Source organism: Rhea americana, unplaced genomic scaffold, assembly GCF_003343005.1.
Source record: "Rhea americana isolate MKP2758 unplaced genomic scaffold, rheAme1 scaffold_25, whole genome shotgun sequence".
In the NCBI taxonomy this organism is placed as follows: Eukaryota; Metazoa; Chordata; class Aves; order Rheiformes; family Rheidae; genus Rhea; species Rhea americana.
In genome coordinates, this window is record NW_028186368.1 from 906,063 (window position 1) to 967,010 (window position 60,948).

Here is a 60,948-nt window from a genome sequence, read left to right on the forward strand (position 1 = left end):
CTTCCCCCAGCCTGTGGCGGCCCAAGCAGTAGCTCGTTCTCTGATGTTTTCTTCTGAACCTTTCTTTTACTGAGGCAGTGCAAAATTAAGTTTCACAGAAAAATCAGTATATCTGCTTCCTGGCAAAGCTTGTCTGGATCTCTCTGGTACCACTGTCATCTCAGCGTTCTTTCAGCGGTCTCCAAAGCCACCCAGTTAAACCCAGCAAGCCTCCCTTCCTTCCCCTCCATTTCTAGGTCATCAAATTGTGGAGTTATTTTTTTCACTTGTTCTCTGAGCTCTGGCAATTACAGCAGATATTTTTTTTGTGATGATTCTCCGCAATGTCTCAAGTGTTGTAACATTCTCGCTTGAACCCCTCTCTTCGTGTTCTTTTCATTGAATGAACTCTCTCAGCACCTATCTTAAATGCATATACTTAATTAAATCTCCTTGTATCTCCTTGTATACAATTACACTGCTTTAGGATGGAAGTATCATCAAAGCACGTGAACTGACTAGGTCTGGGCCAGTCCAGTATTTGCATAAGAGGCTGCCAAGGTAAAAACAAGGTGTTTTGAGCAATTCTGCCTAACCAACCAAAAATAAAAGTATTCAATTATGTGAAATTTGTTAAAATGCTTTCATTTTTTAATCTTAAAATCATGAAGGGGCTTTGGTGCTGGTAACCAGACTAACTTTCAGTTTTGCTAACTTAAACTTATCTAGAAATGAAACTTATCTGGATATCCAAGTATACAGAGCCTATACTTCAGTGCCATTCAGAATTATTTAACAGTGCTAGACACTTTGTCTGTCAAATGATTATCAATCATACTTGGGTTCATCCTGTTGCTGACCTGTAACAGCAGCATCCAACAGCATTACAGCAACACGAGCAGAGATGTAATCCCCACTTCCCGCTATTTCTTTCCTCTTTTTCAAAAGAACAACAACAACAAAAAAAAAAACAAAAACAAAAACAAAAACAAACAAAAAAAAAAACAAACAAAACCCAACAGTCCCACTGCCAATTTGGACAAGAATCTTCCTGTCATATTAAACTTTGTGTAGACTATCTGACGTGTGTTGTTAAATAAGCTCCATGTTTCACATCACTTGTAGCTTACTACAAACACAGGTGAAACAGTTAATTTTATAGCACCTGGAAACAACCTCTATATTTAGGTTACCTAATATGCTCTATTCAAATAAACTTTTGAAATTCTCCATTATATGTATTAGGGGAAATCTGTCAGGGGAAGAAGACACTGGTTATAGATTAACTTCTCTGAACATTCCTTGAAATCTTATTCAAATTTGTCTGAAATTTAAGATCTTGGAAATTGCAATGATCATGATGATTGCATTGCTTCACGTGATTTGGTCATTCTGCCAGCATCCTGGGAACTGTATAGCTCACCCTCACCCTGCCCTGTGCTTGATTTTCTCCATGCTCAATGTTGAGTCCTGTCAATGAAAACCCACAATTTTCCTGGAGTTACACCAGTTTGCCATGTGAAATATCCTTTAGTTGGTATGTTTCTACTGACATAAGGCATTCAAGGAGGCAAGATGTCTTGTGCCAGCTAAGCACTGTGAGCCAGCTACCAGCTGCACCCTCACAGTGTGATTGTCCCTCTATCAGTGACTGCTTCTGCTGACTCCCTGTTAATTCTGCCACCTCTGCCAGTGACTGTAAATTCCTGGTGTGCTAGAGAAAAGAAATGCTGCCTTGTCTTTTAGTTCGCCTTGCAGCCCAACTAGGTAAGACCCCACACGACTTTGGTGCCTTTGGACCTAAACATAGTTTAGGTCCAGCCAGATTACACCAKCCAGAGCAGGGAGAAATACTTGAAAAAACCAACCTTTTTTCCCCCAATAAGAATAAATAGATATGTAATGAAAATGGGAAGGTCATGGAGGCCACAATCCAAAGGAAAGCCTGAAAGCAGACAGAACAGTCAATGTGAAGTGAAGAAGAAAAAAAGGCAGAGAGCCAGTGCCAGGTTGAGAAGAAAAAAAAAGTATTTAGTTTCCCCCAAAAATACAACCTTTGGTGTAACCACAAAGATGTCTTGGAACAGTTGGTTATGCACTCCTTATTATGGACAACATGCTGAGATGGGATGCTGCACTAATGATTCACATAAGCCTGTGGGGAAGGATACCCTGAACTGGCAAAAGAGAGAATTTTTTAAGAACAGAGACACAGCATCAAAACCATTGCATTACAAGACCCCTTAGAGAGCTCACCAGATGTGCATGGTCGGATAACTTAGGAAATTTGGCTGTAATAGGGCTGGTGCATTAACAGGGTGATCTTGTTTACTTTCTCAAACTTTCTAAATCAGCATTCCTTTCTTCCTAACTCCCCCTTCAAATTGCATCTACCAGCTGCTGGTGGGAGGGAAAGGGGAGCATATATTAAGAGGACTGAAATGTCAGTATTGGGCAAAAGTCCAAGAAGTCAAAATCAGAACTTTCACAGAATAGAAACAAAGCTTCTGCAAAGCAGTGAGTGGGCACTTCCATCATTTACAGAACACACTTGCTTTAAACCAGTAGAATGCAGTTATCACTGGAACGAAACCAAATTACTTTAGATGAGTTTTAACTACAGTGGAACCAAATGAGTGAGTGTGTATTTCCAATATATAATTCTATAGAGCTTGGACTTCCTGTTTTTTAACCAGGAAATCTAAGACAGAAGGATCAGTGTATGTGCAGCACAACAYGTACACAGTAATACCAGGCCTTCTGTGCATGTGTTGAGCAGATTATCTGTGAATATGCAATAAATTGGATGTTTCCAGAACACATTGCACCTACTTCATATATACAGCTTGCCGGCACAGCACATGTGCTTGCAGTTCCAGTGCATCCCGTGACATGTCAGACTCATTGTTCAGGTACCAGAGTTTCACACATGTGGTTACTTAGGCAGAGGTCCAGCAGGTTCTATGTATCTATATGGTCTCTAAGATCTATGTATTTTCCATCCAAACCTATATTCTACATGTGTGGTAGCTATATAAGGAATGTGCTCATCTGTAATATCTGGAAATATCATAGAAAAAAACAAAGTACTATCAGTGATTTTGATGTCTGCACTAGATTCAAGAAACACAAACATCACTGCTTAGCAAAAGAAAGGACCCTGCAGAACTCTTCATGGTTTTTGCAGGAGACCACTAAATTAGCATCACACTTCTGTGGTTTGGTAGATATTTTTATTCAACTCTTTTTTCCAGTTACAGTGTTCTATCTTCACTCAGGGTTTTCCAGTCTGGGTAAAAGACAAGCAGCGATGCCTTGCCTCAGTGTAGCCGCATTTGGCTTTTTAACTCCGTTAATGATGACAAGGTAGATGGGGAGGCAAAGGAAGTCCAACATCCTGAACAAGCAGACTTTGTGTGCTTTCTCCCAAACAACACTGATGTAAAGAAACCTGCCTAAAGAAATCACCATGCAGACACATTCCATTCATCTTATATATTCAAAACAAAATGGAGCAGAATTGGATATATACCTTATAATATACCTAATATTATACCTTAGAGATGTGAAGGTTGGGGGCAGCCTTGGCTGCAGTGACTTGAGTTGGTGGAGTTCTGGGTCCTGCAGGAAAGAAGTAAGGCAACAAGCAGGATTGCAACCCTGGACTTCAGGAGAGCGGACTTTGGRCTCTTCAGAGACCTAATTGGAGGAATCTCATGGGTTAAGGCCCTAGAAGGAAGGGGGGTCCAGGAGARCTGGCTACTATTCAAACATCACTTCTTCCAAGCTCAAGAGCAGTGTGTCCCAAGGAGAAAGAAGTCCAGCAAAGGGGGCAGGAGACCTGCATGGATGAGCAAGGAGCTCCTGGCAGAACTCAGACAGAGRGAGAAAGTACACAGACTGTGGAAGAGGGGAGAGGCTACTTGGGAGAGTTGTAGGAATGCAGTCAGAGTATGTAGAGATGCTACGAGGAAGGCTGAGCTGGAATTGAGTCTGGCAAGGGATGTTAAGGAGAACAGGAAGGGCTTCTTCAGATACATCAGCAGCAAGAGGAAGACTRKGGAAAATGTGGGCCCACTCCTGAATGGGGCGGGRGCCCTGGTGACAAGGGATACAGAGAAGGCAGAATTACTGAATGCCTCCTTTGCTTGTCTTCACTGCTAAGGGCAGCCCCCAGGAATCCTGTAGCCTGGAYGTGAGGGAGAAAGTCTGAGGAAGGGAAGACTTTCCTTTGGTTGAGGAGGATAGGATTACAGACCTTCTGGGCAGGCTGGACATGCACAAATCCATGGGCCCGGATGGGATGCACCCATGGGTACTGAGGGAGCTGGCGGATGTTGTTGCCAGGCCACTCTCCATCATCTTTGAAAGGTCCTGGAGAACCGGAGAGGTGCCTGAGGACTGGAAGAAAGCCAATGTCACTCCAGTCCTCAAGAAGGGCAAGAAGGAGGACCCAGAYAACTATAGGCCCATCAGCCTYACCTCCATCCCTGGAAAGGGGATGGAACAGCTCATTCTGGATGTAATCCCCAGGCATATGGAGGAAAAGAAGGTGATYWGGAGTAGCCAGCATAGAGTCACCAAGGGGAAATCCTGCTTAACCAATCTGATAGCCTTCCAGGATGGAAAGACTGGCTGGGTAGATGAGGGGAGAGCAGTGGATGTTGTGTACCTTGACGTCAGCATGGCTTTTGACACTGTCTCCCATAACATCCTCCTAGATAAGCTCAGGAAGTGTGGGTTAGATGAGTAGACCGTGAGGTGTCTTGAGAACTGGCTGAAAGCAGAGCTCAGAAGGTTGTCATCGGTGGSGTGGTGTCTAGTTGGAAGCCTGTGGCTAGTGGCRTCCCCCAGGGCTCAGTMCTGGGTCCCATCCTGTTCAACTTACTCATCAACAACCGAGGGGACAGACTGCCTCCTCAGCAAGTTTGCTGATGATACCAAGCAGGGAGGAGTGGCTGAGACACCTGAGGGCTGTGCTGCCATTTAGAGAGACCTGGACAGGCTGGAGAGTTGGGTGGAGAGGAACCTCATGAGGTTCAACAAGGGCAAGTGCAGAGTCCTGGACTTAGGGAGGGATAACCCTAGGCACCAGGACAAGCTGGGGGCTGACCTTCTGGAGAGCAGCTCTGCAGAGAAGGACCTGGGAGTGCTGGTGGATGACAAGTTGATCATGAGCCAGCAATGTGCCCTTGTGGCCAAGAAAGCCAATGGTCTCCTCGGGTGCATTGGGAAGAGTGTTGCCAGCAGGTTGAGGGAGGTGATGCTGCCCCTCTACTTAGCCCTGGTGAGGCCTCATCTGGAGTCCTGTGTCCAATTCTGGGCTCCCCAGGACAAGAGAGACATGGAGCTACTGGAGAGAGTCCAGCGTAGGGCTACAAAGATGATCAGAGGGCTGGAGCATCTGCCCTATGAGGAACGGCTGCGAGAGCTGGGCCTCTTCAGCCTGMGGAAGAGAAGACTGAGGGGGGATCTTATCAATGTATACAAGTACCTGAAGGGAGGGTGTCAAGAGGATGGGGACAAACTCTTTTCAGTTGTCCCGTGTGACAGGACAAGAGGCAATGGGCAGAAATTGAAGCACAGGAAGTTCCGCCTGACCGTGAGGGGGAATTTCTTCACTGTGAGAGTGACGGAGCACTGGCACAGGYTGCCCAGAGAGGTTGTGGAGTCTCCTTCTCTGGAGATCTTCAAGGCCCGCCTGGATGCAACCCTGTCTAACCTGCTCTAGGTGACCCTGCTTGAGCAGGGGGGTTGGACTAGATGATCTCCAGAGGTCCAACCTTCCAACCTTACTGATTCTATGATTCTATGATTCTTACTTACTGTCCCTCCACAGTTAGCAAAGCAAAAATCAACTTTATCTCCCATTTCCAGTACGTTACCCCGCATAAAAAGACTCTGCAACAGGAAATACTAAACTTTACATAGTTCACTGGAGACTGAGCACCCCATGTAATGCCAAAATGCGCAGATCAGCACAGCTTTCCAGAAAGCAAGCRCCATTTATTTCTCCACCGCTTCTTCTTTAAGCAGTTCTTTCATCAGGGAGAATGTGCTGTAAGGCTGTCATGAATTTTAYATCCAGTCCTGAAATTTGATCTCTTCCCATGTTCACAGTGTTGCTCAAAACTACYGCTTGCTTTTGTAAAGTAGTTCACTGAATCCCTCCTGCAAACAGTTACCTACTGTTCGTTGTCTCTGTGTTCCACTCATCCATGGTACCCAATATTTTAGGCTGCTATGGCTCTTTAGATAAGAAAGAATCCTTTTATCTGCCCTCAATGACCAAGGGTGCTCTGCTGATTGGTACACAGTCTGGGTTTCTGCTGGGTTTCTGGCACTGAGAAATCTRCAGTATGGAAAAACAACTCATGCAGAGATAGGTTATTCCACCAAATAGAGAATTTTTTTGAAAATCTGACCCCGTATTTACACAAATTTTCTGATGGGACTGATGGTATATCGCAGTACATAATGGCAGCCCCACAATATGTTTTAAAAGATTACTAGAAGGCAGTCTACCAAACACAGCACCAGGTATCCTGGATTAGCTTCCCATAATGCCAGTCCTCCTTTCCCGAAAAAGCCTGATGTTCTGAGGACATACTAAAATCTTTAAAAAAACAGCCCAGGGTGAACACATTCTGCCAAAACAGCTATGTCGGTAGCATATGCCAGCAGAACTTCTGCCAGTAAAACTTTCCAGTTCAAAYAAGGCCAGCAGCGTACACAGCATGAGAGCGCCTTGCAAGCTGGCGTCCTGCTGACTGCTCACACAGTGGTAGCAGCAGAAGCGGTGAGAAGAGAGGTGAGCTGCCCTTCTCCTCAACAGCTCCCAGCCCAGTAATGCTCCTTCTCCCAACAGCTCCCGTATCTCCATGTCTGGGAGCTCTCCTGAATGCTCCTCTTGTTGGCCTGGTTTGAACTAGGAAGTTTTAGTGGCAGAAGTTTTCTAGCATGTATTGGTGACATTCAACAGTTAATCTACACAGCAGTTCTTTGCATTATTTCCAGTTATGCTGGTATTATGCAGCACTTTTCACTAGGCTGCAGTGCAACTGTCCATCTTTGCAATAATTCCTCTTTCCTATCAGCAGTCCCCTCTCTACAGTATTGCACAGATGCAGCAAATGGAGCTTCCAGGAGGCCACTGTTAGCTAAATGCCAACAAGGGGCCACTTACACTCTTTTGGAAAAAAACAAGATCTCTTTCACTCAGGTTAATCAGCAATACACRTGTAGTTTTAAATGCAGCTGAGATGGATATAAGTTCTGTTTGTCTGCTGTAAATGGAACTTTTTAAACTGCAATGTCTTTGACAAAAGAACACGTATTACAGTAGCAATCATTTTGTAAGTAATATTCTAACTGGAAAAAAATAGAGTATCACTGTCAATTACTGCATGATTTTCATTGATTTTGCTAACACTGCACTCTCCAACTGGTTAAGAAAAATCAGGAGGGAAGGGSCTTTTTAGCCCAGAAATCTAGACCTGATTTCCTGGAGAAGGAATGCTATGGCTACCCAAGGAGGGGAAATGAGGAGACTTGAATTTTCAAACCCACGGAGAATGGAAACTCATGGAGAATCTGATCCTAAGCATAAAAATCATCTTCTACAGGGAAGCCACACTTGTCTCAAATAGTATGAAAGTGAAGAGAAACTAAGTATAAGACTGGCTAAAGGGTAAAATTGACTGCTAGGGTAAACATAACTTTAAAGCAAATTTCTTAATTGACGGAGTCAAAAGTTTAAAAAACGAAGTGATCACTATACCATGACTATGAATCTAACCTTCCCATTTTTTGTAGCTGTAATGAGGTATGTATAGGGAATTATGAAAATGGTTATTCTAATGTTTTAAGAAGCTATCGCATTAAATTTTAGATAGTTGCATGTATTAAAGAGTTCAGAATTTAGAAGACATTTTGGAAAGTCAACTTCCACTAAGATCTGAAATTTAATTTTCACAGAACTGAACTATATTTTCCACAAATATGAAGAAAAAGAATTCTGTTATTACTACTGTGGTACTCAATTTTGAGTGGTATTTTACTAACAGAGTTCCTTGAAATATGTCCCCCTTGGGACATATTTTTGTTAATTACCTTATATTTGGAGGATGGAGTTTGTTAATGAAATTTGCTGATGGCACGAAAGTGGGAGACATCATTAATGCGGAAGGGGATTGCAATATGATACAGGAAGAACTGAATAACCTTGAGAGCCAGAGTAATAGAAATGGAATGACATTTAATAACACAAATTGCAAGCTCATGCCTTTGTGAACTAATACAAATTTCTATTATAAGTTGCAAGGTCATCAGTTCAGAAACAGGGAATGCCTGCACATGCAAGTTAACCATTGGGCTCAAATGGTAAAGGGATGTGAAAAAGGCAAATTTGATCCTTGTATCAAACAAGGTATCAAACAAGGATGTATCAAACAAGGTATTTCCAGGACACAATGTGAAAAAGCATCATCGCAGAAGGATATGCTGAGACCCTCTCTGGAGCTCCATGCCATTCATCCTGCATTTGGGAGAGAGGGAGTCTGCTGGGGAGGGCTGCACAGAAGGGCTGCGAGACTGATTAAAAAAAAAAAAAAGAGCCTATCATGGGTTAAGAGTAGAGGAGCATGGCTTGTTTATTCTACCAAAATGAAAGGTGAGAGACTCTCTGTTTTCTCTTTAAACATGAGAAGAAAAAGAGCAATTTAAGCTAAAAGACAATGTTGGTTCAAGAACAAATGGGTTCTTAGCTGATCTGGAAAATTCAGGCTGGAAACATTCAAAAGGTTTAAAATCACTGGAGAAATATTTTGAAACAGCCTCCCAGGAAGAGTGGAGGAGGCAAAAAACTAATCATATTAAGAGTTATATTAAAGTTGTATAAAAACAATGGTACGAGGTAGTTGTTAGAAATAGCTGGAACTGTGACTCAGTTGTCCCGTTCATATTCCTGTGWAAAACTTTAAAGTGATTTAGTAGCTATTCATTAAAAAAAGAGCCTTCATTTCTAAATTAGCTCTAGATTAGCATGAATTACTCCAGTTTTMAACTGGTGAGCCAATTCTTTGCTTTTGTTGGTAAAATGAAGAGCAGTACTATTTATATGGACAAGATGAACACGTGAATTTTTTCATTTCTAGTTACAGGACTAAAAATGCTCAAAAAGAAAAGAAACACTACTTCTCCCTCAAGTAACACTGAAGCTCTTATAGCATTATTAAATTGTCCCCAGTGGATCACTTGCTGTAGGCCAGTGGCCTTTCTTACTCAATGAGACTGTCATTTGAAAGTGTGTGTGTTTTCTCTGTCATGGTTTGTTGTACAACAGCAATAATCTCTACTGCTTTGTAGCATACTTACAATAAATGGCTTTTGAGATTGATTACATGCCTCAACTTTGCTTTGGCTATTAATCAATCTCAGCAGCTGTTTATTGCTTTGTACATTACAAAGCAATAAAGATTATCCCTTAAAGAGCTGCTAATGCCTCATGGAAAAGTCTGAAAACCATTATTTTTAGAAATAGTACTGCTGACACAGAATTTTCTGGCTTTTCTTTCTTCCTTGTTATTTTAAGAGTGCTCATGCTTGTGGATTTACAAACATGTTTCTAACCATCTTTATTGCTTTTTAGGATTCCTTTCTCCTATCTCACCTATCTTTCTTAAGTTGCTGCATTGATGACCCAGTGTTTTGTATAATGGTCCAGATTCCTCCTGAGTCAGCACTGGATTTGGTGTACAGGAAACAGCTCCAGGAAATCCCAGCATTGGTACTATTTCTGTTCTCTCTCCATGATAGTTTTAAGACTTGTTCTCACTGGTAAACAAACCAGTGAAAATCTAGTAATGTATGTATGAAAATAAAACTCCCCATGAGGACACTTTTATTCCACAGTAAGTGAACTAAGCAAAAGGCATTCTTTGTTATTCTGGAACAAGAATATTCGTATGGGGAGGGATACTATCCCAAATACAGAAATTTATTTCTACTTGTAGAATTACACTGGCAAAAAAAGAGTTTAGTTTCTAGCAACAGCAGCTCAAATGTTCAGATTTGGTGTGACCTTGCAGCTGTCTTAGATGTGCCCTCTTCGTACCTGTGCCAAGCCCACTTCCTTTCAAAATCCTGCTGCTCTCTGCTCAGCCCCACCTCTGCAGAATGGTTAGGCTGCTCTGGATTTTTKCAGCTGCTGTTCTTCATCATTTCTTGTATTCTACAACCTGCTTCTGAATACAGAATGGGAGAATTGAGTGAAAGAATTATTTTGCCTTCTTTTTCTGTATGCGTATTTGCTWAGCAAACTACAATCTGGACAATCTCCCTCTTACTGCCCTGGCAGAACTGTCTTGGAGATTTATTGTTAATGTCAAACCACAAGCTCAGGTTCTGCAAGCTTTTCTGTGATCTTCAGTGCGGTATTCAGTCATGATGTAAGCAAAACCTTTTCTAGTTGTTAGAAGCTAAGTTTCATTCAGTCATCTACTTTTCTACCAAAAGCAAAATTGCCAGGGTGTCCACAAAATTTTGTAATCCTCACCAGCCCCTTCAAAACCAGACTGTTAGCTGCCCATCTTTATCACATAYATGTGTAATAGGTATACATCCATTAATAATAAAAATACAAGAAAATGCACAGAAATAAGTAGAATTATTCTCTCAATAGTGAGATGTGGTAAAATATGTTAAAGTGAAGAATAAAAAAAAAACCTACAAAAAAGCAAAATTAACTTGGTGACAGAAAGCTTATCTGAGAATAGAGGCAATGGACTGGAAATGCAAGAAAGAAGGAAAGAAGAAATAAGCGTGAAAGGGTAGATGGAATTCCCCCTTTTTTTTTTCTTTTAATTAACACCTATCCTAAGATTTTTTAAATCATCAAAATGTTCTTAGAACGGTTTCAGATTTGTCAGTAGGTGAATGCAGCCCATTTATTTTGTGAGTCTTCACTCTGGTAAAAGTAGTTACAGAATCAGATGCTGCAGAGTGACATATGTGAGAGGAAAAGATTCACTCATCTAAGAACAGCTATTTTTAGTAGCTCTATCAAGTGGAATGGATAAATAAAGTAGGTAACATGCCATGATGAATTTTCCTGGTGAAACTCATGTGCAACATCTAGAGAAGTTACTGTAGACAGAGAAAAAAGGTAGAGGAAGATTACTTATCTTCTGAGACATCACCCATCATCATCTCTATTTCTGAGGAAAAGATAAACAATAGAGGCTGTGCCAAGAATTACTCTTAAATGATACAAAAATTYCTGTTCAGCAAAGTTCAATATAATCAGAAAAGTCAGTATTGCCAGATGCTGTGAAATGTTAATAGCCAATGTTGCATAAAAAGAGCCCTAAAAATAGCCCCATCCTAGATTTAGTGAGATTTTTCGGTAGCATTTAACAAGAAATACCATGGAAAGTGGGTTAGGTGCAAGTTAGTAAAACCAGCACTGCAACATGATACGATTTACTTCAATTTCACCGATGTAAACAGTTAAGAAAAAGTAAATTCCTTATTTTAGAAGCCAATGGAYGCTTCTGAAGGTAAGCCACGGGCACAGATAACGTTTATTCATCTGCAGTTGTAGGGTGGCATGACTGCGGCAGTGCTGGCTGCTGCAACATTGCTCAGCCAAGTTCAGACTGTCAACAAGTTACATTTTCTTTTGCTATCCCCATGCTGGTTATGAATATGTGGTTTTTTTACTGTAAAAATCAAGCAGGCCTCTTGGCATCAAATGACTGAACCTTGTTTGTTCTACACCACTGATTTAAAAAGTGATCAAGTCCTTCATACATTAAAAAGATTTGGCAGAGAGTCAAGCAATGAAAACTTGTCCAAGATGTATAATTTGGATAGGCACAGGAAGTCAGCCAGTAACAAGACTATTATTAAGCATACTCTAGCGTCATGCTAGAAAAACCTTTTCAATTTGGCATTATGTTTAAACATGGTAGATGGACAAAAAGTAAGTTATCATACCTTCAGGGGTCTTGCAGCAGCTGACACCGTCATTCTGAAGCTGGGGTAATTATGAAAGGTAGGCATATTTGGTAGGATGTGAGAAACAGATGAAACTGAAGCTGAGAATGGTTGTAAAAAACTTATTTCTTTTAGCTGACTTCCTTTATCACTCCACTGGAATGTGTCTTTCCAAGAAAACGACACACTGCAACTTCTGACTGCGAATGAAATGTGGAACCTAACTAGAACAGTATTTTTCCTATGAACAAAATAAAAACTCCAAATGTGGCTTTTGTGGATGTACTTTGCAATAAAAGGGGTCATTATAAGGGGTCATAGTAAAATTCCCATTGACTAGCACAGGATAACCAGAAAGATCATAGTCTGCAACACTGAATGGATTCTTTGTCTTGTGTTCACTGGCTAGAATTTATTTTTATAAGCAGCAGACAATGAAAGATCATCTTGTGTTTCAAATATGCAGCAATAGTTCTTTAAATAATCAGTATTTCAGAAAATTCCTCCACCCTTTTTTTTCTATTGTCTGTCCTTAGCCTTTCCATCTCTGTCATTCAAACATCATGTATTTGTCCCCCAATTCGTAAAATTAGATTAGAAATCATTAAAAGATAATAAAAAAAAAAAAATGGAAGAATCTGTGAAATGCCCTTTTGCTTCATAAGCCTTTGTACATTTATGTTTTCATCTTTCCTCCAAAAGTACAAGGCTAGAGACCTATTTTCCTTCAAATAAAAACTGTGAATCCCATGCAAGTCACTTGTACTTCCTGAATTGGGGCTTCAGTAACTATACTCAACATCACGAGAGTCAAATAGYCTCTGGTAGTGGACTTACCCTGGGAGACAACACTCTTCCAGGCCAGACACAGTCCCTGYTCTGCTTCCTGGGTGATGTTCCCACTTGCACTTTGCACCCTGCTCCCACTGTCGAGCAGCTCAAGAAACTCCTCCCAAAGCGACCACCTTCTACTACCTTTGAATTGCAGCCGGTCTTTGCAAAGCCACAAGCAAATGACAAAACTGAGCTCAGATCTATACTATCACAGTGACAAAAACTTTCCCAAACATACATTATTAACATGAATGAATGAATAATGATCCAAAGTCCTATTATCAGTGCTGCTTGTCTTTATTTTTGTACAGTCCTCTTGACTTCCGTTTTTCCTCTGTGACAATTAGAAGTCTGTACTTAAAGAAAATTTTCTTTACATCCACAAAAGCCATATTTTATTTCCTGTTCAACTTCCACGGGTAGTTGTGATTAAAAGTAAACAAGAGASAGAAAGACCATGTAGTTTGTGCAACTGAATTCTCTTTAGTAAGAAAACATTCTAAATATTTGTGTCAAATTATGGTTTGCCACTCCTAAAGCACAGGGCAGATACAATAAAACAAAATTAATAATAAAGACAGTGAATGACAGTARTATTTTGAGGCTCAGAGATTTTAGGCGCTCCTTGGGCTCACCTGGGATGTGCCAGTTAATTACCTGCATTATTGCTGGAGTGCATGATAAAAGATATTCCTGCACTACACAGGTTTTAAAGAAATAGTCATGCCAATAGATCTCCCACTACAGTGTCCACATGTGAGTGTCTACATGTGAGCATGAGAGATATCCCTGAACATTTGGAGGTGATGCTGGACATTGTCCTCTTCCACTTCTTGAGAATGAACTTAATTGCTTCCCTTGCTTAATCTCATTTAACAGAATAAAGTTGCAGTCTTTATGGTGATACATGCATTGCTGTTCATGGAAAGAAAGAAGGGTACAGTCAGCRGCCCATGGTCTGCTTGTATTTTACTCCCTATTTAGGAAGTTGGGTAATATTGCAATTTATATGTGACTGTTATTACTGAGATAGTACTGACAGTGACGAGCAATATGGAAGACCATGTGTGAAAGAGACTTCTCATGTTATTAAAAAAATGACCTGGTTTTCAAAAATTCTGGGTTCTTAAAATTACTGCTGGACACCATATACTGATACACATTCTACTGTATCCTGTGCTTTCTGGCACAGTAATTGAAACGTAAAAATTGTATACAAACATTTTCTCAAGATTTCTTAAAGTTTTACCACTGTCAGGTCTCACCAGGTACAGCCAATGCAGCACCAGCAGCAGCTGCCACTGTTAYAGCTGTGGCTCACTCTAGTTAGGGCTACATCCCCTTGTCTATGTGAAACTCTGCCCCCTCATAGCCTGTCCTAACAGACAGAAGACATTGAAAGAAAACTCACCAACATGATGATGTTCTAGTTCTGGCTACGGCCAAAGAAGCGAGACATGCAGGACAGCAGCACTCAAAGACCRCACTGAGATCTGCCATGTATAAACTAGGACCATCCAAAAAAAGAGCAGAAGAAGGGAGGCGCAGTATTACTGGGGAAGGAGAGTAGCTTAGTTCTTGCCTGCATGGGGAAGTGATGGTAGAATATCTGGAGTGAGAGACTATTGGGGGAGAGCAACGGAGGTTTGGAATGCTGAGAAGGTACAGATGGATCCACAGCAGGGAAGAGCAACAGAAATGGAGCTATTCCACCGTAACTTATGAATCAGTTACCATTTTAGTTAATAAATCAGTTACTTAGTAATTGACTTTGGTATTTCAGCCCAATATATTCATACAGTGAACTTACATTTTGCTGAAATACAGGTAGAAAGTCAAAACAGTGACTTGAACTGAGWTTATTCTCCATGAATTGCTGCAGTGCTGTTACGGGACTGCATGTGAGATTAAATGGCTRTAAGAAGATATGCTCAGCCTCTGCTATGTGTACCAGCTGGTACAGGACTGCAGAAAAAACATAAATTTGGGTTATGGAGGGTGTTGTTTCTGTGAAATTGTACAGTATCTGTAAAGGCTAAACCCATCTGGCCTACATCAGGAGAGCAACATTTCAGGATAAGGAACATATGCCTTGGTATTTTTGTTAAGACAGAAAATCTTTTCCTCTTCCATTGTACTTTATTCGAGTTTAAGGTTAAAGAGCATTATAGTTGAAGTGGTCTGAAGGAAACAGTGAGGACCACCAAAAAAAGGGTCTAAATCAAATAGGGATGTTCCTTAAAAAAACAATTCTTTGTGTGGAGCAAAACCAAAACTTGGCTTAGAAAGACAACACAAGACTTGTGTCTGGAAAATCTCTTGTAGCTTTGAATCTAAGTCCAAAATCTTCTTTATGTTACTTTAAGAAACACAAAATACAGCCATGCACCACAGTTGCAGAGAGATCCATGTGCAGATACTACAAASTTTATCATACCATGCAGTTCTACAGAGGCAAAACCAAAGTCACTGTTATCAAAACCGATTTGCACAAGTTTGTCGCTTGGAAAGATGGCACTTATGTCAATATAGCACAAAGGATAACAGATATTGAGCTATTCTTGCTTGAATATGTCTTAYTGATTTAGAGATGCCAACTTACATAGAAACATAACCAGTATTGTAGTTTTTTAGGCTTTTTGACTTTGCCTACTCAACTAGGCAGGGACAGAGCAAGGAGGTTCCTGTTAATATTAGCAGCTGTGTGTAAATGGCCAGCTGCTGCCATTTCAGGAGAAGAGGCACACTTTGTGTTAACCTCAACCACGATAGTTMCAGAGCTAGGATGCAAAGAAAGGGGAGCACCAGCATTTTTTGCGGGCTTTGCTTGCCTCTGCACAAAACACTTGGGAGGAAATTATGGTTTCACTGGCCTGAGAGCCATGTCAGGGACTTTAGTGAGACCAGGATCACACTGAYGGACACGGAAACATTTCAACCCATCGTTGCAATATTTACCCTGACTCCCATGTCTGCAGGGAGCTTAAGTGTCAGCGCATCATTAAATTTCTGCAGCGTTTGATACTGGGTATCCGCCCTGTAGCATAAGGATTTGGCAGACCAAATGCCAGTACACATTTGGGGGGCAGGGGAGGAGCACATCCAAAAATGTTCCTTACATTTTTCCTCTCTTATTTTTTCATTAGCTATCCCCATGAGAATATGGACTACTAAGCAATAATTCCATTGCTGTAGCTCTTCCTAGCTATTTCTAATACCAGTTTCTTATGTCATCATATTTATAAATACTGAAATAAAAAATTATCTAAATGCACCATATTTAAAATAATTTCAATTATGATCCTGCCACTTTTTATAATGGATGGTAGCACAGAAAAAAAACAGTCGATCACTGTACCAATGTAAAAAAAATTAATCCTGATTGGATGAAAAATTGAGCATTTTTTCCTACAATTTAAGAAGTTAGAGAGAAGCCTTTCCATATAAAAAGTAGAATTTCACCAATAAATCAGTAAAAACAGTGTTTAGACATGTGCTCTATACTTTAATTAATATGCTTTTTTAGATTGGTTGAGTCTCTTTCTGTTTTGTAATTAACTTATCAAGGAGTAATGGTCTAATTTGAGCAAGCTGACTGGCTGACAGAAATACTATTTGTTTTAAATTGAAAATATTTCAGCATCTGCCAAGATTAGATTTCCTTAAATTACTTTTTAAAAAACATTGATTTTAATACTGTATTTCCTTTTCTCTATAAAATAGAAATATGTGTTCAGAGGAAGCTGTTTTTAAGGTGACATTGTTGAGAAACAAAGCAATTGCAATAATATGAATCCCTCTCCAATGGGCTGCCAAAAATACAATTTCCATTTAATGCTCCAAATYTGGTGGGTAGTCATTTTTTATTATCCACTAGACTGAGAATCTGAAATTAAATGTTTGGCAATATTTATATGAAGAAGCCCCCAACTTTATACACCGACATAACTAGGACACTCTAACATAGTGACTTACAACGATTACTTCTCTCCAAAACTGGTACCTGATAAAAACATACGGCTTGAGTTTACCAGGCGAAATGCTCTGGTGATATATCCAGGCTTGCTGCATTCACTACATGTGAACAATGCCACTTCAGTAATGCCTGATAATGCCGCTTGTCTACTTTATTGCTGTCACTGAGGCAATATTGAGCTAAATATAGTATTTAAAATATTCTTTACCTGTGCTAACATCACATTATGCAGTTATCATTAGAAGCCTCATTAAGGCTCCCACATACAAAAAGCTCATTAAACCTATAAACTGATTTTTTCCAGTRTACATGCCATAGCTTCCAATAATTCCAAGCTATTCATTCACATCGTAGAATAGTAGTCTCCAATGGCTCTCTTAGATTGCTCCAAATTATTTTTTAACCCATTCACATTTTTGCTATAAGAATACAGGTTATTCTACATTTAGTTCTACATTTTGGGAAAAATAACTTCTTTCTGTTTTGACCCTGCCACATGAGAATTTTATAGACTCCCACTCAGTTTTGTTATTGTGAGAAGCAGTATAAATTTGCTTCTTATCTGCCCTTCTCCATAGCAGTTATTTTTAAGATCTCTTTCATAGCTTCCCTTCAGTTATCCTCCCTCCAAACAGGAAAATCTTTGTCTATGTAGTTTTCATTTAATAGCTCCTCATAAGGCAAACATGCTACATCTTTGATCATTTTTGTTGCTCTTCATAGTAACCTTTTGGAGATGAGGCAGCACACCTCCCCACAATATTCAAACGAGAATAATATACCTTTGATTTGTTCTCAATTTCTTTTCTTGAGAGTGCCATACAAAACCTGTTTGCCTTTTGACCATGACTATTTGTTCAAAATGATTCCACAGCCTTTTTCTTGAATGGTAGTTACGCTAGTTTAGAATCTATCACTCTGCACTGAAAAGTTATAATTTTCTAAAATTAACAGAGTTTTGTCAGGCTTTTTCTCATTCAGCTATTCACGAGGTCTTTCTGCAACACTTTGCAGCTGGCTTTTGATTGTAGTATCCTAAAGAATTTAGTATCCTCAGTAAAGCTCATCACCTCATTCTTTACTTTTTTTCACATCATTTATTAAAAGAACAGCACAGATCCCCAGGGAAATTTTACAAATCTCTGCCGCAAAAGCCTGTTATTTTTATCCATTGCTCCATAGTTTTTAAACAGTTACTCACCCGCAGATCTTCTCTCTTACCTCATCAGAAACTGTTTTTCATGAGCCTTTACTGAGGGACCTGGTCAAAAGTATTTTAGAAATCTATTTGGATCATTCTCAAGTGAAAATTTGCTCACTTTCATATACTCATCGTAATGGGCTCTAATAATTTATGAAGTACAACTTCTCTCTCCAAAAGCTACATTGACTCTTCTTATTGAACCAACCTACTGTATACACTAATTCTAATTTTAGTCATAGTTTTACTCTATTTTCTTGGTATAGAAATCAGACATACTGGCTGATAATTACCAGTCACATAGAAGAGTCTTAAAAAAAAAAAAAAAAGCCTTTTCACCTTCAATTATTTTGCTACAATGTAGGAAATTAATATTTTAGCTTTCCAAACTTTAGAACAGGTACAGTATCCAGTATAATAAATTACATCATCAAGTCCTAGCAATTTGCACAATTTTTTTTTATTAATTTGCTTTAACACCTTTTTTAGTGAGAGTGAAATCACTAGTTTACGTGATCTGCACTGCTGCTAAGGTGATGGCCAACCTCACCTTCTGTCCCCAGTCACAGTCTTGCCTTGCAGAGCACTGGGACTGGCTCTCACAGGACTGTGCACTCAGATGGAGAAGAGGCCTGACTCAGCTGAAAACAAACACTATCTCCTCTCCAAAGCAGCTGTTTTAGCTAAATCTGGTGGCTGATCCAGGTGAATGTGGAATTGTAGGACCACTGGTGCTGCTGGCAGGGGTGGGGCACAGRACATCATCCAGTTGACAAGAGTTTTGCAGATCATTTTAAATAGGCAGTAACACACAGTAAGGCTTTAACAGAGCCTCAGACTCCTCCACAGACTGAGCTTGYTCCCCAAGTATTAGGGATGATAACATAAGTCAGACCTCAAAGCAGCAGAGCTAGAACTTGCGCTGTAAATAGTGTTCTTGAGGGATACTGRAGAGCCATAGCTCAACAAGAAAAAGGCTGATGGGAGAGCCGATCTTTATCATCATTTACCTTTCTTGGAAATACTCAAAAGCTGTCTGGACACAATCCTTGAAAACATGCTCTAGGCAACCCTGTTTGAGCAAGGGGGTTGGATTAATGGTCTCCAGAGGTCCCTTCCAACCTCAACCATTCTGTGATTCTACGATCAGATGAGATCTACTGTTAGTGAAGGCCTTCATCTGGGAAAATACTAAACACATTGGAACTTGTTCACAAATAATTACTTCCTTATTCTGCCCTGTTAGTCTCATGATACGTCCAGAGATCTGATTATGTTTTTGTCCCTTGTGCAGGAAGCTCAGTGTTCCTGAGCTGGGTGACAAAGACCRAACATTTCTCACGTTCCACATGCCCACAAGGTCTGGGATTTTCAAGTACTTCTACAGAGAAAAACCACACAATCTATTTTCCTGGTTTTGCTGATGCTCTTTAATTTTCAATTAAATTGTTAAAACTTTTTTAATTGTAAAAACTGACTCTGTAGTTATAGTTGAAAAAAAAATCCTGTTTTGGTGGATGGAAAGGTTAGGCTTAGATTTTTGTGATGGCACAGCCAGATGGTATACTTTAAGAGTCTGTTGAGATTATGCAGCTTAGAAAATCTATTAGTTTAAGTATCTCAAAGAATATAGAACCACTAAGATTTAGAAACTGCTCTATCCTAATATCACAGCATTTCTGCAGTGAAGGTTGAAACAGCTTAGTCTTGTGGTGAAGGTCTGAATAAACACTTCCAAGTTCTGAATACTGATTTTATAACTGAGGTAACCTGAAGGGCCTCATTGCTGTTTGAGAGATGGAGAAACATTTTGTACATAGAATCCTGTATTACTGTCAGTTTATATTTTCTCTCAGAAATATTCCACAAAAATCTCCTAAAATACTCCCTAAATCACATGCTATTTTAAAATGAATAAATGAATAAAATAATTTGTATTACTGTAATACCTAGAAGTTCTGGTCATGAACCATAACCCAATCATATTCGATGCTTCTCCAAATATGGAGCAAAATAGCATTTTTCTGCTCAGGGTTTGTAAGCTAATTATAAGAGAGGTTAATGCAGAGARATACATTTCTTTCATGAAGAAGTGGCTATGATGGTGATCAGACCTCCCAGAACATCCATAGCCAGATAGTTATCAGTCATGTGATTTTGGGRACTATCATGCCAGACCATTTTAGGGAGTGATTAGAAGGAAGGTAACATCTGAAGTATTCTAATTTACATGTTTGTAAAGAGCTAGTCTTCTCAGACATGAAGACCAGTAATGAAGAAAGCATTTTGAAATGTTTTGGTACTCAGGCAGGCAAAGCAATGTGGAAGCACTAGCTGAGCAGAGGTGGAAATCAACTTCCTTTAAACCTAAGGAAGAGAGCAAAGGTCTAGGAAAAAAGTCTTTGCAGGCTGGTGAAATTTTTCTTTTATTAATAAAGGTATTAGATGAAGGAAGATCAGATTAAGTTTCAATTGTTTGGGAAGACTGTGTAATTTTAGGGGTAGCTCATGGGAAGAATCAGCCARTTTTACACATGGCATGGATGTGAAAACCTAGAAGAGACCAGTCGAAGGTGACACCGAAATGAAAGGGAAGATGGTTAAGTTACCCRAGTCACAGGTGCTTGCAGGGAAAAAAGAGCTGTTTTTAATCTATGCTAAGGGATGGGGAAGRTATCAATGAGGAAGACTGGTCAATTGGCCAATATTTTTATTTGGATAGAAGAGAGATCTGAATCAGGGAGGAGAAAGTGTGATTCCATCAATGCACATTCAGTTATTTTTAATTCAGTTGCTCAAAAATTAAGACACAAAGCTACTGACGTGTAGCCTCTACATACACTCACAGACAAGAAGACGAGAAAGTTACCATTCCCATCAGCTCTCCTCCCACTGACTCATGATCCTGATGTATCCTACAATAATCGGTTCCTGACAATCATTGCACTGGGAACCAGACTGCAAAGGGAGCAGCAGACACTGGGGGGGAGAAGCTTGCCCTACCTTTGCATTCTATGCAGATCCATTTCTGCCCCTCTCCATTGTTCTCTGCTCCTCTCATCCTTTAAGAATCCTTGTGCATCTTCTGCTGTTGTAGTGTCCTCTCCAATCCTGTAAGCCACTCCGACCTCCTTCCGTACAGTCCTTCAAACAACCTCAGAATTGCCAGGAAACAGAACTCACTAAGCAGTTGTAATAGTAGAAGTTCACATGATGTTCAGCAATCACACAAAGCCGGGACTGTGACACAGGTCCTTCTCTTCAGCATATGAATTCTGCCTATTCAACAGCATGTGACACAGGTTTATATACAATACTGCAGCCAGTTTGAAGTGTCTCACAAGATTCCCCAGCAGCACAAYTCTTTACATACTTGACCAGCTTGTTTTGCAGCGTGTATTCCTTCCACCCTCACCTACAACATGGTTACGYTGAGACCATCCTCGTTGTTCTTGCCCCATAAAAAATCATGCAAGATGCAGGTGATTATGTATGACTATTTTATTTATTTTCTCCTTTGACCTAGACTGCCACATTTCTTACTGACATCTTTATAAATGCTATGTGATTCAGTGCCAAGTATGTTATTTATCAGATATTGAATGCAATGTACAGAAGCAGGATACCAAAACACTTCTTAATAGCAGTGTGTCCACACACATACTTTCTCTTTCTTTGTTGTTTTCCTTCTGCTATGTGTGTAACATACATATTTGGATAACTTGGAAATGAAAATCATACTCTGTTCCAAGTGGCCCCAAGTGATCATTCTTGTCAGACAGCATGAGAAGGGTGCTTCTTATCCATTTTACTGCTGCATGCTTTGCTGTCTCATAACCAGGTCTCCTTTAACTTATCTATTATAAATCTTAGTRAGTGTTTTCATTATGCACTAGGAATTGTCTGTGCAAATGACTTACGATCCCTTTGGAAAACCAAAAACAAAACAAGACACCAATCAAATTCACGGAGACTCTTAAACAGATAAGCAATGCTTGGATTCACTCCAGAGTCTCTTGCTCTGCACTAAAACAAGTTAACTCAGTAGCTGCTCTGAATTCAGTGTTGTTCAGGGCAAGAAGCCCTGAGTAGCACTCCTTCTGGCAGGTGTTGCCTTATGAATGGTTGATGATTCCCTTTCAGTCCACACATTTGATCCAAGTCCTTCTGTATGCTGAATTATACAAATCAAGCAGCACTGTGTGACTTACGACTCCTAACAAAGTAATAAACCATGCAAGAGTAGTTAAAGTAGAGAATATGTATACCAGACCCCCTGTGGACATCACTAATTACTGGCCTTCAACTAGACTCATGCCACTGATCACAAGCCTCTCAGCTTGGCCGTTCAGCATGTCCACCTCACTTCTGTTCACCCAGTCCATACTGCATCAGCTTGTCTACAAGGATGTTATGGGATATAGTATTGAAAACCTCAAGTCAAGATAGATAACATCCATTACTCTCCCCCCATCTACCAGCTACTTCATCATAAAAGGCCATCAGATTCCCCTTTGTGGAACCAGCTTGACTATTCCTAATGATCTTTTTTGTTCTTCATGTGCCTGGAAATGTGCTCCAGAGTAAGTTACTGCATCACCTTCTCCAGGGATTGAGGTGAGGCTGACTGGCCTCAAGTAATGGTCACCTCTAGGCTTAATTTCTGYGCTAGCTATTGAATAGGTTGTTCTTCAGAATTGTGGGGAGAAGGAAGGTAACAGTGAGATGTGAAAGCTAACCTTTAAAAACAAAACTAAGAGGTATGCTAAAAATTCAGCTGACAAACTTTCCCCTTCATTATACACTGTTGTAAAGGGATGTTCTCCTCAAGTGCCCAGCCCTTTTTGGAAAATTATGCAGAGGTTAATATTACCTACTGATATGATACTGTATCACACTACACGTGGTCCAAAGTTTCCAGAACAGGCAGTAATGAAGAAACAGGCTTTATTACTTTATTATTTTGGAGACGGAGAGCCTTTGCAAGCATCAGTGGTGCTTCAAAAAAAAAAATTATTTCCCCAGTTTGATTGCTTGAATGGAGAAYTAGCTTTATTCAAGTCCCTGATCTTTTCCCTGCAATCTTAGCTGGCCTGACTGTTGATGTAGCCCTTCACCAGATCATCAAGTATTGTTGCAACTGTATTTCTTTGTAATCCCAGATGGTCATCATTGTCCTACATATTGGCCTCTGACTAGCTGGAAAAAAACTTCTCTAAAGGCTTCACAAGATGCTTGTTGCTACTGCTCCCCAGGCAACATTGCCTAAGAAGTTGATGTGGACAAAATATCACACAAGTGAACCCCAGTGCATGCAAAGCTATTGTGCACAGATAATGGGCTTCTGTAGAGCAGACCTTAGAAAAAAACTGGAGTAGCTATCTAGACAGAGAACTGTTTATGTCTCTGAGCTGATGACTCCAAGGTACTCTGCCGATACTGGCAGTACACAAACAAGAAACAGCTTAGAAGCCACCTTGCTCTTTTAAGAGAATTTCTGTGTGTTGCAGGCATATTTGAGTAATCAGAATTTGTATTCTCTAATGAAGGCCAACTTCTGCAGTCTGAGGAGCCCATGTCTGTCTTCTTTTTTTGGTATACTGAAACCTCCAACTAAGGTGCCAGGATAGCCACCAGGTCCAACACATACGAAGATTCAATCATTTTATTCCTTCGTGAATGATGCTGCCATGCAGTGTTCAAAATAGAAAGCCATCTCAAAATTCAAAATTCGCCTCAAAAACAGGACAAAACAATATTCTAGAAAAAAAAATAACAGTTACCATCTGTTACAATTACTATCAACTACAAATTCTCTCTTCCAGCAGCCAGAGAATCACAAAATAAATTGTGGTTATTCTTCCAAATAATATGCAGAAGCATGCAGTGGTGCTTAGAGCATTTRCAAATTATCTAACAGAAGAATTTTCCACACAAAACACATTTAAAATTTGAAAAGCTTTGCTATTGCTAAACTGAACATTTAAAACAGATTTTATTGCTCATACTTTGAAACACACTGTCTTGCAAATATCCATGCAATTGACTCCATCTTGCAGTCTGAATTGAACTGAATCCTACATAGAACTGGAGTATAGACTCACAGACCTTTCTGCAAAACGTGTTCGTGATAGGAAAAAAACACAGAATCATACCACTACTCAAGAGTAGGAATCGTTTCTGACGACTGGACAGGAGGAAGGAGCAAAGAGGAGTGGGAGGTAATCTCCAGCTCTGCCTTGTCTGAACTTTAGTTAATCATGTGCCTCCTGGCTTCCCTGTGCCGCTGTTTACTCAGCYTTAGAGGTTATCTTTGCATACCTAGGGCTTCCCTGTGAAGCTGCACAGGCGAGTGCTACAGCGCACAGCCTTTTCCAGTGAGTACTATCTACACAATAACGTTGTGTTGTTTCTTTTTAAAAGTATTTTAAGTCACAGCCTACTATGTAAAAGACACCTCTTCCAGGTGATTTCTCATTCTGTTTTTAGCCCTTATTACAAACATTTTACTCTGTCCAACCTGGATGTTTTTTTATATGCAGTTCTRCAGGTCACCACCGGAAGACTTTTTAAAACAGTTATCTTAAGTCCTCTAGATTAGCRACTGTTTAAATCTGCGTATTTTTGTTACCCTCTTGAATGCCTCGCATTTAGATCTCTTCCAACCCTCAGACAACGCAGCCTGGCCTGTGAGTTGCTGCTTTTTTTAAAACACTGACTCTGCTTCAAAACTCCTTTTCCAGAAACCTCAGTCTCAAACCAGTTTAGTGGTAAACCCAGACCAAACTAAATGCTCCTTGATGCTGAAAGGGACAGCTCTACTTCTACACATCAGCCACATGCTCCTGCCAGTTCTGATCTAACGGTGGGTTCAGAATTCTAAATGGGGAAAAAATTAATGCGACAAAAATAACTGAAGAGTTTCATGTTGGATTAATTTCCTAAATTGACCCGTYACAGGCTTATATGAATTTCATTGCCAGAAAAATCAATAGGAGCACACAGCTGCAATGGTCTTTTTGAGGAAAGGAGTACCTTACAGTAATACCTTCAGGTGCATTACAACCTGCAGCATTGCAATACATTRGATGCACAATGCTCACCAGCACTGAAACCCTAAACTAGGGTTGTACAAAGTCTTCTTCTCAAGAAAGGGATGTGGAAATTACGCAGTGTGTATCACTAAAGAATTTCTAGCAGGTGAGAAAAATATCTTTCATGAAGAGCTTGTTCCAGAAAGGGAGCTGACTCTGGTAGGGGCATCGACTCTGGTAGGGGCAGAGAATGGGGATACACAATATGACTTTTTTAACTGAGCTAACAGTTGGCCACCACTTTTCAACCTCAGTGATTTTCAGGGACAGCCGTGCATCGAAATCTGGGCCAGGTCTCCAACATATTGAAGTACAGAACAGATTACAAGACATTTTCTGCCATGCTGCCATGTGCATTTGGATCTTGTTTTCACTCATCTTCTTCTGTTGTACCGTAACACCAGCTCAATTCCATCTGTGATTGCAGTGCTGGGAACACAATAGCAAACAAAACACTGGTGGCATCTATCAAGTTTCAGCATTTAAAAGCCATTTCTTCTTTCCAAAGAACACCACCTGTCTTTAGCAGGAGAAACGCAAAAGGAAAATGTGCCAGGTGGCTATATCCTACCAACATTATGCTTCATAACCTAAATGTGCCAAATGCAGACCTTTTAACCAGTAGCAGCATTGAGGGATTTCCTACCCATGGCATTCTGTCAGGACCAAAGCCATGCAAATTCAAAGAATATCAAGGGACAAGCTGTGCACTTCTCAAGCCACAACTTGACAAATTAAAGTATGATTTAYCCCTTCTGCAGTATCACAGAAGCCATAGGGAGGCATTGCATGCAAAGGAGAGCAAGGTTAAAAAAGAAAAAAAATGAAGTAATTAAGCATGGGAAAGCCCCCAACCAAAATTTTGCAGTTSTTTTTATTACAGACAATAGCCCTTCCACCTTCCCTTTAGCACAGCCTTGTGACCCAGCTTACTGTTAACACTCTCGCAATCAGTGAACCCACCTGACTGCACTTGAGTCTCAGTTTGTGCTGTACCAACACCCTGAAATTACCTCATGAATTAGGGATCACCACCAGAAGTAATCATACTGCTCTATAAAGCTGGAGGGAAGGACACAGGCACCCCTCAAACCCACGATTAAGAGGGCACAGTGCTCTGTAATATCGGTGTATTTTGGCTGGCCACACAGGTGCAGCGGGCCACTCCCGCTCACCTCCAGGCGAGGGTGGCCGCGGCCCTGTGAGTAACCCGGCCTGACAGGCGCTGCCGTTGCGCTCGCCTCCCCGCCAACCCCCTCCTCCCTTCCCCCCGCTCCGCCACCAACCGCCGCCCCCACTGACATCACCGAGGTGGATTTAAATAGCTCCACAGCCCCGTGCCTCCCGGATACAACGCGCGCCATTGGCGGCGGCGGCGGCCTATCGGCGCGCCGCGCCGCGCCCTCCGCCAATGGCAGCGCCGCCACCGCCCCGCGCCTCCCCTGTCGCTAAGGGAGGGAAATACAGCGCGCCGCGGCGGGCTGTCATGTGCGCCCCGCCACGCCGCCGCCGCCGCCACTGCCGCGGCCCCGGCGCGCTCGCCTCCCTCCCTTGCTAAAATCTGCATTTTCTGAGAGAGTGCATCAGTTTTCCCYCCTCCCTCATTTTTTTTCCCTCTCTGTTGGGCGAGCCGGGTAACGTGGTGGTGCCTGCTCGGGAGAGAAGGGAGAGGTTTGCAGCCGAGTGTGGAAAGTGCAGTTTTTGCCTTTGTTTTAAGGGCTCCGGTAGTGCCATCCTTGGGGCAGTGAAATGTAGCATAAATATCAAGCGGAGTGTACCTCCGCTGCGCTTTTTTTTTCCCCTTTTTTTCCCCCGTGGCGAGCTTAAAAAAAATCACTTGAGAATCAGCCGGGCTTGCTGAGGCTGCATAGTGGGCTTACGGAAAGAGGAACAGGATGGAAAAGAAATACACATCACCGTGCCGGTTAGCAAAGCTGAGAAGGCAGAGGAAAAAGGCGGAGGGCTCGGAGCGCTGGTGAGGCGAGGAGAGAGCGGCTGCGGGCTGCTGCGTGAGGAGGAGCCGGACGCGACCGTTGCCCGAGCACCTCGGCCGCCCCGCTGCGGGCAAGGAGCCCCTAACCCCGCACCGAGAAGGGGGACTCGGGTCTCCCCCCTCACCCCTTCCTTCACCCCGCTCCGGCAACGCAGACAAGGCTGCGTGGCGGCGGCAGCTCCCCGCACGCAGGTAAACACCGCTTCACCGGCACCCTGCTTAAAAGAATATATAATAATAATAATAAACACTCACAGATGTGAGTGTTGCACCTGGCAGTGGGGGGAATCGCCGTGCCAAGTGCCGTCGTCACGCCGCCCTTCGCTAAGGAGCTTCAGTGGCGGTGAGAAAATTGTAGTCCTAATAAAAAAATGAAAGCCTTAGGTAAGGCTGGCTTGAGGGATACCTGCTGGGTACCGGGCCAGGCGCTACAGCAGCGGCCCCACAGGAACTGGCGCCGTTTTCCTTGGCCTCTACCTGAAATGCATTGCCTTTTTATTACAGGGCCTGTCTAAAAGCAGGCTTTCAGGTTTAAGGACCCTGATATTTAAGAGCTACGTAGCATGTGATATGGAGGAAAAATTAAGTTTCAGGGACTGAGAAAATTTAACTCATTTCACTTGCTATTGAGCTTACCGAGCTTGAAAGAAGAATGTGATAATCTACTTTGCCATCAAGCCATAATAGCATTTTTTAAGACATTAGGCAGTTATTGTTTACTGCCTAATACACTTCAAATTTTTCTTTTTTTTTCTATATCCAGAATATGTTAATGTATAGCCTGAATACCCTAACGATGTTCAAAATGATGCCAATGTGCGTACTCAAAAGGTGRATGTGTGTGTTAAGAACAGTAAGCAAAACAGAAGTGAGCTGAGACATTTCTTGTATTTAATCTTGGTTTCTGGCTTTGCCTGTGGTTTTGAACAAAATACTCAACTTTTTGCCTTCCTGCTGTTGCCCCCCCACCTTACCCCTCATATTCAAATGAGAACAAAACTTATGTCACAGGAACGCTAGGAACTTTTTTTTTTTTTAAGAAAAAAATTTCTGTGCAACATGAAACATTATTAAAGGAGACACTGTGCATACTTTATAGAGAAGCCCTAGTAAAAGAAAACCAGAATTCAGAAGAACAACTCTTCCTTCCCCCCAAAATGAAAACACTGAAGAATCACAAATCTGAGGTGCATCCCAGTTTGTATCCTTGTGAGGTACGTGTCAAGGTTTCTCTCCCTTTGGGAGAGAGGAAATAAGAAAGCCTTCCCTCTGTATTCCYATTTCTTTCTTCTCCTTACCTGTTTTCCATTTTGGTGAAGGATGAGGATTGTCAAATCTTGCTTCCGCTTGTGTTTTTGCAGGACTTCTTGTATGATTCAGAAATAAGCAGTAGGAGCATTCAGTGATTTCCATGAGAGGAAGATAAAAACCATCAAGGCCCCAGTTCTCTGCCATCTTGAGCCTTTCGTGGTAATTTGCTGCAGCACAGATAAGTGTGAAACACTGAGAGACTGAAAACAGTGTTTAAACCTGACTTCACTTCAGTGTAAATGATCACACAAGGTTCAGATCAACAGAGAAAAAGGGTAAAATAGCAAAAGCACTTAAAATSCCTCTTTTGAAAGTAATTTTTGAGTAGTTAAAGATGAAGCAGCTGTATAAAAAAGCCTTTTCTCCACATACATCTGTTTACGTATCCTAACAGAAGATGACGGACCACATTATCTTATATGCAAGATTATATCTTAGGTAAATCTATATAACTTTATTGATTTCATGGCAACTGCAGTGTTTTAAGTCAATTTAAGCAACAAACCCAGCTAAGTTTTTAGTGACTGGATTAACATTCTCCTTCTCTTACAGTCAGATTTGCCCTTCATGTTACTTGTGTTTCATAATCCTACTAGCTCTCCATTTCATCATTACAGGACCAGAATYTCTATTGTAAAAAGGGAACAGACCTCCCTCTGGTCCCCTAAAATCAAGCTTTCTATATTCTGGTTTTCATTTTCATGTTTAAATACATTTGGCCCAAGCTCATCTCTATATTATTTTTAGGCCAATTTAGTTTAGTTTGTTTATGTTGGTATTTTATACCAGTAAAGCCAGAAGCAGATCTCAGAAAAGAAAGTGTGTTTGATGCACCAGAACCCTTTAGGGTTTGATAAAAGACATGATACCATAAATAACATCTCCACTTCTTTTATTCTTCTTACACAGTAGCGACAAGATTGAATCACCTTTTTTAGCTATTCTTCAGCAGAACTCCTAATTTATCAATGTGTCAGCTCAACAACAGTTTTCTCTTCACACTAATGTGAACCGGAAGAGTCCRGCTATCACAGATTTTGACAATGTTATTTTATCCGAGATTGCATATTTTGCAGAAGGTTGAATAAAATGAGTTAAAGGATTTACTAGATTTTCTTAAAGATGTAGAAAACATAAAACATGTAAAGTAAAACATTTTAAACTCATTTGTACAGGATACTGTTCRTAAGTTAGGTGTTTCATAAGCCTTCTGTTATAAGCTCTATAAAACACTCGTATGATAAATAACAAGTATAAGAGCAACTCTGGGTCCTATACCTTTTTGTATGTCTCATTGCCCTCTATGCTGTTACATAATGCATTATAAAGAAAAAACATGCCTTCATTCTCTTTAAATCACTCGGGCATTGATAGCACTAAGCCYTTCCTCCGAGTCCTCGTTATGCAAGTCCTTGCTGCTGTTAATAGCTGTCAGTTCTGCATGGTTACTTAAAAAATGAGATAACCACAGACTTTTTGTGAAGTTCATTGCACTTCTGGAATACAAAATGAGTCAGTTCAGGTGCTTTGCTCCCTTTCTCAACTAAGAACTAAATTATTATGAACAAACAGGAAGAAAGTCCCATTCATTTCAGTGTATCACAAGCAAATCTGCTTTTTGTTTAATTGCTTCTATAAGCATATTGTATTATATGTGTCTGTATGCACCTCTTCAGAGTCAAAGCACGGTGGAATAGACAAAAATACAGTAATGTTTTGAGTGTTGAAAAATACGGACATTTAACTAAATACTGGAAAAATAACGTAGCATAATAAAAATCTGTGACCAATTAGCAAAGTTATTAGATAATAAAAATCCATAAAGGTACTAAGTAGTAAAATCTGTATGATACATTATAAGCAACRTTCAGATGAAACTGATGAGACATCTGTAAAGAACAGAAAGAATGATATTTTTAAAGCTATGATGTTCTGCATTTCTTTATTTGGAAAGTGAATTTTTTCTTGTCACTTCATAAAGACATAAAATTAACAACAAGCACTTCAGAGAATTTGGGGGGGTTGCTTGGTATTTATTTTTTTCCCTATCATGCACAGAGATCATATGCAGAAGAAAATCAGGAGAAATCTAGCTCAGTTTGCCAATATCAAATATCTTCCCAAGTAACCTCTTCTTTAACAAGGCCTCGGTTTTAAAGACTGAAAGTGGAATTTCTCAGAACTCATAATACTGGTTATATAATGAAAAAAAAATCTCACTCAGTCTGCACATATACTACTTGCATATTTATACTACTTGTGTAAGTATACAAGTAGTAACTCAGTGAAGTGTCCCCATGATAGAAGGGGGCATAAGGGATGGAAGGGGGTTTGTGTTCTCTTAATTGATCTATTGATTTAGCAATCCTCTATTTTGTTTACCTTTTTGTTGCACTTGGAAATCGGAGGACTAGTTTATGTGTTTATTTCTCTTTTACTAGTATTAATTTTAAAAGGTTCAACTATATTCTGTTCAGGTTTTAGTATGACTCATGAGAAATAATTTTTAATGCCATTTGCTAGGAGTAGGGTTGGGAAGGAGGAATGCACTCTAAAATAGCATACCTACTAAACTACTCTAGTGAGCGACTAAAAAGCAAAGAGTACAATGGCTGAGACAGGTAATTTGTCACAGGTGCTCATGCAGTTCTGTGTTTTGTTTTAAACTAGATTCATCAAGCATGCTAAAAGGAAGAAGCAAAGTTTTTATCCAAGGAGAATAAATGGGTTAAGTTTACACAGTGGTTTGAAAATACAGGAAAGCGTTGCTGGACTGCTGACAGCTTGATTTTGTTGCCGAAGTGGATGCAAGTAAGTAAATTGGAAAATGCTATATTTGCAGTGTCTAAAATATGTTACTTCAATAATAGGAAAAAGAGTGTATTGGAAATTAATTACTATGGAGTAGAGTTAATTTYGTTCTAAGTTGCCTTTGTGTATTAAGCACAAATATTTTTACTATGAATGTCTGAATTGTTTACATTAGTAGTAATGTAGTGATGCTGTTGAAAAGTAAGCATGAAATATTAATGTCGTAACATCTGATACTTAAGTGGCATATATTGCTTTTACAATATTTCATAAATTTATAACATAAGTTCAATACAGCTTTTTGGAAATGCTTAAGATAAGCACTGGTGTTATATTTATTTCTGTTTTTTAGATAAGCTTATTAGCATATATAGTGAAGTAGAACACGTATTAGAAGGCCCAGGACGAGGATCAATTTAAAAGGAGGATTTTAAAAATGAATATGGAACTCATTCTTAGCTTTTATTAGTTGCTATCTATTTTATTATAATTTTCCTTTTGTAATTCCTATCTATCTCCTTTCACTCAGAAACAGTATGCCCCTGCCCCAAAAGGGAGAAATATAATGGCTACAGTCAACTTCTGTTTACTGCAGCAAAGTGTTTTTCCCCCCAAATGAAATGTGTGTGTTAATCTGCTGGACTTTCAACTATTGTTACATATACAATTTCTGAAAAAAAGGATAGTGATGGCCATTTTAATGTAACCTTCTACAGTATAGTGGCTATAATCTACCTTTTTTTTTTTTTGAACTAAGTAGTCAGATGTACAGAATTGTCAGCCTATTTGCTTTTAAGTATCTGAAAGCTGATTTGGAAAATATATTTTTAATACAATAAATTTGACATTTTAGTCTTTGCTTCCTTTTGAGTTTTCTAAGTAAATGCTAATTAAACTGATGATAAGAAAAAGCACATCTTACATAATCAAGCCTTCTATTTTTCTATTCTGTGCCTACACCACCTAGCTTTCATTTTTCCTTTGAAAAATGAACAATTTTGAATAAAAATTACTACTGCATTCTGGTTATATGCACATTTCAATGAGACTGCATAACTAAGATATTTTTATGTATAGGGTAGAAGAAAGCAGTAAAAAAAATATTAACTCATTGGGTTAGCTAAACTTTAAAATAATAGTAATCATTAAATGCAGCATTATCTATTGTGATGTACCTATGTACTATGAAGTATTTTTTTCTTGCATGGAGAGTTAGGATACTTGTATTTATCCTTTATTCAGAATAAGAAAAAAGAAGAACATTCKACCATTTTTTTTACTCATTTTAAAGCTGATGCTTCTTCATAAGAGAGGTGGTTTTAATATTCAGCTTACAGAAGACAAGACATAATTGCTGTTGACAAATTATATAGCAAATGAATAAAATTATGTCCAGCTAGAATAATTATAAATTGAATCAATTACAATAAACAATATTAACATTTTATCCTAAATATGCTAAGATGAAGTCTTACCCATAGGTGGCAGTCAGCCTTCACTATAATAGGCAGGCCAAACTTTTGCTTCATGGTATTCCTACCTGTGCTGAAATCATTTTGATGGGATATGCATCTGTACATTTACGTACGTACATATATGTCTGTGTGTTGGAAGAGAAATAAAGAGATAAAATTAAGCTTAAAACTAATTACTAGTTTGGAGGAATCTCAATATCTACTATAGATAAACAAAAGAAAATATCATCTTCCGAAGAGAAGATCCAAGTGTTAGTTTTTAAAAACACAAACAATTTTTTATCTATCTTAAATTTTTTATCTATCTTAAATTTTTATCTATCACTTACTGGTGACTCATCTAAAAGAAGTAATGATAATACAGAAATAAGCATGTGCCTCTACAAATTCAGTAGAAAGACAAGCATCTTGCCAATCTTAGGGAAAATAGCCCCATACCATGCCCAATTCCTTAAACTGTATTTCCGTTTCRTAGACCATTATCTGTAGATTACAGAAGTGCTGCAGTGATGACATTCTGCTCTAGAAATCCCAGCAATAATCTCCCTTAAATATATAGCAAATACAGAAAATATACTGAGGGTAAGCCTATCATTTTGGATGTGGAGGGTGAACCTGTACGCTGCGATTCCCTTTCTTTTTGCAGAGCTTCCATTGACACCAGTGGCAACACTGCACAAGAGGAAAACACTGCCTACAAGAGCAGAGATCCACTCAATTTTGCCCTCAGCTTTTTTAGGGCTTTACGTGGTTTATGAGGATTTCCTTTTGCAATATAAGTAAGAAGGCACTTGAGACCCCACCAAAACTAGAAGGGATAGAAAGAGCTAATAAGGCCAAGTCATCTCAATCTAAAACAAACAGAACTTGTGAAACTACATATGTGACATGTTAAAACCATAGAGCTCTTGTGAAAAAAGAAGACAAAACTAAAATTCTCAAGTAGGTAAAGTCATCTTCTTTTTTTACTATTATAGCTATACTGGGATTTTTTTCAGTTAAAATGAATTTAAGTAAAGTTAAACCATTGTATGCATTTTAACAGAGGTCATGAACTAGCACTTTACAAAATGGAAAATTTAAAGAATATACAATTATTTGTTGCTATAATATGGAAGTGCATGTGAAGCAAGATTAAAGGCTCAGAATGGAACAGAAGGGTGCAATATTATTAAAACAGAAAGCCTAATTCTCCTTATGCAAGAGTAGCAACTGCACACATAGTTGTATAAGCAGAAGCAGTCAGTATGATTCCATAGACAAATAGGGTATTTCCAAATATATGCAACCACTACATGCCTAATTAGACACTTGCCCATGCACAGCCCCATTTATTCCCCAACTATAATAATTACAAGGATTACATTCTACATTAATGTACACTCTTGTGTAATGCAATTGAATACAAGATAGCAGGTGGTGATAAATTTTGGCTGGTGGCAAATGTGTAAATTTGATACACATTTTGAAAACGAAAGCTTTMAGACTGAATTCCAATCCTGACATAGGATACAAGACTGGAGAAGACCTCCTCAGCCGTAGAGTCCAAAGCCAGCAATTTATAGAGGTATCAAACTCCATCTTGGAACTACTTGTGTCATAAGGTTGCTCCTTATTTCTATTCCTCTAAATGGTTAAAGATTTCAGCTGACTTGTATTCACAACCAGTTTACACTGTTGTGTGCTTGTGACATGTTTGACTCTTTAAATCATCTTTCTCTCTCGCTATATTAAATCCCTTCCGTTCTGTCACCTCTTCGTTTTTTATAGAGGACTGCCAAAACCTGCTCAGACTCCATTTTGCAAAAATAGCCATGCCATACTTGTCATAAAAAACGATGTTTTTCCCCAGCCATTCTTCTACCCCATCTTACCAACTTTTCCACTTTTCAGTATTTTTTTTAATATGCATGATTAGGAGTATACACAGTAGTCCAGGTAAGGTCTCATCAGGACCTTTTATGGTGTCGTGAATACCTTCCTATCCATGGTAAAAATAGAACCACTGATATTTTGGAGTGTTTTTAACTTTTTGATGTTTTTCAAAGCTACATCATATCAGCATCCCACAGTCCTTGTGGGATGTCACAGTCACTCCTTGTGGGAGTGGAACAGTCAACTTTTCCCCCATTTTTATGGGTGTTGATAGCAAAAGTTCTTATTTATTCCTGAGTTTATGACCTTGAACTGTGCATTATTATTCCRGTATTGCCTGACAATGGTGTCAGAATGCTTTTTTAAAATAAGAGTGTCATCAGTTTCATTTAACCCACAGGCTTCTTGCGAATTTTTTGGCATGTCCGGATGTCTTCAGGGATTTCTGTACTTTGCCCAACTATAGACGTGAGCTGGTACACGTACATGTTATGGTGCTAGACGTTGCAGATGAGCTGGCTGGCTTGGGTCATGAAACAGGATTTTGTCTAGTATTGCATTTCCTGAGGCATCTCACAGTATGTTATTTCAGGTAAGTCTTCATTAAGTCCTACAGTGCTTCTGACTYCATGTCCTCCATTGGCTTCACTGGACAGCTCCGGGAGCAAGAGCCCAAGTTCTGAAATATTTTCCCAGGATCAGAGGAGGCTGGACTTAGTGTCAAATGGTACTGTTTCTACTGATCTTGTTGTTTAATCTCCAGTTTATGGGTTTTGCCTGTAAGATTGAAGGGAGATAAGGATATACAAAAGTTGTGTGGCACTCTGAAATAGTGTGTAAAAACAGGARTTCAGTTATGTTGGAGGATTTTATTTGTCTCTGAAAGTTAAGTAGCCTTATGATAGTTAATTAATCAAGCAAAATTAATGAAGCAAAAACTATTTTTCATTCTTCCCTTTGTTTCCCCTTGRACCTTACTGTATGAAATTCGTATTGTGGCAATTTTATAGTAATTTTATTTGATATATTTTAATTCTGTGCCTGCAACACAACTAAGAAGCTTGACTAGCATCGTTCATCTTTACAGTAAAAAGGCCATATTTAAGAATTTTTCTTTGTATGGAATTATATTAGGTTCCAGGATATTGAATAAAACCCATCGTGTAACATGAATTTCATCCCCTTTGTTATATGCTGTTCCACTCCTTTGTTTTGTTAACACTGCTCCAAACAAAGTTTGAAGCTGTCAATGGCTAATCATACATCTTCTTCGTAGGTGAAGTTAGCCAATGAAATAATTAATAAAATCTGTTTGCAGTTATTCTTAAAAAAAGTCCACTAGTAACATTCCTCTAGTTTGAGAGTTCCCTTTCAAAACAACTTCACAGCTTTTATTCATATTCAGTTCTTATAGTAATTTCTTTCTTAGCTTAATTCATTTTTTCAGGTAGCATACTAAAATGTTTTCATGAAATCCATTCAGATTAGGTCAACTCTATTTCTTTGATCTAGAAAAGCATTTTTATTATTACTTTTTTTTGAGTGGCTGGCTAGTGTGGCACAATTTATTCTTAGTGAAGTACTATGGCWTTTTTTTTCATTTCCCATTTCTCCTGTACTTCCTTGCATCCAAGTTCCTGATGATCAATCCATTTTTTTCTCTTTAAACTCTGATTATTTCGAATATCCTGTCTGAGGTGGCTGCTCTGCTGCTTGGATCTGGAGACCAGTCTGTACAGGTTTGCTTACCCAGAAATTAAAAACTCAATTTTGCTAGTGTGTTTCCTTRATTTCAATATTTTCCTCTCTGAAACTAAGTACTACATTTGAGATCCATTCTCATTCATTCTCCCATTGAAGTTAAACTGAATTAATTAATGATCACCTGTGTTATTTTTTTTCTATAATTTCTTCAGTACGTTCTAAGAAGAAAGAAAAAAATGGTGCCATATCTGTTTTTGCAGTTTTTCATGATGAAAAAAATCTATTGTCTATCAAATCTAGGAATAATGGAACTTTGCAATGAACAGTAGCAATTGTTCTCTGACCTGTATTGGGAAAGTCAAAGTCAGACACCAGTTCAAGTAACAGTCTACTTAATAGAGCTGAAGAAATTTATAGCGTGTTGTTACCACTGTCAACATAACCTCTATCTACCATGCTTCTCCAAAGTTGCTTTAAGTTCTACTGATTATAGCCTTTCTTTTYTCTAACATTTCTTCAGTCCAGCTCATGAGTAACGTGAAAGAAACTGCTACTGCAGTGCAGTCTTTGTGACTACTTAATACCAAGTAGGGTATTAACACTTCAGTTTTCCTTGATGTCTGTCATCCTACCTCATAACTATTAACCTGTTGAGTTTTTTTTTTTCCCATTTGTATCGGAAGCATACAAAGATTGCAACAGATCCTTCCCTTATTTTGCTGCTGGCAAGTTCTGCTGTAAGTCCATTAAGTCTATACTTCTCAGAGTGGCTTCCAAGCTATAGTAAAGTTGGGTACAACCCCTTCCACCAGGTGCTTGCAGTAGGCTTCTCTCCACTCTTCCTAGCATCCTTTTTTGCAGGAGACTCACATCTTAGACCTACCAGCAGGCAGCACAATCTGCTCTTTTTTTTTTTTTTTTTAACTTCAGTGTGGTGAGTGTCTCAGTTCTTTCTAGGAAGGAGTTACTCACCATATAGACCTGCCTTTGGCAAGTCAGATTCAACCTGAGTGGATTTCAGGGTTTCTTTTCATCTACATGTCTTTGTTTCTCTCCATACCTCTTTGTATATGTCATTCTTCCTATACAAGGCATTAGGGAAGAGAATAAAGGATAGGATAATCTGTAGGATAATCTGCAGACAGAGGAAAGCAAAAAAAGAGAACCAGCTGATACTAGGAAGCAAAATGAGGCAAAGCAACGAGTGGAACAAGCTTAAAATGTCTGTCTACATCTCTTGATATGTGTTGTAGGTGTGAAGGCTGGTTCCTCTGGCTTTCAGTGCAGGTGGTCGTCAGAGAAAACTACAGTTCTGAGTTCCTGTTTTGCACAATATGTATGAAAAGTCATATTTTTTCTTTGATGGTCCAAGCACTCAACAAAAGTTGCTTGGGTTATATGCGTTAATTGAGCGATTTCAGCTAAAATTCAGTCATGTATAGTGCCAAGAAGTATTCCTTCTCCCATTTCTGACATTTTAATCAGTAATTCAAAACTTTCTTTGCAACCTCTTCCCACTTCTTAGTTTTGCTGTGCACCATCTTCTGTGCAAAGTAGCTAGTATATGTATTGCATTCTGTTGAATGAAGAAAGTCTTTAGGCTAGATTCAGASCTGGATCTAGTTTGCTGTTGGACGACTGGCATGCAACAAAACTGCAAAGCTGTCTTTGATGGAACACCTCACATGCCAAGAGTGAGTCTGGAAAAGAGTATAATCATCTRACGACAACACTCTCTGTAGGACTACGGCTCCTGTCTGCTCTGTAAACAGCAGTTCATCAGGGGCTACCTCAGATACAGTAATTTCATTTAAAAGGAGGTAAGACTGGTTAAATATATTGTCATTTCTTTGAAGTATTGCCAGACCTCATTTCACTTGTGTCCTTGGATCATCATGTCTACAACACTTCATTCAGATTCATTCATCAGATAATAAAGATCAAAGCCAAAACAAAACTTTTTTTTGTCTTTTTGTCTCCATCTAAAGGATTCACAGAGATGGTCACTCATAGGGATGATGGTGCAACATGTTTTTTTCTTGGCGTCTTTAGCATGTGTAYGGAGAAGGCCATAGAAACAAAAGCCTCTAAATCCTTGAATTTATTGCTCCAGGATTTTCACACTTCACTTCCAGTTCAAACAAGAGCTGATCATAATTCAGAGATTTTACAAAGTCTAATAGAAAGCTTAGCTAAACAACTCAGTTAAGGTTGCTACAGCTACAAAGCTGTCTTTTAAAAAGCTGAAGATACATCCAAATGAAGAAAATAGGAAAGTATATCCACCCAGCAGGTTATATATGTAACAACAAAATTAAATGTATCAAAAATGAGTTTGAGAAAGAATTCTAGGGCTAGCATGASAACAGTTTTTAGGAATAATTCTAGAGAAAGACTTAGGTAATGGACCATTATCGGTGAAGACCAAGCCAAGCAAACTAGTTCAAGAATGGAATTAATGAACAAATGAATAAACATGGCTTACAGGAAAAGAGACAGACAAATCCCTCTGTATAGAGAGAGGATATCTGATCAATATACCTACATGGAATTTAAAAAGACATTCAATAGCATCTTTCACCAAATGTTTTCAAATAAATTAACCGCTATGGGAAAAGAAGCAGGTTCTCCCATGGACAAATAACTCATTAAAAGATAGGAAACAATCATCAGAAATGAATGATTRGTTTTCACAATGGTCAAAGATAATTAGAGGAGTCCTCTGGATACTGCATTCAGACTAATGTTTTTCAGCATACTCCAAAATCTTCTGGAAAAGGGGATGAATAAAAGGTGCAAAGTTTTCTGTCAACACAAAGACGGTAGAAAGGAAGACATCATGAAGCAGACTGACTGAGCCACCAAATGGCAGGTGCACTTCAGTGTAGATAACAGTAAAGTGATGCGCATGGGGAAATAATGGGTTCTGAGCTATCTATTACCATTCAGGAACGGTATCGTGGTGTTGTAATGGGTTGTAACTTTCCATGAAAGTACAAACATGCTACTCAGCAGTGGTCAAAAACAGGCAAAATGTTAGGAATTATAAAGAAAAAAACAGAGGACAAAATAATAAAAAAAAATCCTTATGGTGCTGTGCAAATCTTTTCTGTAATTTTCCAAGTGCTGAACATGTTTATTTTACCTGGCTGCCTCAACATAAATGCATAGCAACATACCTGTTTGAAAGCTCAGCAAAACCAAAGCTAGAAAGCCAAAACCAGACAAACAAATCACTACTCAAAAAAAAAACCCACTTTGCTTCACATGCTTCTCTCCTGTCTTAAGAAAGGCAAGGGGAAAAGAAACAACGCAGGACTGATCTTAGTCATGTCACTACTGAAAACATGCTCGATACTGATGAAGGTGACTATGTAGAATAGCAAAGTCTGACTATACTTTGACCCTTATCTGCACCTGTCTTCCCCTCTRTTATCCTTCTAGTTTTACTCTACTAGTAGTTGTAAAGCAGTTGTTACAATGCCACACCAGAAATCGTTAGTTCAGCTGGAGTTTCTCCTACCCATGGGAGCTTATGAGCTACCATCAACACAGTACAAGACCCGAGTGTCTGAGAAGGTCCCGRGATGGCCCATGGACCTCTGCTGTGATGCAGTTGGGAAAGAAGCAAACACAATTCTGGGATATAACCAGTGCATTTGAAGTTATTTCCAGTATCAGTACTGWTTTCCAGTACTCCAAATCTCATCTGCAGTATTATTCATGATTTTGGTCACCTGTGCTCAGGAAACAGGAAATGTCACTGAATGCAGAAATAGCTGTTCAGAGCAACAGAGAGCTGATTCAAAGAGTTATATTCATTAACCTAGTACAGGAAAGACAGAGGAGGGACATTTTTAAAAAATATGTGAAAGAAGTAAATACAAAAGTGGGAAAACAACTAGCTGAGCTATTGAATAACATGGCCATGAATAATACTGAAACTAGAATTTTTTTAATTCTATGAAGAAGGTAGTTCTAGGGCAGCTTCCCAATAGTGTTAAAATAGTTGATTTTAAAACCAGACTTGGTCAACTTCTAAATAGGATTATTTGACCAGGTTGCCTGCCCCAGTGGAGATCTGGACTAATCTTTATACTTTTGCATTTCTTTCTATTATATTTATGGTTGCATTAAATGTCCTCAGCTCCTCTTGCCTGGGAAGAGTTTCTCCCTCTGAATCCCAGAACATTTCTCTTCCATGTTGCTCATATACTTGAGCAAAAAATGAAAACTATGTAGAAGCAGGGCTAGATGGATTTAACAGACCCTCTGCAAGAAGTGGAGAGTGCTTGCAGAGCTGGTGCTCTGCCAACGGGTCTGCCATATGTATGATGAATGTTAACGTTCTTCACCACTGTAAAGCAGCAGCAAAAAAWTTTCAGTACGGTGATCAATTTTGTTCTCTAGCACCTAGTTGAACATCAGTAAATATGTTATTAAGATACTCCACAGTGTGCTCCTGTGCAGTCAAGGCCAAAATACAGCTGGATACTCATCTTAATCGCTCCAGGCACTTTTCTAATGTATTTGTACACTGCTTAGATGAAGGTCCCTAGTCTGAAGTGAGCCACCTGAATGTTAAAAGCAAATTATAATTGATAGTATATTGTGTATATGGTGTCAAACTGTCATCTAAAAATGGTGGTGAAACCTTGTAGKATAGGCTTCTGCTGGAATCCTATTTTAAAAATTGTTTACTTTAAATCACTCCCAAGGTGTAAGATAGGATGCTGTCTTGTAGATAGTGGACTCTCTTGAATATTTATATTTAAACCCCTATTTATGGTCCATCAAAAAAAAAAAAAAAAAAAAAAAAAAATCCCACAACCCAATACTGAGAGGAACTGTATTTTGAAGTAACTTCACTGTATTACAATATTTTTGTTATCTATCTGTTCTGTAATGATATGGATAAACTGCATTTCCACTCACCAGAACTATGGAACAAGGTGAAGGCTCTATACCCATGGTACACTGTAAACTGCCACTAGAGAGGAAAGTTGCACTGACTTTGGGTCTCATATTTGATCTCTAGCTTTGAATACGCATTTCTGTGCACCTCTGAGTAGTAAATCCACAGTTCTACAACATCAGCTTTTTGATCTTATGTCTTCTAGTGTGCTAGAGAAACGTCTATTGAGTAAAATTAGATCACCCCAGCTTTTATTTTGGTGATTCTTTTGCATTTCACACAAAAAAGAACGTTGTTGCATTCTACCATATACAGAAGCCAATGTGTGCTACATAAATGGATTCATGGATTCATTGATACAGTTTTCATTGAAATTCACATTTCTAGGCCACTTAATTTTACTACYAAAGCATTTTGGTTTCCTTTGACCTCTAGATTTTATTCTTTTTAAGCCATTGAAAAACAAAGGATGGGATCATGGTTCCATTGAAGCACTGCAAAACATGCAGAACGCTAAACTGAAATGAAAGTTGAAGGTGTTTGAAGCTCAAACAAAAGCTTTTTGCACACTGCACTTGGCTTAGAGTAGTCTTCTCAACCTTTTAGTTCAGAAAACTACCTAATGTAGGGAAAAAAACCCATCGGTTTATTACTTTGTGCAGTATAAATGCAGACAGTTTGATTTGTAATAAAAAATTGACTGAATTATGAAGATTTGTGTCTTACCTGTTTTTTAAATCCCATCCTCTCTCTCTTCGTTGACTTGTGTATGTGTGAAAGCATACTTATGTTTCAGTTTGASGGGTTATCACATCACTTCTGGAAAAATAACCACTGCAATAGTTTTGGAGACAATTTTCTAATATTTTGCAAAATCCAAATAGTTCCTGAGCTGCAGACCAGGGAAAATCGAGTCAGATGGCATCAAAATTGACTGCATTAAAGTATTTATTTATCAGAAAAGCCTGAAGCTACATACAATGGACTAATTTTCAGTAAATCATTATCATCACGTATGAAGCGAATTCTTATTTAATTACCACAGTCTTTGAGCGTTCATTCTGCATATGGAGTGTTTTCTTAGAAGACAACAGAATATGAAATCTTTATTAGTGTAATAACATTTCTTGGCAAAAAAGGGTGTCAGTTAAGCAACTGCAATCAGCATGAATTCATAAAAGAGATGATACAATACAAGGCAAGTCTATTTGAGCAGTGCCCACCCTGARAAGCACATCTTCTGTATGATAAACTCCAGTAGAGTTCACAAAATCAATTGTGTGAAAGTGAAACCATATAGGTAGCTCAAGAAATCAGAATTAACTGTGGTGCCTAACTCTTACCTGGTCATTTTTCTCCCAGAAGGCTCTTGGAGAAGTACAGAAAACAAAAGAAATGTGTCCACTGTCACCCAGTACGGCAGCAACAAGACCAGGCTCGTGTCTCCTGTGTGTTTACTCACTGATCCATAAGAGACAGATGACTGCCTGGTCTTTTGCCTAGGTGAAAGTGGGTGCATGTAACATTACTGAACTTCAAATTAAGGCTCAATGCAATCTGAAAAAAAAAAAAAAAAAGAAAATACCCTCCAGCATTCCCAGTGAGCACAATGAAACTCCCACTGCAAACTGCAGGATCTGGAGGTCAGATTTGAAGGGTGCCCTCTCTTAACTTGTGGCACGGCCATGGAGGTAAAAGGAGAGAATGGAAGAGTGTAGTAATCTTCTGGATGTGCGGCAATGCTATCCTCAGAAACTGCGTAAGCTCCTACCACCTTTGGTTTGTGCTTGAACTCTACCTTTTCTACAGCAGAGAAACTTTCAAAATTGCTTCATTATCATCGTATTTTTTAAAGGTATGATTTTCAGCTCTTCTATTGACTGCCTTTTAGGCAAGTCAGTAGCTCACTTTCCCATGATTTATTTGTTTGTGTTGTAGGGATAACTGTATTTGTCTGCTATCATAAAATGCTGGAGGGTCCTGCAATTAATGTGGTTGCAGATTGCTGTTTATCTTGATGGGGAACRGTATCCTTAGATACACATATATTAATTTCTCTCCTGGAGCAGAAGATTTTCAGGAAATAAAAGCCCATTTCTAATCAGGCAGGGAAATGAGGGCACCACGGCATATCTAAAGTTAGATAAAATATTTGCAGGTTTAATGTAAGATGGACAAGTAAGGATGTTGATTTAGTCTTTTTGGAGAAGGAAATATGTAAAACGGTAATATTTCACTCAAATTATATGAAATCCTATTTCTAATGGAAAAAAAAATCAAGCCTATTCCTAGCTGATTTAAGATATATTGCCTACTAGAACATCTGTACAACTTTTGGAGAGATCTTTATGTTAACGACTTGACTAAGCGATATTCTGAAATGGAAGTTTTACAGTGTTAGGCTGCTCTAGAAACGTTATTGTCCAGAATATGTGTAGTATAACAGGGAAGGAAGAGATCACTTGCTTGTCAAATTTATAGATGTTAACTTGCACAGTGACTAAATAAAGGGCTATCTTGGTAAAATAACAAGTGGTTTATGAAGCCACTTACTACCTGGCCCCCTGGGTTTTAGTAGGCTTGCAGGTTTCATTGTTTAATAGCATCACTGACAGTATTATGAAGGAAGAGTCCTATAATCAACAAGATTTTAATCAGTCCTATTGAGTACAAGCACCCAGGATTCAAAATGAGGCCAAGATCATCTAGAGCCAAGATTCATCTACTGGAGGTTGCTCAAAGACTACTCAGTTAAAACCATCTTATTTCCAATGAACTTTTGTGAGATGAGAGCCAGGGATGCAGCCAGGAACCAGATTAAGTCTGTAATCTTTACCCTCATCCATACCTACAAGCATCCTAGATTGCCAAGCCCAACACATTTGTTAACTGCTTTTTAAATGGACAGCTTAGCAGTAAAATATTACCTCCTGGACTAACTGCTGTGTTGGAAATTCTGACAGATACACTGTTGTTTACAGAAATAATTACCCTTTTAGTATTACTTTTTAGGTATTCTTCCAGGACCATAGCTGCTACTGAAAATTGTTAGTACAGATCTGTTAATCAAAAATTCTTAATTCACCTCACCTGACTTTAAACATCTACAGTGAATACTTGTTCTGGTCTGAAATCCTCTTATACTTGAGAGAGTTTAATTGTGTGTATATATATATACATATATATATATACACACACACACATAAATATATAATAGGCACTTTTACGCCATGAAACATCTCTGTCTAAACTAGTGATCTGAAATAGGTCACGGGGGTTGTGCTCCAGAGCACCCGTTTTCTCCATTGATTGGAGGGAGGCTGGATAATTTGTTCAGATCCAAGTGTCTGAGGTTTGGATGTGATTCATCGCAGGAAAGTTTTTCCATTTAATGGCTAAATTCCATCTCACTTGGACTCATTCTTTCTCGCTAACAACAATGAAGCTGCATGAGCTTAATTAAAGACAGGTTTTGGTCCATTATCTCAATCTGTTAATGGACTCTGATTTTTTTCCTGTATTTTATGCCAAAAAGCTGGGGGGTGGGGACATACACAAACATTTCTTACTCTTCTGTTTGCTTTCTGATAAGGGATACAAGAAGCATTTCACTTGTTTATATTTTACCCATTTCCTAGGTTTTATTTTGCAAGTAGCACAAGTATTCATTTTGCTGAGTTCTCAAAACTTCTGGAAAAAGACATACTGCCACATAGAAAACAAGCAAACAATCCAAAAAGCCAAAATTTTCAACTTGATGCTGCTTGGCTGACTTCAATAGAAACAGGCCGGTTTACACAAGCAGGGGATGTAGCCTGCACTGTTGTAGGTGAATCATTATGAACGAAAGGTAATWGCAAAATTTGTGCTGACCAGGATTTGGCCTGAAAAGGGCATCTGCTTTCTGTGTCCCTATCAGGAGTACCTGAGGGAAGAGGCAACTTTGATTTCCTGATGACACACACGAAACTCCCTTTTATTTTCAGCTGTGATTTAGACATCCTTATTTTCACACTGTTGTACAACTTGGACAGAAACAGGGAAGACCATTTATTTTCTCACACACTCGCGTACAACAGTCGCTACTTTATATGCAAGAAACCAGGGTCAGTCTGAAAGAAAGAAGAACAAGAGGACAGCAAGAAGCATTAACTAGAAATGAAGAGGACAGTCCTTGGGAGGATAATCAGCTCCTTTTAAGCCTGGTGCCCGTATTAAAATTTCTCCCAACAGCACGTGCATGACTGATACTTACTCAGCTGATAACGCAGACCAGCACTGACCCTGGCACCAATACAGAGGCAATATTTACAAAAGGATGAACTATTTTCGAACAATGTCTCCAATGTACTGTGCACAAACAAGCTTTTCTTCGACATCAAGCATGCATGTCGTCTTGTTCCAACCATTCTGTCCATGTACAAATGTATTCATTGCAGACAATGCGAGGAAAATGTCATTCTCTATTTATACCCCAGTTTTCCTTTGTCCCCTTTACAGTATCTCAGGGCAGTGATGCAGAGCAGTCTTGCTTTAAACTCATGCTTTCTTCCTCTTCTTTCAAAGCTCTGGCAGTGCAGAGCACCAGAGAGTTAAAAGGCTCTCTATTGCAGATTTTTCTTTCTTTCTTTCTTTCTCTCTCTCCCCCCCCCCCTTTTTTTTTTTTTTTTGAGATGCTAAGCTTGGTCTCTCTCCCACTGCCACTTCCCACTAGAGAAGACCTTAGTCCTGCCTCTTGCTCCATCACTCCAAGGACACAATGGTCTTGGCAGCAGAGGACGTGGTGGCAGCAGCGCTTGGAGCTGCTTAAGTGGATGCACCTGGCACGTCAGCATGAATAGGCTGTGTTAAGGCAACTCTCCCACAGCAACGCCTGAGACCGTCCGCTTCATGAACAGCCTTACTGTGATAGAGGCTGCCTTTTCTGTTGACTTGGACAAGTTCCCCGCTATGGGCAAAGCAGAATAATGGAAGACTTTGAAAGAAGAGCCCTTGCACAGAAAATAATTAATTTAGCAATGGAAGGAACAGGGAGAAAGATTTAATGACACTTGAAAACAAAAAAGAAAACCCCAAATCCTAAGACTAAACTGAAAGCATGGGTGCAGGCTCACACTGTGTTTTCTCTGTGAAACAAATAGTGGGGCCTGAAAGAGTCATTGTTGGGAAGGTTGCCCACCTCTTTTGGATAGAAATTAAGAACGTTATTTTAAGTGACATTTTAGGGAAACACTATTTCTCCTGTCAAATGTCATGAGTGTTTCCTCCAACGTGAAAATTTCCACTGCTCTCAAGTATGACATCCAATTGTGATAAGCCTCAGTTTATTGGTAAACTGATAAACATCATTTTGGTACATTTAAGTACATCTTAAAAAAATCAATTAGTAAAACTCCCTACATCTATATTAAAATCACTTTAAATTTGAAGCTCATCCCTCAACAGAGAACACTTTTAATAGATTTCTGCAACCTTTCCAAATACATGTATGCAAAGAAAATATTCATACATGCCTCTGATGCAACAGTGAAATGAATATAACACATTYTACATGTTCTAAGAAACAGAAAAACTCACTTTTCTAAATAAAGAAAATGTGTCTGTTTTCCAGTGCAAGACTCCTGAGGCCTGTACACTCACTGGAATGGATCTCCCAGCACCTTTACACAGGATTCACATCCAGTTCATTGTCAAGCTTCAAAACACTCACTGATGCTTACAGACTGTGTCAAAAAATCAGTCTTTTTTTTCAGAGAAAAAAATCTCAATTGGGTGGAAGCAATTTTGTTCTCTGAAATAAAAGTGTATTTGAGACCTAATAAATATTACTAAATGCAATCCTTTTCTTTTTAATTTAGCACAATGCATTTTTAGATAAAGCTTATATATAAGACCAAACAAATGAACTCTTACTGTAATTTGTTTCTAATAATGCATTTTTTCATGTGCTTTAGCATATAAAAGATTAGATAGCTTTAAAATGAGAGCAGTCAAACTTTTAGCACAGCATGAGATAAAGATAAGAAGTATTCAGTCACTGAAAACATCTTTCCTTCATCACTATCTTTGTCGTCCTTAAAGAATTTAAAAATTGCAATTGAGCAATTCTTAACTACTTGTACAAAAATAGCTTCTATTAGCTGGAAAACATTTTAAAATCTTTCAACTGTAGGGTACAGAGATAAACTGTCATGTGAGGACAAGCCTTATCATTCCCATGTATTGAGCGTTGACAAAAGTTTGTAATTCTGACAGTTTTGACAGATTATTGAAAACCCTAGAAGACTGAAAGGTGTGTATAAGCCTCAAGACTAAATGATCATCTATTATGGATGTAGTAATAGTATGCAGTATACATGATTTCAACAGTTAGCTGGAAGCCATCATTCATTCTCATCTTTTGTTAGTTTTTAGCGAATAACATCAGTTAGCATTAGCATCTCCAGATAAGGGTAGTATTGAAAGTCAGATAATTCAGTTGTCATATAGTTTGTTGTTTTTCAAACATTACTAACATTGCTTCATTGCCATGTTGAAAATAATCAGGTGAACAACTCATTAGCATCCTTTCAGATGTATAATAATGAAAATCCACTGGAAGTGTTCTGGTATAATTCAAGGCTTCGGTGAACAGAGGGAAATACATGCTTTTTTCCAGCAAAGTTTTAAAACTATTTTCTCAATTTACAGGAAACTTCGTTATGTCGTGGCCAGAAGACCTATTCTATCAAGATGTATCATTTTATCTAAGGGCAAGTCGTGGAAAATACTACTTAACAAGTTATCTTAATCAGATGCTATAAAATGAATGACTGTAGCTAATGATATTGTAGGCTTTTGTCGTTTTTGTAGCAACTGGTGTTATCGGTTTTTGTAATTTCACATTTCTTAGCAACAAAAAAGTTTGTAACTTCTGTTGTTGGAAGTTATGCTAGGATTATTTTCGCAATCTGCTTCGTTTGTCTGCTCTTGCATCTGACAACCCGCCATAAGCAACTGAGGAACATCTTCTGCACAAGCTACATTAAGCCTTCTGGCAATTATTGCTATCTTGTCAAATCCATTCAAAACCATTTCTCCACTTATTCCAAAAGCCTAAAGCACTTTTTTTAGGCCATATATCTTGCCTTGTGGAAGACAGATTACCACKGTAGCCATGGTCACAATCCAGGTACACATGTAACGATCTATTAAAATTACACAGGCTCAGTGTCAGATTAGATTCACTCTGCCTAATCCTCCTCTCTGTTGTGCCAATAAAATTCTGGATAGTGTGCTAGAGATGAAGACAATATTGAGCTTATTATAAAACTACATGATACAACCATTTTTAGATAGCAGATTTTGAGTATATGAGATCCTAACTAGTTCTTTTAGGTTGACTAGTTCTAGTATGGACACATATTTAAAATTGATCTTTTTACACTTTGGTGATGGTTCATTTTGCAAAGACATTTAGAATTTATTGGGTTTAAAGATACTGTGATGTGAAGGTACTTAGACATAAGCTCTTCTTCTAGGAGACGAAATACACTTTATCTCCAGAAAAACTCTGAAATAACAAGGTGGTTTGCGAAACCAGAGATAGATCAGCCTCTCAGAAGTCCTGCTGGGAGAGTGAATTCTTAGTACTTTTCTTAGTAATTGCCAGATTTTTGTTTCGTTCTGGACATATTCTGTAATTTTTAAACTGTAGTGTCAGTTGAGTGTCTGAGGCAGTCTGTATCCTCATTTTAAGAGTTTGCCCCTTCATTGTTACCTGCACAGTAGTTCTTTAACCATATGGGTTTGGAACCATGGGAGAAACCATTTGTTTTCCCAGTCCTACTCCACTGCTCCGTAGCCCTTCTTCTACAATGTCCTCAGCTGCTCAGACTAAATTAAATGGTTTAAAGTGTTAACATGTAAAGGAGAAGCTGACACCACGTCATGAATTTTTGCAACTGGTAGTTGTGGTGCTCTGTTCTTGAGCTGATGGCCAAACACAGTGTAAAATATGAGGGAAGGGGGCAAAGGAAAGCGCTGAACTCAGAGGCACCTGCTTTCCGTTCTCCCAAACGTAAGGCACAAGCCATGCCCCAAAGCTCATGCTATCCATGGCACTGTCAGTTAATAAATGAATGCATTTTGTTGAAGTGAATGCAAATCCTACAGTTACCTGTTATTTGTATTTCCAGAGTACCAGTTGTCTGAATTATGCACTTTGGTGGCTGCGTTTTGAGCTCATTTATAAATATGTTATAAAAGCTGGGAATGTAGAGAAACAGGACATTTTGGCACTTGGACAGGTGAAGCAGTTGATGCTGTGGATGGGGTGGAAAGCTGTGTAACACACAAATTCAGTGGCTGCTGGTACTGAAACACTGAAGTGTGAACATTTGTTACTTATTTCGTAATTCAGCTGCTATTTTATATTCCAAAATTACCAGATTACTTCAGAGAACTGTGATGATTTTGCCAGAAAAAATCTACTCTGAACATCAACAGGTTGCCCCTGCAGAAGGACCCTGCACCACTGAATTCTCCCTTCATAAATTGAAGGTTTTCCTCTGCCATTGTAAGCACTAGAAATATTGTTTGGGATCTGTGGCAAAGGCTGAATCACCTCAATACGGTCCCTAACTTAGTGGCCAGGTCCACCCCAAGGAGGCATGAAGCACCTGTCTGGGTTGACTCTGCACAGGGAAGCTGGTGGCAGCATGCCACAGGCAGCTCAGCAGCAATGCATCTTCTTGAGCTTTTTTCAGCCTTTCACATGTTCATTGACCTAGGCCAAAGATAGGGATTTGGGAGAAGGGGCCAGCCAGATCTCACCCCTGCAGGCTTTTGTGGCTATGGTCATGGGGCTGAACAGAAACATAGTACCTTTCTTCTAATCTGGCAGAGCTTGAGTAGCGTCACTGACCATCTGCCTACTCTTCGAGTGAACGTTCCTACTCTCTTGTGGCAAAAGGTGTTAAGAAGATGCTGAGCCACTTCCAGATTTTACTTGCACCTGGAAAGCTAATAAAAAAGTGAATTTTAGTTTTCATTTCCTTTTTAAGTGAAACTTTGAAGTCTAGCTTGAACAAATAGCTAGAAGAGAGAATAAAATGCAGGTGCAAATTTTGGCAGATGATYGCTTTCCGAAATCTGGCTGCCATCTTCAATATTATTAACTAATATCTGTTGAATGAAGTAAATGAACCTAAYTACTTTCACCATCACTAGAATATCCAAACATCTAAAAGAGAGTTGTTTCATTATGTCGATCACTTTTTTTCTGGAAGTTTTCCTGTAGCAAGTTCCTCCTCTTACAGAGCAGAATGATTTGTTGAATAAATTACTATTTATTTCAATGGCTTCTTGGGAAATCAAGACTCCACTCCATAACTGTGACTGTTCACTGAAATGTAGCTTTTATGTACTCAAGCACTTTATACATAGATTGCGTAGTCTTGATTCATTTCCCTATGCAAAAGTTTGTTTAGGACAACTTTTACTTCAATTCTTGGAAAGTGGCATTAAATTAGATAGCAAAACTATTCCACCCTCTTTATATCAGTAAATTTACATGAAGTTAAGTTAAAGCACATGGTTTTAATTTAGCCTTTAGTAGTTTTATCTGACAGAAAGAAAAACTGTTGAACAGTAACCTTGAATTAGAACCTGACTCCAAATTAGTCAGCCTTTTACTTGTAAAAGCATTTTGTTGAATATAAAYATGAACCATCTATTTACATAACATTAGTGGCAGCCAAATGATTTCTTATGATCAATGCTAGAAATCCCGAATGCTCCCTCATTGCTAAAGAATGGTTTATAATCCTTGAGAAGAGTTTCTCCCATAAATAGCTACAAACAGAAAATGCTGATAATTTTCCCATGTATTTAAGATTTCTATAGCATTTCAATAAAAGACCTAGATAATTGCTAGATAATATTTATAAATGAAAAATAAATGAAATCCAGGTCATCTTCTAAGGTGCGTATGAAAACAGGTCTATCACTCTGCTTGCAGTGTTGCCTGTCCTCGTACTGGTACTGCTTTATGCATCGTACTRTGGGCTACTCTGTGAAAGTGTAAAGAGAAGCCTGCATCCAGCTTGGCATGCTGGAGCCTCAGTAATGCTAAAATAATGATGACATCTTTTTGGGATGCATCTACCAATAGCAACATCAGCACCAGCTGAAGGAGCTCACATCCCTGTTGTACATCAAAGTTTATCCATGTCTCCCATTTCCTGGTCCACCCACCTAGGGCAGAGAAGAACAAGGTACGCTGCTTCTTCAGAAGATGAGATCTTCCTAAACTGATGGACGTCTCCAGGGGGTTTGCTCTCTAGCTCTGGTTTCATTGCTAGACTGATGAAAAACAGACAGGGAAGCAGACCAGTTGGGCCCTGCATATATGCCACTGTTTTGAGACCTCATGCAAGCATCACGTTCTGTGTCTCAAACGTTTTTAGCTTTGTTCTCGCACCCAGGGAAAATAAAAGCTGTTGAGTGCTAGCAAGCATTTGAAGTTCCTGAGTTTCTTTGGCTGTTAGCTTTGTTATTTTTAAGTATAGAGTTCAATCAATGGATATATTAAGTATGATGAAAAACAAATCTGAAAAGGCTGCAAAGAACTTACACGGAATATTCTGTAGCCCACAGAAGCATGTAACAACTTTCAAGAGGCAGAAAAATTACTTTTGAGGCTTGATTCATTTTACTTTATTTTAATGCCTTTAAAGAGAAGGCATTTTTTGTACGCTCTAACTTTTTTAGATTTTTTGTTGGATAAGCAAGAGAACATTGCTTTTTCTTCTGAAATTATAGTTTCAGAAGGTAATTTTTTTATTACTGCAATAAGAGTATATACCATAGCATAGCACTTTAACCTTACACACACTTATTGGCATGCTCTGCTATAATATGCCATAATCAGTCTCTAAATTAAGGTGGCATTTTTCATGCTTTTAGCAACAGCGTTAAAGTACTCTGCTCTTTGCTGTGTGTTATTATTAGTTCCCCCAGGATCGAATTCCAGCCTCAGGCACTGGCTGTGTGATGGGGCCTAACTCTGATGGCAGGCTTCAGCCCTTATTTTGTCTGACTGTATCTGCCCTGCTTTATTCACAATAGGAAGCACAAAGACTTAGTTGAACAGATGGGAAGTGAGTAATAATTTTAACTATCCTCAAATTATGCCTTATGACTTGTCCCCAACCTAGAATAAAATGTTTTCCATTTGACTTGAAGGATAAGACAAATTTTATGTCAGATTACCAGTCCCAGCACTGTTGTTCCCCATCAGGTTGGAACAGTAAAGCATATGAAGACATCTTAGATAACCAGCAGCTGAACACTTTCCACTAGGCCACACTGGTTTGTGGGTAACATTGTCACTGGGAACGTTATCAAGCCTTTGGGATTAGAAAGCATTTGTGAGGCAGGCTGCAGAGTGCATAGGCAGTGTTTCTTTGGTCTGAAGCTTTGCCAAGCCCCTGGTGCCACACTTGTTCAAGGCAACATGGAGCCATTCTCAACAGTTCAACACAAACACCGTCCCTCATCACCGCTAAAAAAAGGCAAAAATCCCCTCCTCCCATCAGAAGAGAAAGTTGATGAATGCCAGCTGAGGATGTGATCCATCCTTTTTATCGTGAYAAATGGCCTGAGACACTCAGCAGTGTCCGTAAAACAGCTTGTGCCTAGAAGGTGGGAACATCAGCTCCCAYGATGAATTCCCCACCTACTTTAACAACGCTGGGGCTGACAACGTTGCCGTTTCTCAGCCTCTTTTCTTCAATGGTCTTCACTGCGTAGCAGAAAGATATCCTGTAAAGCTCCCTCCAGGACCAGAACCCAGACCAAGTGGTTACATATATTCACTATGTTTCTTTATATGCATTCTGTTCATTGAACTTGTATTAAGATAGGAAAGCCATGTCACTTAGCAAATGGAAAAAGCAATTTTTCCATCTCATTTTAAGATGACTTTTTGGTATTGTTTGGAGGTAAAGTCATGTGTCCTTCTGAGGCAGGAGAATATTTCTGATATTTGTCTTTAGAAGTTCCCTGGAAGCGCTCTAGAGTACTTAGTTATAGGCATGGACACCCAGGACAAGGCACAGCATATTGCTGTGTGGTTCACTTCAGCATGCAGGTCTCAAATCGCACAACAAGGCTTGCAGATTCCATGCTCTTCTGCTAAAAGAGCTTCTTCTTCAAAGGAAAAGTGTTGAATGGAAATTTTAACTTAATTAGAACACAGTACTCTTGGAAAAAAAAAGAATATGACCTTTGCCCGGCCTATCAAGAATGTTTCTGTAAGCAATCTCCTCTATGTTTCAGGATAAAGTAGAGATTATAAAGAAACCCCTTTTTAGTCAGCTAATGATATGCACAAGGAGAGAAAACGTTCTTGTCCGTTGTGCGTGACCTGACACTTGTCAAGACAAAAGGATAAAATATATAGWCTATGCTTATGGAAAGATCCTAGAGGAAGGACTAGCTATAATATAGCCAAACTTTAGCTTACTTTGTGTCCAGAATTGAAGTATTCTGCTTACTCTGGTTTCCAATGATGTGATCTCTTGCATCAGTTACAATTTTAACTTGATTTACTTATTTATTTTGTTTGCAGGAGGGAAAAAAAGGCCTTGCCAAGAATCTCTCAATGTCAATCACCAACACCATCAATAACAAGTTGTTTTGGGAAGTAGATCTGCTTTTCTAAAGCAAGGAAGCAAGGCACCTACTTTGCAGCAGCTCGTCAAGACAAAAGAGTGTTTAGCACACGACAGATCAGGTGAGTTGGAGCATTTGCTGCCACATCTCCTTTCCGTAGCTTCAGAGGGCAAGCGATCCTTCAAGCAGCCTCCCCAGCCAGCTCTCTCCTGAGCACACAACATTGCTGTTGTGCTGACTTTCAGGTGTCTTTTGCTTCCTTCTGGGGACAGAACTTCAAATTGTTTTCCACACGGTGGGCAACATTGACAGCAACTTCTTTACACCCTTATTTTCCCTAGGTACTCCCAGTTGGTATCTATTTACCCTAGATACCCCCAATTCCTCCTGGCATAGTTTAACAGATGTACTGCCTGCCAAACGATTTTTTTTGTCCTAAATGCCTTCCTGTTGCTRGGTGGAAATTTTTCTGCCTTTCAGATTCAAAGTGACTAATGGGATACATTTCGTAACACATCAGCAAGTACAGTAGTTGTTATTATCATATTCGAATGCCCTTTAAATATTACCAAGTTGCACTTGGAGTGTGGGGTAGTACGTAAATTAGGCATAATAAAGCAAGGAGAGGGAATTCTTTGTTCTTTGATAATCACATTTTAGAAGGTTAACAAGGTTTATTGCATTAGGGAGATGTGGTTAAAAAAGATCTGTGGTTTTTTTAACAGTGTTTTGCAGGAGATGAGTAAACAGCGTAGGTCCAACCAGCAGCAGGTCCAGCCAACAGGACAYGTTAAGTGTAGGGACTGACATGGAATTTAGATGCTCTAAATCTCATTCTGCTCTGATACAGATCTTTCATGCTTCCATGTTCACAGGCTGGGAGAACGTTTACTCCCATCCCTTCTGGATAGCTGTTGAATTTTTACTTCCTGCTGCCGCCTCCTCCAGTTTTGTATTAATAGATAAGATAAAACATCAACCCAGAGGAAAACAAATGCACAGAGAAGAAGCCATGGAGACAAAAAGGAGCAGAAAGACAGAAGAAATAGGAGAAAGCAGCGAAYTGAGGACCATAAGGTTTGAAAAGAGGTCTTTACGGGCAAGCTTATAGATATAATGCCATTTGCTTTGCACTGGTGCAGAGTACTTGTGGGTTTTGTGCAGAGCATTCCTCCTGGAGCAGGTCTGTCCTTCAGCAGCTCAMTTTCCTCATTTCCATTAACACCTGTGCCTTTGGCAATGAAAAAGTTGTACAGACTTTTGCTTATGGAGCTAAACTACCTGCTATATGTACAGCTTGGGTTCAGGGAGCAGAGCATACACTGACATGCAGCAACATTTTGATATAACATCAAACGTGCATCAGGGAGGAAAGCGCTAATATCRTTTAAATCAATAAATGTAATTGTCATTTTTGTCCTTTTAGCTTCTGATGAGCTACTAACAAAGGTTTGTGCTATTTATGGCCACTCTTGGCCACTAGATATTTTAACTTCTTATAGATGGGTAGTGATAGTTCTTGAAAGCCAGCAGTTACAATGCTATAGGAGAAACAGCTTAACAAAATAAACTAGCCATTTCCACCTATGCAGGTTAATGGAGTCTAAAATGAATAAGATTTACATTCATCCTGGCTACACTCCAGACTGTGTGAGGAATGGCAGTATTCCCTAAATTACTGCAAAAGATGGAATACGATTTAATGCCCAAGAGTCCATACAAGACCTGTACTGCCGTGTCTCACTCATTTTCATACTCTTAAACATCCCATTGACAGACAATGTCAACACACACATGTGAGAAACCTATCAGGAAGATTTGTCTTTAAAAGGGCGTTTAAAAAGCCAGGCAGTTAGATGTATGCAATTTTTTTGGTAATAAAGACCTAARGGTTTTGTTAGTAGCTGTTAAAGAATAAGCTCAGAATAAACTGTTGAAGCCGGTACAGAATAAAGCTCATTTATAATATGATGGAAATTACCTTGCTGGTTCTGTTATACTTTCTTACACAATATTTGTAAGTGATTTAGCAAAGTGCTTTGTGCTCTGGATGAGTGTATGTTTTTATTGTCATCTTTCTTTCAGTATGTTTAGTTTTCTTTAGTAAAGCATTTTAGCTTTAAGATAACTTCTGAAAATTGGCCATATCTGTGAGTTTTGTTTACAGTGTAGGGACTAGATCAGATACCATTTTTAATGATTCCCTAGCTTTCTGATTGTAACAGATTTATTTATTGTAACCAGTGATAATGGAGAGAGAAATGAACTCTGACCCAAGTTTTGATTAAAAATATGTTTCTAGTTGGAAAAAGCTCTAGATTTAAATTGGAGTATAAAAATATACTAAAAATTGCAAAGTGAGAAAAATCTGATTTTAGCATCATGGACTCATTTGGGTTGGAAGGGCCCTCTGGAGGTCAGATAGTCCAACCCCCCTCCCCAGGGTGGGACCAGCTTCTGCATTAGTTCAGGCTGCTCAGGGCCTTGCTCAACCRAGTCTTGAATATCTCCAAAGATGGAGATTCTGTTTTTATGCATTCTCTTATTCAAATAATTTGCAAAGAAACAACTCATCTTTGATGTTTAAAATAAAGACTGCCTGACAACGTAGGAATTTTGTTTTCAATGGCCAAGTTTTGTTTTTCCTTCAAAATTCCTTGACGTATCTGAATAGCAAATAAATCACCATTTAAACTCCTGTAGAAATAAAAGCATAGAAAAAGTCAAATCCCATAATTACTTTTAATAGATAAAAATGAAGTGTGATGACACTCTTAGCTGTGGAAAATACATTTCTAGGTATGAATTTGGATATATGAAAATCTACTCCAGCCACTTCAGTAAAAAAGAAAAAAAAAAGGACCAAGAAAACCTTTTTAAAATATGCTATACTGAGTACCTTCACAGCTTTTTAATTTTTAACCTTAAGTGTCCTTGACAGAACTGAATGCTTATCAATAAGCTCATACTGACTCAAAATTTTCATCTGGAAGATGAGTACTGGATTGAAGAAAGGTTTCTTTTCCCTTCATTTTAAAAATTTTGCTAAAACGTTTTTAAAAAAAAAGTTGTCGGAAATCTAGGTCAGGATTTTGGAGGGTTTTAGAAGACACCAAATAACCTCCAATGCTATTTCAACCAAACGAATGTAGTTTGCATTTTGCCATTTTTTGGTTTGTTTTTATGCAAGATCTACAACTGTTAATATGGACTGTCTTTTTTTTCTTTTCCTTTTTTCTTTTTTTTCTTTTTGGCTAAAACATTAGTTTTGTCATAAGAGGTCAACTGCCCCAGAGTTAAAATGACCCCCCCCCAAAGGCTTTGGCTATCTCTAGTCCCACTTCTGGGCCCAGAGAGCTGCCCAAGTTTGTACACCAGCCCCGCTGCAGATCGCACCCTGGCATTAAATGGGCAGGTGCAAAGCGCTGGTTTGGTACGTGTGCGTGCGCGATTGGGGATTTTCCAAAGAGCCCTGTGAGAGCTGAACGCCCTCAACACCGACCCGTTAATGAAGTGACATCCAGCCCGCGGCCCTGCGCGGCTGAACGTGCTCCTTGCTCCTTGTGGGCTGCCCCTAAAGAGTCCTGGCAAAACCCCCGTGTGGATGGGGTGCAGCTGCCCATTGCAACGGTAAAGGCTTCACACGCCGGGGGGGCATTTTCAGTAGTCCCTGCCTCTGGCGTGGGGAAGTGATTCTCTGGGACTGAGAAATGTTATGAAAARCTGTCTTCTGATGAGTTCAGACTTAAATCTTCAAAAAGTAAATGTGCAACGAGAGGTACGGGCRGATGGACAAAGAACGAGTGAATTATTTTTGACAGGATGATCTGGATGCATGTGAATCTTGTGTCATGATCTTAAAACTCTTATTCTCACATTCATCCTTCCTYTTTTCTTCTTGCTCTTGACTGTAGTCTCATCTTTCACGCCACAGAAAATGTAAAGTAAATTATGTAAAGTAGAGTCTATGTTTTCGTCTGTACCAGGCGTCTTGCCCACACATGTTTGGAAAACTAAATAAATACAAAAAGTTTCAGCTGTCCAGTCATCCCATYGCATTTGCATTTGCAGCCCACCCCACACGTGCTTGGCAGAGCTGGGCCCACGTGCCGAGAGCAGCCCCAAGCAGCCGTGCAGCCCGGCCCAGTTCGGCTCCAGGCTCGAGGCCTTGCGCCTGCACAGAGGCACCATCCATAGTCCGGACAAGCAAGATGGAGCCTGTTTTTTCCACCAGCTCTGGAGGCAGCTGAGGTTTGCTCTRGTGAAAGCAAAGCAGGGGAGAGCTTTCAGCTCGTGTGCCTGTTCCGGGGCTGCTGTGTTTGTCCTGGGCTTCATCCTGYGCAGTGCTTTGCCCTGAGACTCCTTGTCCCCACTGACTACATCTCCCACCCAAGCTCTCCAAATCGGCCTTTTCCAGCAGCATTTTGTTCTGCTGGCTGCTGGGAAGCACTTGACAAAGAACTGCTGTTTTAAGGCTGGGAGCTTGGCTTTGTCAGCCACACATAGTAGCAGTGAAGTAGGGACACAGATATTCCTAATACCCAACTGCTAATGTTCGTTTGCCTTTCAGCACTGCCTCGCAGCCCAGGATTTCATGTGAGCTGGTATAATACGTTTGCATCATTAACACCAGCTACTAGTCACCATTCCATTTGGATTTTCTAGTTAGATTTGCTCTGACAGTCTGTGTGGCCCATAAACCTAACCCCAAGAGGAGTATCTTCCCCCAATGAACAGAACGGAATATGAATAATCAGGTTAGTAAGTGTATTTGAGCAGCATCTCCAAACCAACATGCTTATCACCCTGCTGCCTGGGTTCCCTGTTGGGAGAGTCCTGCTCTACCAACTCCAGGAGTCCTGGAGTCCTGCTCCAGCTTTCTCTTGCAAGAGGAACAGAAGCCCTCCCAGTTGCTTTTCCAATCTCACAAGGGTATGTGAGTCTTACACAATCTCTAAGAGCGTCTGCTTTTCATTCCTGTGTTTCTGCATGGGCAGTCAGCTCTTCTCTTCCTCATCTCTTCCTCTCTCATGCTCCTCCTTCCTCACTCTGCACTCTATTTAGAAAGCCACCAGTGATGGAGATGATGTGAGTTCCTAGCGAAGCTAAAGAAATTTTGAAAATAACCACTTGATCCCTCTGGAAAAGGGGCGGCTCCGGTTCTCACGGCCCTAAGCACATTTGCTCTGCTTGCCAAGTTGAATGTTTGAGTGGCAAACCCGGCCTGGAAGCCATTCGTTAGCARCTTGCTGGGTCTTATCTAACAGCCCCCAGCACTGCCCCCCCCTCAGACAGTCCCTGACAAACAGCAATATGGCTTGCAGACCAAGGCTGCTTCTTGTCTGACCGGCTTGAAGTGTGGCCAAAGGGTCTGGCTCTGTTCATATCTGCCTGTTTAGGCATAGTCCGAGGCACTCCTGCAAACTCACTTTTCCACTACATGCACAGAAAAAACTTCTCTGCTGCTAATTGCTAGGCAGAGCAATCTGTAGGTTGTTGCTCTGGCTATAAACTGCACAGACAGGTAGTTGTCTTCATTCATTTTTTAAGTCACTTTTCCAAGCTTTAAGGAAAAATAGTAAAAGAAATTTAATTGAAGGCAACTGCAACTGCTCCTCATCATGCATCATTGTTGGAGTTGAGCTTCTGACATTGCAGCACAGCTGTAGCATTAGGTGGTGGCAGTAACCTCTTTGGTGGAGGGCCAAATGTTGCACTGGGGCCTCGTTTTGTACAAGGCACTGTGAGACATCACAGAACTGTGTCCAACTTGCCTTTTCCCTCTCTCCTCTGCTCTATCCCCACCTCCACCACTTGCTTCATGCTTGCTTTTGCCCCTAATCCGAAGAAAACACAATAAATTTTAGTGTGCTAGTAGCAAGGTGGACTTGTGTTGCAGTGAGAGTTTTGGTGCATGAGCACAAGGCTGCAAGAYGGTACCTGTCTCCCTAACTTCACCTCCTGCTGTCATACGTGTATGCTCCAAGTGGTTATGGAGCGCCTTAAAGTCGGGGAAACTGCTGCCCTTATGGCTTCACCTGGAAAGCCCTCCAACATCTGATTGCTCTGACAGCTCAAAAAGGCTCTAATGTTCCCTGAAGACATATCTGCAGCTGTGCTAGCTTAAGTAGATCTTTTTCCTCCTTACTGCATACCTTTGAGTATAGTTAYGGACAGCAATCCTATTGCCTCCACCTTTGTTTTGCCAGACTGGATGAGCCAGGGTTTTCCAGGGTCCTCCAGCAAGACAGACCCTCCTGTCCTTATCTTCCTTGTGGTGCTTCTCTGCAGCTCTTTGGCTATAAATGCATCTTTCCCAAACAAGGGCTGGCAAGGGAAGAGAGAAGATCTGAGCCTTGTATGTTGGTATTAATATTTCCTCATCTCAACTGGAAATAGATACAACACAAGGATCAAGAAGGCAGTATGCAACTCTTCTCTGTTGGTTTTTCTTTCTTCTCAGCTTTTTTTCCAACYGATTCATTCTCTGCTAATACCAAAAGCCTCTTCTCTCACCATTTTTCACCTGCATGACTTTCCATCATTAGCTCAAGCATCCTCCCTCTCTTCCAAGAGTTCCTGAGGTGCCCCCTTTGTCCTGTGTGGCCTCCAAACCACCTCCGTACCAGCACGCATCACAGCTTTGTGATAGCATGCTTCCCCAGCATGATTCTCACATGGGCTGGTAGCATGCCATTAATGAAAGCATTAAAAGAAAATTGCTCCCAAATCTCTCATTCGAAGAACTCTATCAGGTAACTCTGCCTAACCTGATATTTCTGCCCTCGGTGCTCATCGTCTCCTCTTCTTCAGTCAGTTTCTTACCAACAGCGTAATTCTTCTGCTCATCTATTTTGTCTCTAGCAGCACGAGCTGTTTCACGCTTGACATTAAAGTAGTCTAGATAAAGGAAATCTGGCAGGTATCACCTGTCTGGAAAAATAATTGTTTCATCAAAGAGAACCATCAGGTTAGTCTGGCATAATGTACCTTTAGTTGCATTTTATCCCATTTTTGATGTGCCTTTGCATTTTTAATTAACCTCCAAGGCATGTTCCAAAGTCTTGCATACCTCTGAGGTCAGATTTACAAGGACCACAGTTGGCTGGGTTATTTTTTAACCCTG

At 39.6% G+C, this 60,948-nt stretch overlaps 2 long non-coding RNA genes across 10 annotated transcripts; one reads left to right on the top strand and one right to left on the bottom strand.

Annotated features, from left to right (window-relative positions):
* The first annotated feature begins 26,577 nt into the window (after positions 1–26,577).
* On the top strand, positions 26,578–55,771 carry LOC146594752 (uncharacterized). Of its 9 annotated transcripts, XR_014896082.1 has the most exons (6): positions 28,232–28,288; positions 28,436–28,823; positions 31,056–31,196; positions 34,947–35,138; positions 53,779–53,943; positions 54,698–55,771. It is a non-coding gene; the product is annotated as an uncharacterized LOC146594752 (long non-coding RNA). The 9 variants fall into 9 exon arrangements; XR_014896083.1 differs by lacking the exons at positions 53,779–53,943; positions 54,698–55,771 and adding an exon at positions 47,856–47,929; XR_014896084.1 differs by lacking the exons at positions 53,779–53,943; positions 54,698–55,771 and adding an exon at positions 46,777–46,989.
* Positions 55,772–56,609: 838 nt separating this feature from the next.
* Positions 56,610–60,738, bottom strand: LOC146594753 (uncharacterized). Its single transcript, XR_014896113.1, has 3 exons — positions 60,593–60,738; positions 59,978–60,171; positions 56,610–57,835 (listed from the first exon to the last, which is right to left on the bottom strand). It is a non-coding gene; the product is annotated as an uncharacterized LOC146594753 (long non-coding RNA).
* Positions 60,739–60,948: the final 210 nt, after the last annotated feature.